General features: G+C 36.8%; 4 protein-coding genes and 1 long non-coding RNA gene across 5 annotated transcripts; 3 read left to right on the forward strand and 2 right to left on the reverse strand.

Annotated features, from left to right (window-relative positions):
• Positions 1-5,309: 5,309 nt before the first annotated feature.
• LOC111790914 (UDP-glucose 6-dehydrogenase 1) lies at positions 5,310-8,000 on the reverse strand. The gene is made up of 2 exons (XM_023672044.2): positions 7,843-8,000; positions 5,310-7,079 (listed from the first exon to the last, which is right to left on the reverse strand). Exon 2 carries the CDS (start codon positions 7,055-7,057, stop codon positions 5,615-5,617), a length of 1,443 nt encoding a protein of 480 aa, XP_023527812.1. The 5' UTR covers positions 7,058-7,079; positions 7,843-8,000; the 3' UTR covers positions 5,310-5,614.
• An 11,310-nt stretch (positions 8,001-19,310) lies between these two features.
• Positions 19,311-24,380, forward strand: LOC111790895 (putative mitochondrial-processing peptidase subunit beta, mitochondrial). The gene is made up of 9 exons (XM_023672008.2): positions 19,311-20,068; positions 20,610-20,774; positions 20,997-21,134; positions 21,223-21,374; positions 21,548-21,656; positions 23,181-23,279; positions 23,491-23,556; positions 23,847-23,954; positions 24,040-24,380. Exons 1-9 carry the CDS (start codon positions 19,406-19,408, stop codon positions 24,124-24,126), a joined length of 1,587 nt encoding a protein of 528 aa, XP_023527776.1. The 5' UTR covers positions 19,311-19,405; the 3' UTR covers positions 24,127-24,380.
• An 8,518-nt stretch (positions 24,381-32,898) lies between these two features.
• Positions 32,899-35,334, forward strand: LOC111789690 (biotin carboxyl carrier protein of acetyl-CoA carboxylase, chloroplastic). Its single transcript, XM_023670347.2, has 6 exons — positions 32,899-33,318; positions 34,160-34,210; positions 34,306-34,454; positions 34,542-34,848; positions 34,929-35,066; positions 35,159-35,334. The coding sequence occupies exons 1-6, from the start codon at positions 33,133-33,135 to the stop codon at positions 35,180-35,182; spliced, it is 855 nt and encodes a 284-aa protein (XP_023526115.1). The 5' UTR covers positions 32,899-33,132; the 3' UTR covers positions 35,183-35,334.
• On the reverse strand, positions 35,221-35,911 carry LOC147793247 (uncharacterized). Its single transcript, XR_015420502.1, has 2 exons — positions 35,697-35,911; positions 35,221-35,631 (listed from the first exon to the last, which is right to left on the reverse strand). It is a non-coding gene; the product is annotated as an uncharacterized LOC147793247 (long non-coding RNA).
• A 9,350-nt stretch (positions 35,912-45,261) lies between these two features.
• Positions 45,262-46,227, forward strand: LOC111791147 (expansin-A25). Its single transcript, XM_023672379.2, has 2 exons — positions 45,262-45,440; positions 45,535-46,227. Exons 1-2 carry the CDS (start codon positions 45,272-45,274, stop codon positions 46,158-46,160), a joined length of 795 nt encoding a protein of 264 aa, XP_023528147.2. The 5' UTR covers positions 45,262-45,271; the 3' UTR covers positions 46,161-46,227.
• Positions 46,228-72,089: the final 25,862 nt, after the last annotated feature.

The following is a 72,089-nucleotide window of genomic DNA, read 5'->3' on the forward strand; positions in this document are numbered from 1 at the left end:
GGTCATGGACGTTGTGGCGATTACACTGATGAAGAATCTGTTATTTTATGGAGCAGCAAACACATTGACACTCGCTTCCACTTCATCAGTGAGTGAGTCGAGAAGACACAGATCATTGTGGAGTTCATATGCACCAAATAGCAACGTGCGTATATTCTCACCAAGACCCAAGCATGGGTTAAGTTTAGAGATGTGGGAGTTGTTGGGAGTGAAGAACTCGAAAAAAGTCAAGCTTACGGGAGAGACTTTGAGCCAATAAACTTCACTTAGTAGAAAAGCTTATGGAGCAACTTTAACAGAATTGTTAGAAGTTGCTAAATTATGGACCATGTTTAGTTATTTACTTACAAAGTTGTCAGTTGTTTTTAACTTGAGAAGAAAGTTTGAAAAACTTGTTAGTGGATTATCCACTATAAATACTCGTTAGATGTATGATATATTTACCCTACGGTTTTTCCATTTAGAGGATCTCTCTCCTCAAGCTTTCTTTTCTTTTTTTTTTTTTTTTTTTTTTTTGTTTAACTTATTTGCTTTGGTATATTTCGATCATGGGTCATATCCAACAACGTGTTGCAAAATGATTAAATTGATGCCACTACCTATAGGAATTCCCTCTTTTGTCTTCTCTTTATACCATTTGGCATTTTCATCCGCTAGGTGTCTTAAGTCTAAGATCTCCATAAAGTCAAGTTTTTTATACTCCAACTCTAGGTGTGAATGGAAGGTCTTTTGGAAAACCAACCTATAAGGGGACATCCCAAGGGAGTTTTGTAAGTTGTCCGGACCAAGGTGCTGCAACCTATCATTGATCAATACTATAAGTACATCATTGATCAACTCTGTTGAAATTCTACTTCTCCAATTCTTTTCCTTCTCCAATTCTTCTGGGATTTTCTTTCAAGAGACTCCCACAAGCCTTATCCTTGTGTTCGAGTCATAGCAAGAAAGATCTTGTGAAATATAAAAGAAAGGTAGAGTTCTTACTCTCCAATTTATTGTTTTCTTTTAATTCTCAATAAAATAAAAACGGTTCTCAATTCTTCTACTATATGGATGAAAAGTTATTCCCTTCACTCTACTCATAAAATTTTAATCCTAGCCATTATATGACATTTTAGGGTTATAAATGAAGCTTGAGACTCATTGGATGAGGTTAAGCGGGAAAATCAAGAAGACGTAAAAGGACCAAAATACCCCCATAGTAATGTAAAGCCGGTTTAAGACCTAAATGACCTCTAAATGATATGAGACTTTAATAGAAGACCTAAGGTAACATGTTAAGGCTATGTATAAAGTTTGGTAGTTATGGGAGTTCATTTAAGGGCTGAACCAATGATAAGTACAAAATGACCCAAAGGTCCCCATATGCCTAAGCATTGGTGTATAGACCAAATAAATTCCAAATGACCTAAGATTTTATATATGACCTATTTTCGAGGATATAAGAGGTTATGCAAGATGTCAGAGTCATTGGAAAACATTTAGCGGCTGAACCAATAATTAAGGTTAAAATAACTAAAATTCTCCTAGGATAATCGTAGGCCATTTAAAGATTCAAATAGCCTCTGAACCATGTAAGGTTTTAAATAATACCTATATATAAGGACATGAAGGTCTATCGAAAAATTCAAGGAAGTTGGTGCACTTTAATAGCTTAAACCAAGAAATGGAGAAATAAATAACCAAAATGTCCCCCTAAGAATTTTAAGATGTTTTCAAGGTCCCAAGAACCCTTATAAGAAACTCATGTATGAGCTTAAGGATAATTATGCAAGTTTCTAAAAAATCTAACATGTTTGGAGTATAAGTCGAGACTTAAGGGAAATGACTAAACTACCCTAAAGGCCCTATTAAGGATCATGATTTATTTAAATACCTCAAAAAAAAAAACGTGATATGATCCTTACAAAGACTTAGATAAGTTATTATGTCAAGTTCACGTATCCCTGATGTATGAGCTTGCATTAGGGCTTAAGAAATTATGACAAGATTTATGTGTGGTTGTGCTCTAAGAATAACTTTTGGAACCATGGACTAAGAAAACATTCCAAATCAAGTACAAAGAAAAGAGTACAATACAAGCCCTAAGAACATCAAGACTTAAGAACATGAAACTCATGCATGACAAAAACATGATTGAGGGTACGAACCAAGATTCAAGCAACAAAAGATGGAAATACCAATGACCTTCCTACTAGATTTCATAAAGTTTCCATGAACTTCAACAGTTTTATTATAACAGATCCAATGTTATAGTTGACTTCCGCACATGAGCATGATAGGAACAAGTTAAGAACATTACACACCCCACCTTAAGTTACCATGATCCACGTGAATGTTAGAAAATACTACAATCATGTCATAAGTGACCTATGACCTCCTACCACATTATGCATCATTAGGTTCATGTTTCCTCTTCTAAGCAGGATGTCATGTTTGGGCCTCATGTTTTTCCTCACCTAGATTAGATGTCTTGCACCATGTTTTATCTAGATGAATGTAACGTTCATGTTTAACACCGATCATGTGACCTTGTCATTCTTTCATGGAGTGTAATTTAGGGTCACATTAAGGATAGCTATTAGGTTGACTGTATGTCATGGCTCATAATAAAAGAAGCAAAGATAAGTCCCTAATTAGCACCAGAGAATACATTACCCTAGTCATGAATCAAGAATACCCTCATGAGAATCCATAAAGTCCCTGAAGTAAAATAGTGACATGACATTCCTGAAAGATCCAGGCATGATATGTTAAGGATTAAGAACCTAATGTCATAACCCATGCCATGCTCTGGTTGTGCCTTAAGTTCTAAGAACTCATGTAGCCAAAACCTAAGACCTCACGAACTTAAAATAATGTTCTAGGGTCAAGGACTGTGCCAAAAGGATGGCATTTAAGAATGCATAACCCAAGTGTTAACCCTACCATGATATGAGGACGGCTAAGTACGACTCTAAATTACCTAAGATTCTTCTATAGTTCTCCATGATCACATCACATGACCACATCACAGGAGGAGACACGGGGGATTTTCAAGACAGTTATAGGCTTCATCTATATCCCAACTCAAGGGGATGTTGGGCCACCATGGGGCAAAATTAGAATCTAAGTCCTAGTCTACTTTGAGATATAAGCCTCTCGAATCACGAGTACTAAACAGAGTGTCTAAGGAATAAGAATCAAGTACCAATGACAAGAACATGAACCATGATCAAGATCTAAGTCCTCGGAACTAAAGTTAAAAGCTCAGAACCCCGGGCCAAGATCCTTAGGCTAGACCATGACAAGAACTCAAAATAGAACTTAAGGGTCTAAATTATTTTCCCGACAAGAACAAGATTGTTATAAAAAAGAGTGTGGTACCATAGCACACCTTAAGGATATGATTATGAGCAAGAAAGCAACTTACTAAAGCTTTTTACTTTTTCATAATTTTTATGTTTTTAGGTAACAAGATGGAAACAGATTTGGAGTAGGTGTTTCAACTATTTTACTATCTTTTAAGTATTCAAACTTTATTTTGGATTTGTATATAAAATATATTTATGTTTTGGTTTAAATGGGAAAAAATTTACCTTCCTTTTTACCACATCTTTCATATTTTTTGAGTTTTTAATAAGTCGGACTTGTAAAATATATTTTGATAATATAAATAAATAGCTATATTATAGTGAAAAATTTTACCATGTTTTTATAGCATTCCCAAAGTCGAGATCTTTGCTTTGGGAGCCCTTGAAAATCGGGTCCTGACCGGGCGTGAGTGGCGATTAAGAGTCTAAATCCCAATACTCCCATAAATTGGATTAGGGTCGAGGACTTAGTTGTAGACTAGGAAGGGTCATCCTAGTTTTCGCGATTAGAAAGAGGTGATCTGAGAGTGTCAATTGTCGGTGTGTTTGGAGTCTTTTATGTCTTGTATATCATTATAATAAATTTTAATAAAATAGAATATGTTAGTAGGTACAAATTTGTGTAAAAGGTGTATTAAGTCTCTAAAATAACTCTAAGATTTGAGTTTAAACATTTTTAATAGGTTTCTTGGATTCCAATTTTTTTATTTGATAAATCTATAACCCATTTATAAATGGTAGGTAATAAAATTTAATTTTGTGTCTAACAAAAATGGTTTGTTAGAAGCAGTTTTATAGGAACTTAGGGACATATATTTTTGAAAAGTTTAAAATAGTAAATAGATATAAATAAAAAATAAATAAATTTGAAGAAACAAAAAAAAAAAAAATAATAATAGAAAAGGTGTGTGGAATAATATGGTGGCAATGTGTGGTGTGAATGAGGAAGGAAGATTTGAGAAAATTGCAGAAAACGGCATTCCTATGGAATCTGCGTATCCATAAAGAGGTGTGTCGGTGAAAAAGGATAGTTTTGGTATTTCACATCTCTTCTACTCTTTAACTTCTTATACTCTCAATAATTTCATTTTGTTTCTAATTAATGTTTGAGTGCTTAAACTAAACTCCTAACTAATTTGTTCCTAAAATTTTGTTGGCCTTAAGAACGGTATTACATCGCACAAGAAGTAATTCATGTCCATAACATATAACATGTACGAGGTCTCGCATTTAAAATTATGATATAGTGTAGTGATTTATGTAATACTTCTATACTTCACATTGAGACATACTTATAAGGAAGTACATGCACCACAAAAATACTACGTCATTACATAGAATCATATCACTTAAAAATGTCACAATATATGTTATTCATGCTTCGCTCACTTCATCATATCACTTAAAAATGTCACAATATATGTTATTCATGCTTCGCTCACTTCATCCAACCTAGTCTATAAGCGTTCCATCGGTAAATCTACTTACAGTATCAGCCTAAGCCTCTAAAAGAAAGAGATTAGGAGAAAACTTATAGCCCCTCAGACAGACGACGTTCCTGGTTCACAGTGAAATTCCGGTGAAGTTGAATTTCGTTTCTCCCGGGGGAGATTTGGAGGAGCAAGTGAGAGGTGGAGAGACTTTTTTTTTTCATCTTCTTACTTTACAAATAGATTATTAATTTCAATGAACTTTAGAAAATGTTAGATAGGTCAAAGACCAAAAAAAAAAAAAAAAAAAAAACAGAGATCAACAAGCAAAATATCAATTTTTTTTTCCCGGAATTAAACAAATATTTGATTTGTGAGATACTAAAATTTCGAAGTTGAGGTTGAAAAATAAAACAATAATTAAAATCAATGGGACGTAATAATTCTGTTATTGGTTGAAACAATCATCAAGTTGCTGGTAAGAAAAAAAAAAAAAAAAAAAAAAAAAAAAAGGAAGTCTTCGATATGAAGAATCTACAACAGGTTCATTCCACATGTATGATGGTTTATGGGATCTAAAACACAAATATAAATGTAATGAAATTTCTAACAAAAATTTTTATGGGAAGATAACCGACAGGTTCGAGGACAATTGTGAAGGCAAAACGAATGGGGTCTCGAACCTTCAGAATTTCAGGCAAGAGATATGATTGAGAATCAAAGAAAACACCAACAAAAATACATTAACAATATGGGAACAGAATCCAACTGCTTGTTTTGTGTCCTTACGAAGAGGAAGAAAAGCCATTGAAGGGATCCCAACCTGCAAATCTAAGCCACCGCGGGCATGTCCTTCAGCCATTGGTCAAGAGGCTTTCCGATGGAGAAGACGATGAAACCAATCCCACGAAGCTTGTCTCCATCAACCACGTTTCGCCCATCGAAGATGAATGCAGGTTTCTGCATGTTGTTGTATATCCTCTGGTAGTCCAGGTTCTTGAACTCGTCCCACTCAGTTAGGATGCAGACTGCATGAGCTTCTTTTGTTGCTTCGTAGGCGTCCCAGACGACGCTCACTTGCTTAACGGTTGTGGGGCTCATTGGCTGGAGATGAGTAGGATGGTCCCATTCGAACTTGCTGAGTGTGAGATCCCTCTGGATCTGATCCTCAGAGACTTGTGGATCATAGATGCTCAACAGCGCCTTGTCTCCCAAGAGTCCCTTGCACACATCGATCGCAGGGGTCTCCCTTGTGTCACCGGTATCTTTCTTGAAAGCAAAACCGAGAATGGCAATCTTCTTGTTCGAAACCGTGTTGAACATAGACGCAACAACCCTGTTAACAAAACGGTTCTTCTGGTAATCGTTGATCTTGATCACCTGTTTCCAGTACTCAGCTACCTCTGGAAGGCCATTGCACTCACAGATGTACACCAGATTTAAGATATCCTTCTGGAAGCAAGACCCACCAAAACCGACACTGGCATTGAGAAACTTGGGTCCAATTCTCGAATCTGTGCCAACGGAATAGGCTACCTGTGCAACATCTGCACCAGTGGCTTCACAGAGAGCTGAAATGGCATTAACAGATGATATTCTCTGAGCCAAGAAGGCATTAGCAGCAAGCTTGGAGAGCTCAGCAGACCAAAGATTAGTAGTGAGAATCCGATTTTCGGGTACCCAATGAGCGTAAACAGACTTCAGTTTATTGATTGCCTTCTGACCCTCTGGAGTCTCCCTCCCTCCAATGAGGACACGGTCCGGGTTAAACAGATCCTTAATTGCAGTTCCCTCAGCAAGGAATTCAGGGTTCGAGAGAATTTGGAATTTTATTCCTTTGCTGTTGTGGGTAAGGATTTTTTCAATTGCCTCAGCAGTTTTCACTGGGACAGTCGATTTTTCAACTACAATCTTGTCAGATTTGGAAACATCGGCTATCATACGAGCAGCACTCTCCCAATATGTGAGATCTGCAGCTTTACCAGCTCCGAGACCCCTAGTTTTTGTGGGAGTGTTGACAGAAACAAAAACAATATCAGCCTCAGAGACATGCTTCTCCACATCAGTGCTGAAGAAGAGGTTCCTGCCTCGGCACTCCTTCACGACTCCATCAAGACCTGGCTCGTAGATCGGGAGCTGGTCACTGTTCCAGGCATTGATCCGAGACACAGCGATATCCACAACAACCACTTCAATGGTTGGGCACTTTAGTGCAATAACAGCCATCGTAGGCCCTCCAACATATCCAGCACCAATGCAGCAGATCTTTACCATTTTGGCTTTTTCAGTTTATAACCTGTACAAATAGAGGTTGCAATATAAGGGGAATGAAAACAAAAACTAAGAAAAAGTCACAAAGTCTCCACCTAAAATCATTATATACCACTACCACATGAATAAGAACACATCATAAAAGAGAATTTCTCAATCCTGAAGGAAAAATTCATTGAACCTAGATGATTTGAAGAACACGACTTCGCTTGCAAATTCTACTCCATTCTTATGGTTATCTAAACGAAGATCTCGATATAGAATCGAACAGAAATCACCCTGAATGCTACCGTGACAGAATCACCAAACGTGTATGCATCTCTTAGGAGTATAATTTAAAGAACAGAAAGGAAGTTACATCTCAATCCAATCTCAACAAATGCCAAATAAGGAAGAAAAAAACCAAATCAGCATACAGGACACCGGTCGTCAAAAGTAATTGCAGTAAAAAAAAGCGACATGCAAATACGTTGCAACCAGCTATCTGAGATCAGGAAACAAAGGCACGAAGATCTGAGATCAGGAAACAACCGACAACAGTGAAGAAACAATTTAAAAGCAAAAAACACAGAATGAAGCCAGATCTGGGATGAATGATAGTCAAAGTGCAACAGGAGAAGCTAGAAGTAGAAAGAAATCACAGATCAAACATGAAAACACGCAACAAGAAAGGGATCCGATTGAAGAACAGGAAGAGAAGGAGGAGAAAAATAGAATTTCGGAAGAGAAAGAATGAATCGGAAGGAAGTTCGAGGGAGATTGAAAGAGAGGAGAGTGGAAGGCGTTACCTGTGAGAGAATTGGTTTCTGAAACTTTTGGTGTGAGATTGAGAATGAGAAATGGAAGAAGAAGAAGAAGAAGGGGGCTGGGTTTAAATACGCAATTTCTTTTTATTTTTTTTAATTATTATTTTTTGGGTAAAGGAATTTGCAGTTGAAAGTTCCGGTGGAGCTGTCAACTCCTTACACGTTTGAAACTTCCGTTTTGTTAGGCCGCCCCACGCCGAGAGGGATAGAAACGTAATATTAAAGTTCGTACCACAATAACATATATATATATTTTTTATTTTTTTTTAATTATTTGAGCTTTGAAATCTAGACTCAAATTGGATCCGGACATTTTAATTTTAAAGTTCTTATAATTAAGTTATTGTAAAAGAATTTGCATTTTGTTAGTACCTATTTAATTTAACTTTTAAAAAAATATTTATTAGTCATTCTATCTATAGAATTAATTCAAATGAGATTTCTGTTCATTCATGTACCTCTTTTGTATTTGGGTGTCACAACTAATATTTACATGTGTACTAATCTTCTATTAAATGCGTGATTCGCTTAATATTAATTGGAATGTTGGAGTGAAATAAATTGTGTTTTGTGATTATTTGACTATCAAGAGTAGAGAAGATTGTCAACACGAAGTGCGAGAAAGATTGGAGAACGTGGAGGACGATCAATCGAAACCCATGGTGAGCGGATCTAAGACTTTGAGATTATGGATGACAACATCGTATAGCGTGCAATAGAGGCTGGGGTCAGAGGGAGACAAGCCTAGAACTCAACACTACATTAAGGTATCGAAAAAAATGTGACGAACAAATAGGAAATGAGTCGTAGACAAGCTGAAGAGATGTGCGGGAAATGAGGTATTATTAGGAAATGCGACGATCTAATAGGAAATGGAGTTGATTATTAGATGGTGCAAGGATTGGTTCTATGAGGGGAGCCAAGATCGACCTTGAGGTTGCCCTTTCGATTCGACAACAAAGAGTCGGTTATAGAATAGTCTTTTGATCAGTATTTCCATTCATTCAGACTTTCTGGCTACTTATAGCAGACCTGCCTTGCTAATAGGACTAAAGAACAAGAAACATTTCTCGTCACGTGAACCCAATTCTTCAGTGGGTTCCAATGATATTTGCTTGTCTCAAAGACCGTCCTTCTCTTTATACGAAAACTTCTTGGTCGCCTTCTCGAACCTCCACAAACACACTCCAAGAACCAGAACTTCCCTTCGCACCTTTCTAAACAATATTATGAGATAAAAAGTTGTAAAAAATTTAAAAATTTATTAGACACAATGGTGTGGTTGCTTAACAAAATTCCGTATTTTGACTTGATTTAGGACCTATTTGAAGTTCCACATAATCCAGACACACCGAAGGGGAAAACAAAGCTCCAAATTTTCCGAACAGGTAATTAACTATTTTGAACAATTTTTAAGTAGTACTTATAGAACAATATAACACATATAGTTAGAGTACGACCCGACCCTATATGTATGCCCGCATTGTGTAGGGCATAGCCCTTATCATATATATTATATATGCAAAGAGTGACCTTGCAAATGTTAAGCCACAGACCTACTATAGTCAGAGTGACCTCGTAACTATTAAGACATAACCCTAATAGAATCACATCGCATACATGTAAGGAGTGATATCGCTATGGTTAAAATACGACCCTAGTAGAATCTTACCTATACGATTAAGAAGTGACCTCGTATATAACTCATGTGATCTCATAGCTACTAACTCTGATACGAACACGAACCTTATCAATCTAGATACTTCGTCACTAGAGATTAGTTGAACTCTTAAACTTTTGATTCAAGTAAAATTAGGACGTTTGGTTCCTTCAAATTCTCCATAATCTCCTAATTAAGCTCTAAAATCAATAATAAATAGAATTGAAATCGACTGGAGAAACGAAAAAGATTGACTAATTCGATTACATTGGATCAAACGGATCTAATTAGACTAGATTGAGAACTAGTTTAACTGTATCGAATTGAACTGGTCTAACTCAAACTAAAACTATATCGATCGAACTAGTTTATCCAACCCTACTTTTCTTCGTTTCCGTTTCTTTCTCCAACGACCTCAATTGTGCTCGATGACGATTGTAGACATAGTAGAAATTTACCTCGTTACCCTCGACAAGGTTGAATAAAATAAAATTATATAATGAAGGCGGAGAATGAAAATAGAAGGGGAAAGTCAAAAGTCAAAAGTCAAAAGAAGAAAGACAGAAGGATGACAGCTGGGGGAAATTGGAGTGTACGCGTTTTAGCGAACCGGAAAAAAACCATACAACCTAATAATAAAACACATAAAAATTTTTGAATTTTGATGAGAATCCACGTCATCACACCAACACTATTATTTTTTGTCCTTTTTTTAGAATATAAAAATTATGGGAATTGGAAGCCAAAGAAACCTTGAAATCTAAGCATGGACTTGCTTCGAAAGTGATAAAATTAATTTTGAGTGAAATTCAAGATTTACATTTTTTTTCTCTTTTAAAATTTAGAATCTAGAGCGTGTCGGATTGAGAGTAGCTTTCAAATCTTTTAAGCATTTCTTTGTCATCCTATCTTTAGGATCGCTCTCATTCGGATGTGAACTCGATTTATTTATGTACCTCTCATTTACTTGAGTGTCCAAGAATGTGAGCAACCAACAAGTGTAACAAAAGCTAAGTTATGGAAACCTAGCCTAGAAAAAATGCGAAAGGAAAGTGAAACCCTAGGCTCGGCTATAAAGTCGAGCCCACAATCTCGCACCATCACAATGTCGCATTGTAGTTGCTCGCTCGCGTTGGCGCTGTCGCCGCACGAACCACCATTTGGAAGAGTAAACAATTAGTATATTCGACTTGTTATTTAGTCTAATCTTGGATTTGGATTCAACTTATTACTAATAGTTACCTATTAACGTAAATATAGTAGTCAAAGTACCAAGTTGGAGGTTCAACGTGCCTATTAACAAAGTTTAGTACTTTTGGAGAAAGATGAAATCGGACGCAACATTTACCCAAGAGGACAATAAATAATGAAGTGTAGTGATTTTTGGAATCATTTTGCATGTGAAGTCAGGTTGATTTGTTAAGGGGTCGAATGTAGGTTTAGGTCTAAGACACTTAGGCCAATAGATTGAAATTTCTAGAGTAAGTTTCGAGGTAAGGGACTTTCCTATTGAAACTAAACAATTTTATTTTTAAACGAGTAAAGATAGATAGAACTAGAGCCTTTAGGTTATATATTGTATTAGTCACTTCGACGGGGTGAGCATGGAAGCCTCTAAGAAAGTAAAGACTATCAAGTATATGTGTCAAGTCACGTGGGGAATGTGACACTAATAGTTTTAGACAATAATGGGTATTGTTGATTTCGCTAAACTAGTAAAAACTAAAGAAATATAAACAATAATACCTAAAGTACACCGAAGTAGAATTAGGTAAATTAGGTGTTACGCATAAATTAACATAGTTAAGGATATTGGATGAGGGATGTAGCTGTTGTAAGTTGTCATGAAGTCATTTATTTTGGTTCATAACTCTCATTCACTTTTTAGTTCATAACTCTCATTTATTTGGTTCATCTTCTATTTTGATACATGAATCATCTTGATTCAGGCATGAGCATTAATATTAATGTTGGTTTAGTTAATGTATGAGAATTAGTACTGTTATGCCTAGTGTCACGGTCATGCTTGTCCAAGGCAGTCGTCCATGGTCGCATGCCCGTGACACACCGAAACCTTTGCCTTGTACTACTTTATTGCTTTCTTTGACCGCTTTCATGTTGTATTATTTCTTTCTTATTTACTTTAAGAGTATGACGTTTCAGCGATGTCATGGCTACGCCTGGTAGACATGAAATGCCTCAAAATGTACTATAGGGGGGATACGACTAGTTGCCAACTTCTCCCTACCCGATAACTTATATGCAGTAAGCCGTTGTTGTTGCCTTTTTGTTTACATTCCCATATCACACCAATTTGTCTCTCTTGCTTTCAAAACTCTTTTTCCAAAACCTCTCTTCCTCGCTTTCTAAAATCTTCTCTTGAAATCGAGACCCGAGGTTTGTATTCATGTCGCCTGATCAACCGCAGGCAACGTAACTCGAAGTAGGCTTAACCTACTCAGTGCTGAGAGTGAGTGCCGCACAATCACCAAATCCGCTGCCTAGAAACTGCGATTGTGACACCTAGCATTGTTTTGAGATGTGGAGTCATTGTTATTTTGTATTTGCCTAGAGGCATTTGGGAGGAACTTTGTAAGAGAGACTTTGTAACGTGAGATTGTGAGAGATACACTTGTAAACACTTTGGTTATAGTAATTGGTTACTGCCCGTGGATGGAGGAGAATTTCTTCTCTCCGAACCACGTAAATCTTTGTGTCTCTTTGTTTATTTCTGTTTGTGAATGTACGAGTGCGAGTGCGAGTGCGATCAATCTTGCTTCCACTATCGCTACAACAATTGGGTATTAGAACATTTTGATGTGGCATTTGGATACAACAACAGCTTGATTAACACATAGCACACCATGGAGCATTTTTCTCTTTTCTGCTGTTCACACTTAATAGTTGTTCGTTTAGGATTGCATAATTTATTTGGTTATATCCCTGATTCGAAATTTTATGCTTCCATCACCATTAAATGACATTTTCCCCAATTCAACACTAAACTTTGGAGGATAATTAGTTTTTGGTTGCTTGAGTGCGTTTGAATTCTTCCATTAATATTTTGGTGGTTTCTTAATCTTGGGTTGTAGGTATTTGAGAACGGGTTGTTTTTTTTTTTTCTTTACTAATTTGGTTCCTCGTATAAAAGATTAAAGTCGGATTGCTAGGACACTGATCAAATATGTGTTCTTTACCACAGTATACACATGATTCTACTGTTTGGGCTACCATGGCAACATGCACGGGCACTTTTGAGGTAGTTTTTTTAATCACATTGTGTAAAGGTTCTGCCTCTATCCGAGCATGTTTCACAGTATCTGGACTTTCCTCTTTCCAGATGATGAAGGTTTGGCCATAGCTTGAACCTTCTTTGTTGCCCTCAACTCCTAGGTTCATTAACTACCCTAATGATTCAACGTCCTTTACTTTGTGAGCGTGCTTATCTTGACCTAAGGACAGCTTAGAACGTGATCATATAGGCTTGATAACCATGTGCGGCTATTAGGCTTGGATCTCTCTTCTAAAGTCTAAAGTAGCTTGTCATCTCGACCGGTCCTTTGCTAGGAATGTTCTAACACCCCTAAATTCATAAACCCCTAAATTCATAAATGACATAGTGTGCCTATCATGCTCCCAAAAGTCCCTAAACATGAACTTAATCTATAAAGACTTGAACCAAAACCTTGCCGTCAGGACCTCCATAGCTCTTCTCTCAAGGTGGTGACTCTTATTTTCTCGACTTACCAACTTATCCAAAACTGTACTAGTAGTAATAGTTTTTCCGAGTGGTGCTTAACTCCTCTGGTTGTCTTTTTTACCTAAATGAACTATTATGTTATGACTTACTAAGTGATCTGCATGGAGACATGCTTGGCTAAGAGTTATGGTAACGGGGCTGGGTCATAGGTTCTTAATTTGGAATCGGGTCTTAAAGTATCACATGTCCAAATCTATGGATTGGATGTCTCGCACTCTATGACGTTAGCTTTCTATCTTCCTAAGACCAGTCTACTATCTCATGACCCCTCTTGGCCTCATCACTACATCAAAACGCTATAACTCGGATCTAACATTGACTTATAAAGTTAACATTCATTATTTAACACCTAAGATGTTATCATAAGTACCACGTAACCCAAGACAAACATCAAATTGATACAAATCTTGCATCATATCATAAATTACTAAACGAGGTTAGACTATATACCCAGTCATGACTGTCATCAAGCTGAGTCACAAAGATATATGATTCTTTATCTTAAGAAAAAGTCTACCGAACCTAAAAGTCGATTACTCGGATACAATCTGTCACAACCCAATTTTTTAGATTTAAAATCTCTGATGGTGACTAAGAAGGCAGACAAAAGAAAATTTAAACAGAAATAAAGAAAAAAAAAACCGTCTCTCACCCATATTCAAAAAAAAAAAAAAAAAGAAAAGAAAAGGGAAAAGGGGGATCAAAGTCAACGGAGGGGCAAAAGGGTCATTCCCATTCTTCCATCAACAAGCCGAGAAGGTCGATGAGGTGAGTTCTTGAGTATTTTTCTTCAGATCCGAGATCATCATTCGAGATTCAAGCACTAATATCTTAGTATGTTCATCTAGGGAGGCTATTTTACAAGATCCGTGAAGAAGCTTGACCGAAAAATGCAACCGATATCAGAACTCCGAGAGTTCTTCCAAGAATGGTAAGAAGGTTGATGAACCTACTTTGAACACTCATAACTTTTTCTGTGATGGTGTAAAAAATCCAAGAAAAATATCAGGACGAAGTTTGTATTACAATCTACAACATTGCTAAAGAAAGCGAATTGATTTGAAGTTTAGATTAAAAGATATGAAAATGAGAAAAGAGGAAAAATTAATCAGAATCTACGTTGCAATTTCCAGGAGGAGATAGAAAGTTTCCGGCAGCCAGGTGTCAACTACCGGGAGGAGCAACGCATCTGGGTAAGCGGCAGACACACGTCAGGCATCGAGTAAAGCGACGCGGCTCCAGCTAGATTGCGACATGCGGCGTCTGCAACCGTCGACTCGACCCGCGCTCTAACAACTGATCTGCTACCCGCGTGACGACCCAAACCATAGCCGACCTGCAGTCCACACGAGCGAACCAAACCATGAGACCCAAATTGATACGCTAACCGAACTAGTCCGCGACTGCTGAGTTTTTGCTCACGCGTAATACACGAGTGAGACGCGCGGTCCATATTGTGCGCATTCTCACTCATCATCTCAAAAGGAAGTATCCCTATGCTTATTTACACACAACATGTATGAGGTCCCTCTAGTTCTCATTTTAACGTATCCCTATGCTTATGTACACACAACATGCATGAGGTCCCTCTAGTTCTCATCTTAACCTCTTTCTGACACAACCCTAGCCTCATCTCTCTGTTACGTTTAGTAACACATGCTCATTAGATATTTACATTAATATCGTTTTTCATCCTCTTAGGATTGTGTCCTAGGTCGATCTATCAACATGATGCAACATGACACTCATCATCATACAACATGCTTAATACGGAAAACATAATCATATTAAGGTAAACATCATGCAAAACATCATAATCATCATACTGTCATTAAATGCATCAAGCATGTCAAGTACGTCATACATTGCAATATAACTCACGTACATCATCATGCATCATAACTCATATATCATCATGCAACATAACTCATACATCATCATATAACTAGGACATCCTACGATTCAGCTCATATATCATAAATCATAAATATCGTATACATCATCTTAATTGCAAACAATCATATATTATAGCTCATACAATTTCTAGCCTATCATGTTATTTACTCGGTTAAATTTTTCCCTTTCGTCTCCGTATTTATTTTAATTATGTTCACCAAATATTCCATTTTCTCTCTATTATGTATTTACTTTTTTTTTTTTAATTTTATTTTAATTCTATTAGCGGTTTAATTCTGTTAAGGCCTTATTCATTCTAAGGTGATTTCATATAACTTAACATACTAACTAAAATCTAAATAATGGAAGAAGAGTAAAAGGAGACCTGATATCTAAATAATGGAAGAAGAGTAAAAGGAGACCTGATTCTAAATAATTGGATGAAGGAAAAGAAGATTTGATTATGACTGATTTCTTGTAACACATTGGATAAATGAAAAGGAGATTTGGCATGAGGAGTTGGTTGAGGACAGGCACGGAGAGGAATGAGAGGTCAGTAGAGAGTAGTTGGGGGAAAATTGTTATTTTTAATTATTATTTATTTATTTATTATTATTATTATTATTATTGTTTTTTGTACCGTTGCTGTAAGCATAAAGAAGTTTAGATGAGTCCAAAATACTAAGATTTGTTAGATGGCGAGTCTTGAAGATATCAACTTTGGCTTATGTGATCATAGGATGAGAGCCCAAAGAAAAAGAATCAACAGCAGGTTCAATAGAGGGCGGATCAGAAGTCGAGGGCGGCAAAGAGAAACCTGCAAGAGAAGTATCAACCTGCATAGACCCATCCACAAGGTCAGAACAAAATATTACACGGAGATGAACTAGATTGAGAAATGTGCGGTGAAAAAGTGGTAGGGGGATGAATTAATATGGTAAAGATGCGGTTCCAAGAAATTTGAAATATGAAGAGAGAATAGCAAGAAAGTGAGTTTCATGGAATTGAGCATGACAAGTGATATATAGTTTAGTGTTGTAGGATCAAGACAAAGAAACCTTTTGTGAGAGAGACTACAACCCAAGAAAATGGAAGTAACGTTGTGGGGAGAAAGTTTGTTAGACATATAATCACGCAAGCAAGGATAAATACGACAACTAAAAGGATGAAAATTGTCATAATGTGGAGAGTAGCCGTAGAGGAGTTCAAAGGGTGACTTACCTCCAAGAAGTGGAGTAGGCAACCGGTTGATAATATAAGCTGCACTGTTGAAGGCGTCAACCCAGAAACGAGGAGAAAAGTGGGAGTGAAAGAGAAAGGTCAAGCCAGTTTCAGTCACATAACGATGTTTTTTCTCAGCACGACCATTTTGAGCAGGTGTATATGGACAATGGAGTTGATGGTGGATGCTAGAAGTACGTAAGTGAACTTTGAAACAAGTGTTAGTAAATCCAGCACTTCCATCGCTTTGAAAAACCTTGATACAAGTAAAATGTTGATTTTTCACAAATTTTTTAAATGGAAGAAAAATATCAAAGAAATTAGATTTAAATTTAAAGAACAACGACAAGTGAATCGAGAATAATCATCAATAAAAATAACAAAGAAAACCTGAATTAGATTTGATGGGGGAAGGACCCCAAAGATCACAATGAATAAGATCTAACACATGGACTTTTCGCAAGCTGATAGGTACTACATAGTGATGGAGAAGGCAATAAAGACGTAAGAGAAAGATGACATTTTTTATTTAAAAAAGAAATAACAGAATAATTCACATGATCTAGGCGAGCATGCCATAAATCATATGAAGCACGTTTTATAAGGACATAAATAAAGGTAGAGTTTCCATGCTCCACCACATATAACCCTTCGTCCCTTTTACCCTGTTTGACTATTCTGGACAGTAAGAAGATTATTAGTAAATGTAACGGAGACAGACACATTGGAGGTTTATTAACTAATTAAAGGAACATTTTTAGTGAGATGAGGGACAATCAAGACATCTAATAAGTGAATATTTGGAATAGCAGAAAGAGTACCAGTGTGGGTAATGAGTAGGGAGGCACGGTTTCCTACGATCACAGAGTCCTCACCTATGTAATTTTAGACTGATCCAAAATAGATGGATCGGCGGTTATATGGGCCGAAGCCCGAGTGTCCAAAAATCAATCAGTAGCCTAGGTTCCAGCAATAGAACATAACGTGTTGAAGGTTTAAGCAAGGTGAGCATGAGTAGAATCAGGCCGAACGTACTGTTGGTTGCAGCGGTCAGCATAATAGCCCTCCGTGCAGCATATGTGGCAGCAAGGTGGTCGACAACCTTGACCCAAAGTGGGTTCGTCCTCAGTTGAAAGAGTTGTTGTGGGAATGAGAACGACCTCGCTAGTTGCTAAAGAAAGCAGGGTGACTTCCTTGAGTGCGACCATAATTAGTGATTGTGAATGTCGTAGGAGTGGAGTCAAAAGACTCAAAGGAGCGTTAGAACAACTCAAAACTTTTAGCTTTGAAGACTAAATCTGCAAACCAGGGGAGAGGGGTGAGATCATCTGAGTAGAAGAAATAATTGAAAAATCACTGTCGAGTCCACGAAGGAATCAGTGCATTTTATCAATGTTCTCAACGAGTTTGCCAATGCCATAAAGTTGGTCACAAATTGTTTTGAAGGTATGGACATACTCAACAACAAGTCTGGTGTCGTGTTTCATCAACTGCAAGCCATCCTTGAGTCTTAGTTCACAAACTTTCGAATGATGGCTAAACGTAGTTTCCAACGCGAGCCAAATGTCACGTGCAATTAAGAGACCAACGACGACAACAATGACTTCCTTGGTGAGAGAGGAGAGCAGGAGATAAAGAAGTTGTTGATGAGCTAATTTCCACACCAAATATTTGGTGCCGAGTGTTGAAGAGGTTTTTGGTTTAAAGCGAGATGGTGAAACCATAGTTTCATCAACATAACTTAGCATGTCTTGACTCGTACGGAGAGGGAGAAGTTGGTTTTTCCAAATAAGATAATTGAAGGAAGAAAGTTTGGAGATGATCATATGGATTATAGTGTCGAAAGAAAGGAGATGAGAGAAGGATTCGGAAGCCATAAAAAAGAATAGATCAAGGTTGTTAAATCGAAGGACTCAGATACCATGCAAATATTTGCTAAAACAACCACACTTAAATGGTGGTGAATGTTCTCTATTTATAGTCGTTTACAGAATCAAATAAATTACCAAGAATATGGGAGAGTAATAAATGAAAATAATAATAAATGGATACGAGATATTGAACTAGAATAGAAGGGAAATATGATACCTATGCAAGTAGTAATCGAAGCAAATATCTAAATATTTACCTTTAATAAATGGTCAAATATGGTACCTATGGTAAACCGTAATGGAATACTAAATATCATACAATATATTTGCTTATAATAAAGGGTCAACTATGTTACCTATGTAAACCGTAATGGAAGACTAAATATGGTACAATATATTTATTTATAATAAAGGGTCAAATATCAACATAGGGTAAACATAATTCAAGGTTAAATATCCTTAACACTAGACACCTTAATGATTCTGTCAAAGAAAATTTGAAGTAATTTGAATACCGAAAGCTCGAGAATGTAGGTCTTGAATATCAACTATGAGGTAAGTAGTCAACATAGAATTTTGTTAAGAAATACTTATACAAATCGTTTAGATTTTAGTATGAACTTTAATAGTGTCTCTTGGATCACCTAAAAGTGACCATGTTGTCCTAGATATAAGTGACTTTGACATGACCCTCAAAATGGATTTTTCAGACCCATAATGGATAAAGCTTCAATTAAAAAGGGGTTGGTTCGAAGCGCCCAGAAAATTATATATATTTTTTTATTAATTAAACTTTTAGAATTTCTTGAAATAAATATTTAGAAGAAAAATAATGGGGGAGTAAATTCGTAATTTAGCCCCTAAAATTTTTTAACCAAAAAAAAAAATATTTAAAAGGAAACAAAAATGGAAAAAGATTGGAAAACTCGGTCTAATAGCAGCTAAACCAGGCTCCAATGCCGGTTGTTCAAAAATCAAAAACGATGTCGTATTGCCTCTCGAAACGACATCGTTGAATGCATCTTCGCGAAACACTCGCCATATCGCCCTTTTCACGACTTCTTGTGCACCTTCGTCCACGAAAAGAAATTCTGTAGCTGCTACAAACCCTAGGGAGCAAGGGGGGCAAAATCAATCATGGCGATGAAGCGTCTTCTCACCCTCGCTCGCACCTCTCCCCGGCGATCCTCCGCCTCGTTCTCCCAGGATGTTAGATCAGCGTCCACTTCCCCAGCGGTGGCCTCTTCTTCTCCACCTCCTTCTCCTCCCCCGCCTAACGCCATGATCTACGATCGCCTTGCTGAGGCTGTCAAATCGAAGCTAAAACAGCTCGAAAATCCCGACCCTAGATTTCTGAAATACGGCTCGCCTCACCCGACTATCACTGACCACACCCGGATTCTCTCCGCGCCTGAAACTCGCGTTACTACTCTCCCCAATGGCCTCCGGGTGGCCACCGAGTCGAACCTTGCCGCTCGGACTGCGACGGTTGGAGTGTGGATCGATGCCGGGTCGAGGTTCGAGACCGAGGAGACTAACGGAACTGCTCATTTCCTCGAGCATATGATCTTCAAGGGAACGGAGAAACGGACGGCGAGGCAGCTCGAGGAGGAGATCGAGAACATGGGTGGTCATCTGAATGCGTACACGTCCAGGGAACAGACTACGTATTATGCCAAGGTCTTGGACAAGGATGTGCCCAACGCTTTGGATATTTTGGCTGACATTTTGCAGAACTCGAAGTTTGACGAGCACCGGATTAGTCGTGAGCGGGATGTGATTTTGAGAGAAATGGAGGAGGTAAGAATCTTTTTCCTTTTGTTTCATTTTCTGTGTATGTAATAGAATTGTACAATGCTTCTTATTTGGAAAGGTTAGTAGCTCAAGTGTATAAAAAGGTTGAAATTCGAAATGGAAATATCAGAGCGCTATTCACATGTCAGAAAAGTTTGTTTCTTGTATATTTTTGCATGCATTGATGGAGCCCATGAGCCTTGTCCGTAGCCACAATGACACCAGATTTTCTCGAAGAAAAGTGGTGATTGTGGTCGGTTACATGTAAAATTTACGTGGGTAAACTTATTGAACACAATCAAAATCATAATGTAGCGAAAGAATAGTTGAGTTCTGGTCTGAATTGTGCAAATGCACTCACATTTAGGTTTTTTTTTTTGCCCGTGTTCCTTTTTCCTAGTACACAAGGAGTCTCATTTCAAACCTGCAAGTAGGGGGGGCATTTAGTTCTTCGCATCAAAAGAGCATTGATCGATGGATTGAATATGACTTAGGACTTTTGCATTTTTGCGTGCGACTTGTAGTTTTATGACATTGATATGTGCAGGTTGAGGGCCAAACAGAAGAAGTTATCTTTGACCATTTGCACGCAACTGCATTCCAGTATACTCCTCTTGGTAGAACTATTCTTGGTCCAGCTCAAAATATCAGAACAATTACCAAGGATCATCTTCAAAGTTATATTCAAACACATTACACGGCTCCAAGAATGGTATGGACAGCCTATCTAATTGTTTAGTTACTAGACAGGGTATATAGTATACTGATCGCAATATTGACTACATCTGGATAGTGTTTCATCTTTCTTTGCATCGGGATTTCTTTGGAGGATGATTGTACTGTATCTTTCTCCCATTTCGCCCTTTAAGCAAGATACTTGTTCAAGAATTCATTGGGTTGGTTGCCAATAATATGATGCTACTATTTCTTATAGGTTATTGCTGCTTCCGGAGCTGTTAAGCATGAAGATTTCGTTGAGCAAGTAAAGAAATTGTTCACTAAGTTGTCATCTGAACCAACCACAGCTTCTCAGTTGGTTGCAAAGGAGCCAGCAATTTTTACTGGTTCTGAGGTACTAGAAGAAAATATATTTGGAATCCTCCTTTCTTTCTATGGATAACTTTATTTTACTAAAATTTTATTTTCATTGATATAAACAGGTTAGGATAATTGATGATGATGTACCTTTGGCACAATTTAGTATTGCTTTTAATGGAGCATCCTGGACAGATCCAGACTCCATTGCTCTGATGGTCATGCAGGCCATGTTGGGTTCTTGGAATAAAAGTGCTGGAGGTGGAAAGCATATGGGGTGATTTTTTCCCCTCCTCCTTAAGTCCTTTATAACCTTTGTCCATTGATTTCAATCTCAAATTTCCTGACTACTATTGACCTGTGGAATTTTTTTTCATGATCTATAATGAGAATAATTTTCATTGTTCATAATTATTGTTCTTTTTTTTTTTAAAAAAAAACTATGAACAGTTCTGAGCTGGCCGAAAGAGTTGCCATCAATGAAGTAGCAGAAAGTATGATGGCTTTCAACACCAATTACAAGGACACTGGTCTTTTTGGTGTCTATGCTGTTGCAAAGGTAATTGTGACAATAAGATTCTTCTTCTTCTTGAAATATTCTATTCCTCAATGCGTACATCATTTGCTGACTTGATTACTTCCACGTGTGTCATGGCCTTTGATTTACTTGATATTTCAAAGTTGAATGTTAAGCACCTTCAGGTTGTAATTTTGTATAGCACACTTAAACCTCTCAATCAGCAGGAATATTATTTAAAGAAAAATAATAATAAGACTGATCTACAGAGATATTTTCAATGGATGGCATCATTTTCTTATAGATTCCAAAGCATTTATGTTTTTCTGAGATTTCTGTGTCGAAAATAGAGAGGTTTTTCCTTTTTCTTTTTTCCTTTTTTCCCCTTGTTAACATTTTAATTTGGGATTCTCTTTAATCTTTCTGCAGCATAAAATTGGGTATAATTTTTTTTTAATAAGAAGCATTATTTCATTAAAACAGTAGTATATTGCTTATGTTTTCTATAATTGGAAATAGAGCACTGTTTGTTAATTAGCATTTGTTCTTAATTTAAGCAGAACAATACTAAAGTTGTTCTTGTAGAAGCTCTACTTTTGAGTTTTAACAAAACTGCAAAAAATTGATTTTGTGTTTTATCTGTTTTTGTGTGGTTGATGTTCTATTCATCATATCTATTTGTAAATTTAAAATTTTTTGAAGTCACTTGCCTATCTATGTACACTGATTCTAAATTAGGGACGGGGATTAGACTTATGACATTTGGTAGTCCATAACTTTTAATTAGGCAAATATTGCGGACTTTATCATGAGAAATCATGCAAAGCAAACAGACCCATATTGAATAAAAGAAAGAATGCTGTACTTGTTATGCGATAGTTTTTGGTACACATTTCATTTTATTAATATTTACAAGCTTGTTTTTGTATTAGCTCTTTTATTTTTGCTTGCCAGTTTGGTCGTATAATATTTGAATTGACTTGTTGTGATGTCTTCATAGTCACTTGGCTTTTAAACAATCTGTTATTGAAGCTGGTGTTTGTATCATTGTTAAATTCATTGACTAGCTTTGAGGCCCATAACTTCAACCTAATAAGTTGTGTGCTTTGTTAGTAACATACTGTGACATTGATAATCTTTTGATGCATTTCCCCCCTGATTTTGTTTGAAGAAATTTCTCTCGTTTGGCCACTGGTTCGTAATGTCTACGTCATTGGCTATATTCCTGAAGGGTATAAGCTAGAGTCTGTTTACTGTAGATAGACTTGGTCTTAGCAATATCTCTAGTGAATTTAAAAGAAAAGAATTAAAGAGTCTAATATTACTTTTTCCTTAAAATAATAGGAGGGAGGATGGTGAGGTTTGAGTAGTCTGTTTGAGGGGCTTTCTCATTGGCTTTTGTTAATAGTGCCCCACCTCCTGATTCCTATCAACAAGTTTTATTAGAAATCTAGTCCCTCCATCATTCTGATGTCTCTTTTTTCCAATTCATTTTTTCTTATGAGAATGATAACTGCAGTTCGATTTTTTAGCTGAATTATCTGAACACTGTGTACATGTTTTCAGCCGGACTGCTTGGATGATCTGGCCTATGCAATAATGTACGAGATGACCAAGTTAGCGTACCGGGTTTCAGAAGCTGACGTTACCCGTGCGCGTAATCAGGTAGATGCTGTAACTCTTATTCCTCTTAGATGATGCAACTGTGTCCTACATCATTCGGGCATGCTCCCCCATATAAGACTTGTCATAGATTATGCCTAGAAAAGTTGTTCATCGCTGGAGGTGGATTTGGGGAGCGGGCATGTTTCTTTTCACTCTGAATTCAGTATTTATGTGTATACCCATTGACATACTCTTTTGTCCCAATCTGCAGTTGAAGTCTTCTCTGTTGCTTCACATTGACGGAACAAGTCCAGTAGCTGAAGATATTGGGCGGCAGGTGGGCTTTCCTTGCCAATATCTTAAATAATGACATTCGAAGTATTTCAGTTCTTGGTTCAAGATAACATGGAATTGGCTTACAGCACAAATGAGTTTGGGAAAAGAAAAAAGAAAACAAAATAAAATAAAGAGGAACTTATTACGTACGGATAAGGAATTTTAGATTGCTGAGAACTCGTCTGAGATGAGTTTCTTTTTTCGGGTCATATGCTTGTCTCTTTGTGGTCTGGCGTTGTCATTTGGTAGTGAAAAATAATCCAATTTCTCATATTTCATTGGGTCGTGCAGCTGCTTACATACGGTCGTAGAATCCCATTTGCCGAGTTGTTTGCAAGAATTGATGCTGTTGACGCAAGCACGATAAAACGTGTTGCGAATCGGTTTATTTACGATAGGGTAAGAACTGAGAAAGAGTTGGAAAAAAAAGTGCATTTGATTCCCCTGTTTCACTTAATTGATCAATTTTCTCACTGATGCGCAGGATATTGCAATTGCCGCCTTGGGTCCCATCCAGGGGTTGCCTGATTACAATTGGTTCAGACGCAGGACATACTGGAACCGTTATTAGACAACGTCGACATCGGTACTGTGTTATTGTTTTGTTCACGTTCAGCTGCGGTATTCTCGCAAAATAATCTTGTTATTAAAAAAAAAAAGAAGTTGCATCTCCTTTCAGAGATAATTTGGTCAAGTATTTTTGTTTCGCATTGTCTTTCTAAAAGAGAAGTGATTGAAAGGAATAAGAAGTTTGTATTGTTCCTTGTTGAAGTGTGATATTAACTATGGCATTGGAATACCCCAATCTTTGACATTTACGCTCAACTGTTTTCTCTCTTCCTTTTCTTGTTTGCCCTTTACGTGAAGAAATGTATTGTTCCTAATTTGACTTATTTAAAAATTTGTTTTTGAAAATTTAGTTTAAAAAAATTCACCTTAACTCATCAATACTTCCAAACAAAAATAATGGGGAATCGCAATTTATTTGTGGGAACACGAAAAGAATCACGTATAATTATGAACATGATGTGTTCCAAAATTAGTTTACTCCTAATGATCTTTGTTATTCTGTAGCCATTAGATTTAATATTAATTACTTGGAGTTCAGTTAAACTTAAAGTGTTCAGAGAAAAATATATTTATTTTATTTGATATATTAAATATTAATATAATTAATGTAGGTTACCTATATTGAAAATATATATATATATATATATATATATATATATATATATATATATATATATATATATATTTGAAATTGAAATATTTGAGGTTAAAATGAGGTTTGAGGTATCTTATGACACTTAAATAAAATTTAAACAAGACTTTAGATATTCAAATATGTTGTTTTTATATTGGAACCTTGTATTAAGTCAAAAAGCATCTTACATCTTTCTAGAGAGGAAAGAGTTGTCTTTAGAACTTTCATTCTCCAAATCCCTTGGGGATTCTCTTAGCCTATGAAGACATAGGAAGGGACGAGTGGAACAAGAAGTTTAATGACCCACTACAACTTCTTCCCTATTTTTTTTTTATTAAAATTAAAATTGATTCCAATGCTTCTTGTGACGTATCTACTTATGATGTGATGTTTATGAACATTTTGTAATGCATGTACTTCCAACATGACAATCTATGTATGCTATGATATCATGTTCATGTTATGGCATATGAGGCACTAAATAAGTTATAGTTATTTTTAAGATATTATTAAATTAGAAATGAATTTGTAGACTTAAGTTATTTTTAAGATATTATTAAATTAGAAATGAATTTGTGGACATTTAAGTCTCTTATTGATTTTGTACATATTGTAGTTATAACACCATGTAGTAATTACCATGTTTTAAAAGGAAAAAAAAAAAAAAAAAAAGTAGGGTTATTCAAATTTAATTAATTTTATCAACAATATTACGCCTAATTACGCCTAATAAAGGCCTATATTAAATCTTAGTGTGACACTTAGTATTATTTGAAGATTATATATTTAGATCTATAAAAATTGATATTCATACGTCTCAAATTAAGGGATGAAATTGAGTAAATTAGCCTATAAAAAATGTTAAACATGGAGACAAACTTAAATAGAGTTAACAACTCAACTTAACTCTCTGTATTTGAAGTGTTATCGTTGTTTTCTTATTTTATAATTATTTAAAAAAATCATGTTTTTCCACCATATTGCATTAATAACTAAAATATCATAAGACTCAAATATTAAAGTTGTAATACATCACTAACATTGATTATAAAAGTTATAATTCTTAATATTTATTGTACTGTTAAAGTTAGGGTTAGGTTGTTGGGTTTTTAAGTATATTTAACCTTGAATTATGATCTACCATAAGTATCATATTTGACCGTTTATTAAAGACAAATATCTTCCATTACGGCTTAACATAGATATCATATTTGACCTTTTATTATAAACAAATATCTTGTATCCATTTATTATTCTTTCCATTTATTGTTCTTCCTTTATCATTTGTAATTTACCATAGTTCTCTATTATGTAAATTATTATAAATATAGAACTTTCGGTGGTTTTAGCAGATATTCTCATGATATCAGAGTACCTTCGGTTTAACAATCCTGATCCTTTCTCTTGGCTTCTGAATCCTCTTATCATCTTCTTCCTTTCAACACTCTAATACATATGATCACCATCAAACTTTCTTCCTCCAATTATCTTCTCTCGAAAAACCAACTTCTCCCCATCTTTGAGAGTCAAAACATACTAGGTTATGTTGATAGAACTATGGTTCCACCACCTCGCTTTAAACTAAAAATCTCCTTAACACTCAGCACCAAATATTTGGCGTGGAAAGAAGCCAATCAACGTCTTCTCTGTCTCTCTCTCTCCTCTTTCACCGAGGAAGCTATTGCTGTCGTCGTTGGTCTCTCCATTGCACGTGAAGTTTGGCTCGCGTTGGAACTACATTCAACCATCATTCGAAAGCTCGTGAACTAAAACTCAAGGATGACTTGTAGTTGATGAAATGTGGCACCAAACCTGTTGAATATGCCCGTACCTTCAAAACAATTTGTGACTAACTTCATGTCATTCGCAGACCCATCGAGGACATTGATAAAGCGCACTGGTTCCTTCGTGGACTCAACACCGATTTTTTTTAACTTTTTCTACTACTCAAATGGCTATCACCCCTTCCTTGTTTTGCAGATTTAGTCTATAAAGCTGAAAGTTTTGAGTTGTTCCAGCGCTTACTTGAGTATTCTGACTCCACTCCTATATCATTCACAACCACTAATCGTGGTCGCACCCATGGAAGTCACCCTTCTTTCTTTAGCAACCAACGAGGTCGTTCTCATTCCCACAAAAACACTCTTCCAACGGAGGATGAACCCACTTGGGTCAGGGTCATCGATCACCTCGTTGCCAAATATGCCGCACGGAGGGCAATTATGTTGACTGCTGCAACCAATGGTACGTTCGACCTAATTTTGCTCATGCTCACTTTGCTGAAGCCTTTAACACATCCTGTTCTATTGCTAGACCCGAGGCTATTGATTGGTTTTTGGACATTGGGGCTTCCACCATATGACCGCCGACTCATCTATTTTGAATCAGTCTAAAAATTATACGAGAAAGGACTCTGTCACGTAGGAAACGGTGCATCCCAACCCATTACCCACACTGGTACTCTTTCTCATGTTCCAAATATTCACTCATTAGATGTCTTGGTTGTCTCTCATCTCACTAAAAATCTTCTTTCAATTAGTAAATTAAGTTTGATTTTCCTCTCTTCGTTACATTTACTAATAATTTTCTTATTATCTAGAATCATCAAACAAGAAGGGTGGCGGTAACTGGTAAAAGGGATGGAGAGCTATATGTGCTGGAGCACGACAACTCTGGCTTTATTTATGTCCTTAGAAACAAATCTTTATGTGATTCATATGATTTATGGTATGCTCGCCTGTGTTACGTGAATTATTCTTTTTTTTTTTTAAAATAAAAAATGTCATCTTTCTCTTACGTCTTTATTGCCTTCTCTATCATTATGTAGTTCTTGTCAGCTTGCGAAAAGTTATCGATTGTCTTATTCTCGCAATGAACGTAGGTCGTCTCATGTGTTAGATCTTATTCATTGTGATATTTGGGGTCTTTCCCCCGTCAAATTCAATTCGGATTTTCTTTACTATGTTATTTTTATTGATGATTATTCTCGATTTACTTAGCTTTACCCTTTAAAATTTAAATCTGATTTCTTTGATATTTTTTCTTCAATTTCAAAAATTTATGGAAAATCAATATTATGCTCGTATTGAGGTTTTTCAAAGTGATGGAGGTGTCGAATTTACTAGCACTTGTTTCAAAACTCACTTACGTACTTCTGACATCCACCATCAACTCTCTTGTTCATATACACTTGCTCAAAATAGTCGTGCGGAGAGAAAACATCGTCATGTGACTGAGACTGACTTGGACCTTCTCTTTCACTCCCATCTTTCTCCTCGTTTCTGGGTTGACGCCTTCAGCACTACAGTGTTATCAACTGGTTGCCTACTCCACTTCTTGGAGGCAAGTCACCATTTAAACTCCTCTATGGCTACTCCTCTGCATTATGACAATTTTCATCCCTTTGGTTGTTGTGTTTATCCTTGCTTGCGAGATTATATGCCTAACAAACTTTCTCCCTGTAGCATTCCTTGCATTTTTTTGGGTTATAGTCCCGCTCATAAAGGGTTTCGTTGTCATGATCCCACCACCACTAAGCTATACATCACCCGCAATGCTCAATTTGATGAAACTCATTTTTCTGTTGTCCCTAGCTCCCAGGCTCAACCTCTTTCCTCTTTTCATATTTCAAATTTCTTGTAACCACATTTTTACCATATACATTCATTCCCCCTACCACTTCTTCATCGCACATTCCTCGATCTAGTTCATCCCTGTGTGATATTTGTTTTGACCTTGTGGATGAATTTGTATAGGTAGATACTTCTCTTGCAGGTTCCTCTTTGCCACACTCGACTTCTGATCCGACCTCTATTGAACTTTTGCTGATTCCTCTTCTTCTTTGGGCTCTCATCCTATGATCACACAAGTCAAAGCTGGTATCTATCCAACAAGTCTGGGTATTTTGGGCTCATTTGGACTTCTTTCTACTTTTCTTACATCCACTGAGCAAAAAGGATTCAAATCTGCAGCTAAGAATCCTACTTGGGTTGTTGCCTTGGAGGAAGAAATTCGAGCTTTACAACAAAATGACACTTGAACTTTGGTTCCTCGCCCTACCAACACTAACATCGTGGGCTATAAATGGGTGTTTTGCATTAAATATTTGCCTGATGGATCTGTCGAGCGTTTCAAGGCTTGTCTTGTTTCCAAAGGTTATACTCAGGTTCCTGGTCTCGACTACATTGGCACTTTCAGTCTGGTTGTCAAAGCTACCACTGTCCGTATTGTGCTTTCTATTGCGATCACAAATAAATGGTTTATTCGGCAACTTGATGTCAAGAATGCTTTCCTCAATGACACTCTTATTGATTATGTCATATGGAACAACCTCCTGGGAATATTAAAGAAAGCTCTCTATGTGTTAAAGCAAGCTCCTTGCGTCTAGTTTCAACATTTTAGCTTATTTCTTCTCACATTTGGTTTTTATTGCAGTCGCGCTGACACGTTCCTTTTTGTCTTTCATCAGCAATCTAACCTTATCTATTTGCTTATTTATGTTGATTACATTATTGTTACCGAAAACAACTCATCTCTTATTGACAGCTTTACTCGCAAGCTTCATTATGAGTTTGCTACCAAGGATTTGGGTTCTCTCAGTTACTTTCTTCGTCTTGAAGCTTCACCCACTCCTGATGGTCTCTTTATTAATCAGTTAAAATATGCTCGAGATATTCTCATTCGTGCTCAGTTGCTCGATAACAAACCAACCCACACCCCCATGGTTGTTTCTCAACACCTAACAAACCAGCCTACTCTCTATCGATCTCTTGTTGTCAATTCTATTGGTCAATTTTTGTATGCCTCTATTTCAGATCACTTTTTTGCTTCTTCACTATGTCAAGGAACACTCCACTTTGGTCTTATCTTTCATCCATCCATTGTTCCTAGTGCGCTAGTGGCTTATTCGGATGATGACTGGGCTGGTTGTCTCGATACTCGTCATTCTACATCCTGCTATTCTATTTATCTTGGTAACGATCTCGTTTCTTGTAGTGCCAAAAAGCAACCTACTGTCTCACTCTCCAGCTGTGAATCTGAGTATCGTGCTCCTACTATGACTGCTACTGAACTTCTTTGGGTTACGCATCTTTTGCATTACCTCAAGGTCCTTATTTCACAGCAGTCCTTACTTTTATGTGACAACAAAAGTGCTATTTTTTTTAGCTCTAATCATGTTTCTCACAGGCAGGTGAAATATGTTGAACTAGATTATCATTTCTTGTGCTATTTTTTTGAGCTCTAATCATGTTTCTCACAAGCAAGTGAAATATGTTGAACTAGATTATCATTTCCTTCGGGAACTTGTAATCGCTGGCAAACTTCGCACACAATATGTACCTTCCCATCTCCAAGTTGTTGACATCTTCACAAAAAGTATTGCTCGACATCTCTTTGAATTTTTCAGATCCACGCTTCATGTTTGTTCAAATCTGACGCTCAGTTTGCAGGGGTGTTAAGGATATTTAGCCTTGAATTATGGTTTACCATACGTATCATATTTAACGTTTATTACAGGGAAATATTATATATTTGTCTTCCATTACGACTTATTATAGACAAATATCTTGTATCAATTTATTATTCTTTCCATATCATTTCTAATTTACTATAGTTCTCTATACTATAAATGATTATAAATAGAGAATTTTCACAAGCATAGGTATAACGTCCCTAATTTGTTCTAACCTAATTAGCGGCGTTACCTTGCACTCGTATGACGAAAGTACGAAAATTTATGTAAGACAACCTCAATAGCGACAACATGTTCATTATTATAAGTAGTTCATATTTGGGGAAAACAATAGCGACGATCTAACTAAGAAATAAATCAACAGGTAACTAGGAGGAATAATTGCAATTTAACTATCATTCGAAAGAGTCCAAACAAGACGCCTACGACACTACAAGCCCTATCTAAGACTTCCATGGCCTTCGCAGCGTTCACCGTCAGCCGTACATGGGGGCCTTGCCCTTACCTGAAAATATGGGTAGCACGTGGCTTGAGTATTATATAAAATACCCAGTAAGTCGCCCCATTATTGGGGTTAAGCATACAACATACATTCAGAACACATGCCGGTTGCATACAACACACATACATAAGCACAAGTACCAAATGAAAGAAAAGTGAGGGGGACCTGTCTTCCATTCCTTTCCATGGCCTTAGGCCCTTGCTTTGTCCGGGCAGGGTGGATGCATGGTAGCTCCCCACGCATGGCCCACGTACATAACCGTGGGCTCACCAAGCGAGTTCACATGCGAACTCCTTGGGCCTGGCTTGGTCGAGTACGTATGACATACAATACCGGACGCCACGGAAAAGGAGGGACTGCATGATATCATAGCGAGCATAATATCGAACATACGCGTCCGTACCATCATTAACACAACGGGGAAGTAACCCTGTGTACTTAACACATAGCGTGCATGAGGTCCTTAAGGTTTACCTCCATGACATTATACATACAACGTTCCATCCCCTCACCGCATTACATAGCATAACTGGGTTAAACATCGAGTAAGCATATCGTAGCACACTAGTCATCACATTCATGGCATGCGGAGTTCTCATTACAATCGTGACCTGTCAATCAAGCTCATGCATACAGGGTAGCAAGTCATGGCACAAACATCAAATACATAAACATGGCATACGTAGCATTTCGCGGCAAGAAACATATAACCTAGCATGCATCAACAACACACATGGTGCATGCAAGGGCCACAAGGCACACCATCATACATACATAACTAACACCAACATTAAGGTTACTTACCTCTTGGCCTTACTCGCGATAAGCTAACACCCACGTCTAACTACCTCCTCAGATGCCTAAAATAAGGGCGGGAACTGCTCCAGAAGGGTTGAAAACCTAGGAATCGGTATATTATTTGTATACCAAGCCGTTAAGCCGAGCCGTCGAGCCACACCGTCGAGCCGAAACACTAAGCCGACAAGCTGAGAAGGTCCCTGGTGGTGCACAACTCCTGTATGCAGGTTGGTATTGCTGGTCTTGGGCTAGAATGGATACGCGGCCCAAAGTTAGTGTCTGACGCGGATTGCAAGGCGTGGGCCGCAACGGTGGGCCGCATGTTGGCTGATCGAGCTCGCGGGTACCCGTAGAACCCGACCCGCGACCCTCTACTTTGTCTTCCTCACCCGAGAAGCCCGATGAACCCTAATCGCAGAGTTCGACTGCCGTTGTCGATGAGACCACCGCCTTCCGTTCGTCCTTGGCAGTGCGTCTGTCCCGCTAGTTACGAAGTGCCCTGGCATCGGTTTGCTCCTACCTAAGGACTTACAGAAGTCTGAAATCTCACGACGTTTTGATTCCTGACCTAAACCTTTCGGCTCCTCCCTCACAGGTACGATAGTGTCTCGAAAGGAAAAGACGGCTACTAAGGTACCTAGGGTTTAATATGGGGACTCAAGGAATTAATATGCCCTTGTTGGAAAGGCATGCCTCATCGAAAATCTCACGGTTTCTGGCGAGATTTAAGGCTTTTTTTTTCCCTTTCTTTTTGAAACCCTTATCGTCACAATAGGTGCGGTAGATTTAGCAAATATTCTCATGGGTCACCAAAAAAATGTCTACCGACTAACCAATTTGAATTTTTCAATTTTTAAAAAATTCAATGAATCCAAACTTGAAAGAATCTAGGATAGATCAGTTCGTTGATTCCACTATCGGATATTCGAATTGGGCCAATTGCATAATTATGACCTGAGATAGCGAATGAAACAACAAATGGATGGAAATTCTCCACTTAATGACTGCGGTGGCGCTTTAAATCTTGAACCCAATCTAACTTTTATAATTTAGTGGCGCTTTAAATGTTGAACCCAATCTAACTTTTATAATTTAGTTTGGGTAGTCAATATGTTGAGTCATTTGAACCTCCTTAATTCGAACAAAGTTGTCCACCGATTACAACCTAAATCATTGACCATGGATAGAAAAAGATTTGAATTTTGAAGTTCCACGTACACATGTTGGGAAAGAGAGAGAGAATGGAGGGAAGAGGAGAGAGAAGCAAATGCATGTGATGGTTTGTTGTAATGAAAACGGCGATGTTGATTTAATGCTCTCTCCACATCGCATTGCATCGCATTGCATCGCATTGTGATCATCGAAATCTCTCCAAACAATAAGACCTCTAAACCCCAAATTCCCCTTTCTCGCCTCCCCCGCCACGCTCCCTCTTCTTGGATCTCATCGCCCCTTCTTCCTTTTTTTTTATTTCTTTCTGAATCCGCCCCCTCTTTTCCCCCTCATTCGCTTTCCTTCAGATCGCACTCCCATTTCCTACACCCACTTCCCCACTTTCCAATTCAGACCCTCTTTCTACCTTCTTCTGGGTTGCTCTCCAATGGCGTCCTTCACGGTCCCATGCCCCAAGCCTTCCACTCTACCCGCTTTCCGTTCCGCCTCTCACAACAACTGCCATCGCACCCACATTAAGCAGAATCTTTCTCTTCATCGCCGCCCATTTTGCCTGAAGGATTCATTTTCGTTTGGGTCTTCTTTTGTCCACCCACCATTTTCTGGGATTCAGGTCTGTAACTCTGTTCATTGCATTTTCTTGGAATGGATTCTTACTGTTTCAATCTCTTAACTCTCAATGTGCTCCATGATTAATGTAATTTAGAAACATCTTTTGCAAACTCTCTCCGAATAGAATTTGGGACATTTTAATGTTTCAGTTTCAGGACTTAGAAGACAGAACTTATCTTGTTTTGGAATTTGGTGATGAGTTTCTAATTCTTTTTCATAGTCTTGATTCATAGTTGTTTTCGTTTGTAGCACTTTGTTGTTCAATTAGAATCATAACCCAGAGAAAGAAAGAAAGAAAGAAAGAAAGAAAGATTATGGTTTAAGAAAAAGAGCATACAGAATCTTTGCTTCAGAAGTGATGTTCTGTATTAGAAGGATTATCTTATGTTCATGCAACTGGAAGGCCTTTTTGTAGCTTCCTAGACCCAATTTCATGTTATCAATGAAATTGTTTGTTAGCTGGGGATCTCATTTGTCCTTGTTTGGAGTTCTTGAAACTCGAAATCCCAGGAGCTAATCCAAAATCACCTACTCGATTGACAGGCATAGCTTTTATAGTTCCTACAACTCCACTAACCTAAGCTTACCAGTCACTTCAGAAAATTTGTACCTACCAGTTGATTTTAGAAATAAGGTTGATATAGTAGACATTTTGAAGCTGAATGATGATCGAGAAACATTGACGACTTTGTCATGATCATCATAAACTGTTCACAGACGTGTTTCTTGCTAATTCGTATAATGAGAAGAATTTGATCTTAATGGAGTCTGTAAAGAGTGAGATGGTCGTGGTGGTGGTCGTAATTACATTTTGAGTTTGGTATGTACTTTTGTGTTTTCAGGAGCCGAACAAGAAGAAATCTGGTGGTGTAATGGTGCATGCACTTAAGGAGGTTAGTTGGTGGCATGAGCTTTTTAATCTTCTATTTTTAGATACATCCATAGGTTTCTTTGTAGCTGTATGCATTTTGTGTTATCTTTATCACAGATGGTGGTTGGAGAAAGTTCAAATTCTGCACCAGCGCTTGTCTCTAGAGGTAAAGATGAGTCTGCTGCAGAGGCAGTTTCTGATCAAAATTCTCTTCCAGATGAGTCGACGATATCAGCCTTCATGAGCCAAGTTTCAGATCTCATCAAGTGCGTTACTGTCTTCCATATTTGATAAAAGGGAATTTAGTTTTGTTTGTTCAATCTTTACTTTTATTTAAATCTTTTTATATTCAGACTTGTTGATTCAAGAGACATCATGGAACTGCAACTGAAACAACAGGATTGCGAAATTGTAATAAGAAAAAAAGAAGCTTTACAGCCAAGTCCATACCTGGCATTGCCACCACCTCCTCAAGCATATAGCATGGTTGCACCTCCACCGACACTGACCCCGACCCCGGCCCCTGCACCTACAGCTGCTTCTGCTCCTGCAAAACCTCTCCCTGCACTGAAAGCGGGTGGTTCTCATCCACCTTTGAAATGCCCGATGGCTGGAACGTTTTACCGAAGCCCTGCCCCGGGAGAACCTCCATTTGTGAAGGTAAGTTGAGAAGATCAAACTTTGAACTCCTCCATATATAATATATATATATATATTTGATTCATGTGTGGGTTTTGAAGGTGGGAGATAAAGTGCAGAAAGGGCAAATCATATGTATAATTGAAGCCATGAAGTTAATGAATGAGATTGAGGCTGATAGATCTGGAACCATAGCTGAAATATTGGCTGAAGATGGAAAACCAGTCAGCGTAGACACGGTACCACTCTCTCATATTCTTCCATTTATTTTCTTTTCCCTAAAAAACTTGAATCTAAATTCTTCCAACTCCTCTTCCTCTTTATTGTGCAGCCTCTTCTTGTGATCGTACCTTGATTGATAGATAACCTTCAACAATGCCACCTTTCAAGCTCTTCTTTTTCTTTTTCTTAGGTTCAAATTTGTTATAGATTTGTACGCACTTTTGGAAGATGTGTCAACTTTTTTTGTTTTTTAATAAATGATGAGGATGTTTTTACATGACGATATTCGAACTCTTCCACAATTTTTCTATTGGCTGTTTCCAGATTGATTACCTAAACCCTTTTTTTCTTTCCTAACATCTCTCGCCTAAACCTAAGCATGTTACAATTTACTTAATACACCTATCATCCTCCTCCTCGTTGCCTACTATAGCTACCTTTCCTGCCACTGTTGTCCTCCTCGTCACCACCCGTTGTAGATTTCCGTCCTTTTGTTGGGGTAGGACGCTTCCTTTTACTATTTGCTGTGTAAGTGGAGTAATCAAATGCATCATCCCTAAGCCTAAGAGTGCTCTTGAAATCCTGTGGGGGGTTTTTAATCAGATGACAGAGGGAGAATAAATGATACAATGGAGAACCAAACGCACCTGGTATCTTTGCATAAACTCTTGATAAGATGTTGGCAGAGAGTTGTGCATGTTTCGCTGATGTCTGAAGGAACATTTTGCTTGGACAGGAACTCCCCAGGTTTTGGTGGTTCATTTGGATTGAAAGACTAATTTCCAGAAAAGAACATGATGAGCCAATTGAATGGCTTTGTGTCTACGTTGTGAATAAATACCAATTAACAAGCATATATATACCTGGCATCGTGCATCCTTTAGGCTGTACACGATCTTTAGATGTCTCTTTAGCTTCAAAAGAAGTTGCAGTGCGATAGCTGCCAGGCTCAGTATAAAATCACTCTCAAACATATATGCCTCTAATCGTTCAAAATCAACTTTTGAGTGGATATAGTAATATGATCAAACTAAGTGTTTGAAATTACCTGAATTTTCTGAAGATCATCTTTTGAGATACTATACAAATCCACCGAGCAAATGTTATGGAGTTTTCCCTCCAATGTAGTATTATTATTACTCAATTCATGATGAGCGACCGACTCTGGTGGGATTTGCTGATTCAAATCCATCGACATAAAATCACAAAAAGGACGAGCATGGTCGAACTCCACTGACCTGTTCATATCTGCTAAAATTATATTATCAGAAAATAGAGCAGGTTGCAGAGGCTGAATCATTCCATTTTCGTAAGGTACCTGAAAGGAGATCCATTAGTAGTTATATTGCATAGGTTTAAGGCTGGAGCATAGGGGACATTACTTCTCATTCATATTCATCAATAAGTGGTGAGCCAGCCTTGCGTTTGCTTCATGGGGGTCTGTTTCAAGTGCGATAAGATAAGGAACACAAGCAATCGGACAGCCAAGGGGTTTTCGACCCCTTTTATAGGCAAAATTTGAAAGTCGAAGCAAGATAAAATTGCTTGCTCTCTGGCAAAAATTTGTTTAGATACGAGATTTTTCGTATCCTTTTTCTAAAACAAATTTGGATGCTCTGGAATCGGTTTTGATACCAAAGTTTTTGTTAATTAAATCATTTTGAAATTTTTATACACAGAGTATTAAGTAATTTTTTTTAAATAGAATTCCATATTCTCAAATGAAAACGGATAATGGATTTTTTCTTGAAGTTCGAGGATTTCTCCTTCGCTGGATTGTTCTGAGTCGGTTAGAGCTAGTCGTAGTAGTTGATTTTTCAACTCTTGATCGATATCCAACTCATTGATCTTTCCTATGATCGGACACTTATTGGCATAGTGTCCTTCATCCCGACATTTAAAGCAAGTTTACTTTCTCTTGCTTCTTTGAGATCTTGTAGGGGTATACATTTTCTTTGAATACGTTGGCTTTTGAGATTGCACGGGTTTACTCCGATACTTTTCTCTAGGCTTGTATGATCTATATGATTTTGGATACGTTTTGACTTCTTTCTTCTGGAGGTCGAGGGAGCTTCTATCCCCTTGTATCCATATTGATCGCAAAATCTTCCAAGCTCTTTTCTGTTTGATATCGAAGAATTGAGCTTGTTTTGAATCTTTGACTTATTACAAAGTCTGAGTCCTTTTATGATGAAAGATGCTATGGATCCGTATGACAAAGTTTGCCATGGAATTGTTCCATTATACTTTGTCTTAAGACCGTCTTTGATCCTTCTTGAGAAGTGTTTTGATAGTCCATTGACAAAATTCTCCTTCCAGAACTCCAACGAACTGTCCGTTCTAATGAGAACTTTGCTGAAATACATGTCTTTGTACCACCTAAAATCGCCTAAGGTTGGGCACTTTAGGTTCATGAGTATTTCGGCAGATCTCTCCTGGTATTTCAGGGGGTCGCCTACGAAGAATTCTATGAGGGTATAGACGAGGGTGTTGACAGCATCCTCTACCCTTTTATGTTGTACCTCGGTCCTGGTTGATGGACCTTCTTCTTTAATGATTTGAGTAGTTGACCTAATAACATAGTGGTTTAATATCTGTTGACGAGTTGATTCGTCAAGATATTTGTCCCACCAGTTTTTGAGTTGCCTGGTAAATCCGGTTACTAGAACTTGAGCTATTTGATGGTCGGATTTATGATCCTGTAATTTATACGCGCCTGCGGGCATCATCATCTCATTGACAACATTCATTATCAGATAGTCGGACAATCCATCGATATTCCATTCATAGAATGTTAGACCATCGAGGGCTTGAGTTTGTAGCGTCTTTTCTTTGAATTGAATATCCAGGAAAGACAGTTGAGGATACCAATTTTTCTGATTACTGGTATTCTTTTGACTTCTAGAGATCCTTTCAATTCGATTGTATAGAGGTTCTTCTATCTCATTTACAATCTCATCTTCGGACTCTTGGATCTCGTCGTAATTGTTAACGACATTGACAAATGAATCTTGAGGTGTTATTCCAGGATTTAGAATCCTATCCAACTTTTCTTCTATCTTGGCCATTGCAGCCTCTTCTTTTGAAACCCTCCTTGTAAATATGTTGAGATTTGTTGGTCTGAGTATTGGGATTGACTCATCGATCTTTGGTACAGAGCTGCTTGTGCTTTCTTGCTGAGTACCAGATTTCTTCGAGATTTTTCCCTCGATACTCTCAAGTTGAGTAGCAATCGTGGATAAAATCTTATTTGAATAATTGTTTTGATGCTGGATATTCTTGATATCCTTTAGAGTTGGATTACCCTTTTCTGGTCCTTCCGGAATCTTTTTGAAAGGATTGGCTTTGACCTTTTCTCCATAGTAGTTGTCAAATTCAACTTCTTCCGGAGGATGTTTTGAATATACATCGCCTCGGTAGTCTTCCAGCTCTTCTGAGTTAAGGTGAATATCTGCAAAATATTTTCTTCAAACTATTCAAAGAATAGTATATTTTCTTCTATGGCTTTCATTTCCATATGAGAATACAACTGCGCCCTTAATTCATTTCGCTTAGCTTCTTTGTAGGTTTGAAAGAAGACATTTCTTTTTGAAGAGTTGATAGCTGACATAAAATCTGCTTTTAGAAATTCCTTGTCTATCCAGCTCTGATGACATTTAGCTGACTTTTGTAGACAGATTGAGTATCCATATGAGTATGGGTTGGAGATCTTGAGCCATCGTCATAGTGGATTGATGCCCTTCTTTGATCACTAACCTCTTTTACCTTTAAGGGGTCATACATTGATCTTGAAACTCCTGAAGTGCTCGGTCTAGAATTCAGGAATTCTTTTACTTTCGAATGTGACGAAGGTTCTTCGCTGAATTTTATTTCAACGCTCCCGTCGTCATGTTCGATGATGTGGACTGGGTTTTGAGATTCTTTTCTTTTTTGGAAGATTTGCATCTATCTTCTATTTCTCTGAGAGTATTTCTGGTTATTTAATCCAAACGAGAGTTTTTGGAATAGTCACCGAAGACTTTCCAATATTTGCCTCTATGAGCATGGTTGATCCCTTGGCGAGAATCTTAATTCTCTTGGAGAAATATTTGTATTCATGAGCTTATAATAAACCTTGAATATGACGACTGAAGAATGAGTTTCAGCCTTGGTGTTCAAATTTTTTTACTCTAAGTCCAGCATAAGAGCTGATAATATGTGTGGGTCGTTGAGCGACAAAGCAAAATTTGGATAACAATTGAAATAGATTAGTTCATTCTCTGAGTTAGATTGAATCATTCCCAGTAAAGAATTTGAGAAGTCTTCATGTCTCTTATCTCGTAGGGAGATATGGACTGCGATATCTAATCCAAGTTTGAATAATGGTTTTACAGCGACTTGAACAAGACCGACATGAAGATAGTTAAACTCTTCGCGATGGAGTATAAGAGATTTTGAAAAAAGATTCAGAAATTCCCTATTGCTATGAATTGGGATATTTTGGAGTGTAAGAGATTTTGAAAAAAGATTAAGAGATTCCCTGTGGTTATGAATTAGGATATTTTTCCCTAAGAATTTGATGAATGATTCTTGCACTATGATATTCTTGATTGACAATATTTGAGATAGTGAGATTTTCTCCTCTCCTATGTTCATTTGAACTTTCTTCTTCACTAGGACATTTGAAATGATTTGATTTCCTATGATTTGATTTTCTGAGTTTTCTAAAACATTCGTTCACAAGATGAAGATACGGGCGACAGGAGATAAATAGAATAGAATAATTCTTTTCTGAATTTCTCAATTGATTTTCAAGAGAGAGCTATCGGCCGATCGATCCCCTCCTTACATTGATGAAGTCTTTTTTATAAACTTCTTGAAGGTAGATTTGAAAAACATATACTAAGAGATAAGATCAAAGTAGGACAGGACACTTGCCAGTTTTCTAAAAGTAGGAAAAGACATCAAGCAAACTAATAATTTAGAAGACTAGTCATTTACAAAGTCAAAAACTGATAATTCACATGCGAGCCTTCGATGTGTGGCTGACAAATTGTCAATTTTTGTCTAATAAAGATGTCAAGTTGTTGATAAAATCTTCTTCGGAATCTTTCGTATGACTAAGCACCCAAGCTTGTCAACGGACTTAATGCGCTTCCCGCGTCTTACCACCTGGAACACAAGGGCTATTCGCTCAGCTATCACATACTCAGAATTCCTCCGAACTTTCTCTTATCTTCTCACTGCTTTCAGCACTATCATACTTAAAAGATTAAGTAACTCCTCTTCCTTCACAAAATTGAGACTCTGATACCATCTGAACGCTTAATGACTAGAGCTCTAAAATTTACATAAACTCTGTCATCCTAGCTTAATTTACATGAAAAAATACTTAATTTACAAGTAGTCGACAAAATGGGCTCATATCCACGTGAAAGTAATACATTGAAAAGTAAAAAAAAAAAAAAAAATACTAGCATGACACCCTATAAAGAAAAGAAATACTAGCATAACAACCTATAAAGAAAAGAAATACTAGCATGACAACGTATAAAGCTTATAAAGAAAAAGAAATATGAGCATGATAACTTATACATGAAAGAAAAAGGAAATAATCATCAAATAAATGGATGAAAAAGGAAATAAAGAAAAAGACAAATAATTGAAAGACAAATTTGAAAAGTGAAAGATAAGTTAAAAAAGGAGAAGAAATATGTCAGAAAACATATCCATTTACGATTTTTTTTTACAAGTAGTTTAACAACTGTCCAATCTTTTGTAACTATCAATTTTTAGTAAGGTGGTTGAGATCGTAGATGGTATCTTCTTCTACTACAAAAGAAGAAGAGGTTGAACTGACTCATGGACGATGAAGAAGCTTTTGAAAATTAACTTCTGAAGTTGCTTGGACTAATGGGCACGACTTTGAATTAAGAAACTATGTGGTTTTTTGATAAATATTGAAGGTGGTCATTCTTAGATAACCCGATCTCCACTACTTTTACATCTAGGTGGGTATAAGTGTATTTATCCCACCATTTGATTTTGATTACTTTGAACACCTGTTTAACTCGATCTTCCGTTTCTTTTATTTGGAAATTTCAAGTTAGAATCCAAAAAATTTGATAATATACCTAAACTGATAGCTAATGGAAATAGAGTTTTGAAGATATATTCAACTTATTTAGTGGTAAGCTTAAACCTATAAATTTCTAAAGGAAACTGAAATAGTAACACCGCCAAATCCGAAAACCAGAACGACCGAACCGAAATGCAGCCAACTGAAGTGAAGAGTTACAAAAGTCGAATTACCAGAATTGAGTTCCAAAAACCAAAAAATATACGTATATAAAAAATAAAAAAAAAAAATTAAAAAAAAAAATAAAAAAAACTCACAAGTAAGACACGTCAGTAGCACGAAGCAGATCAGCGATGTTGTTAGACTGAGCGAGAAGATGAGTCCCTGAAGTAGCATAGCTGCCGTCCGGTTCATCGAAGAGGAGGAGTAGGTGGTAGGAGGCGCCAAAGAAGACCGGAAGCGATGGCAAAGGGCAAGCAGGGAGCAACCTCGGAGTGTAGTGAATTAGACAAGCCGATGCCACGGAGAGCGGAGGCAGAGGTAGAAGCAGAAGCGGAGGCAGAGGTAGAAGCAGAAGCGGAGGCAGAGGTAGAAGCAGAAGCGGAGGGGGACAAAGTCATTGATAAGAGAGCGATCCGCAGAGAAAGAGCATGAAGAGTAGAGAGGTTGAAGGAAGAGAAATGGAGATGACGACGAGCCCTAACGACAGAGGAAGAGAGAGAAGCAAATGGCGGGGAAAATTGGAATTTTTTCTTTTGATAGAAATTTATAAAATAATGATTTTTTATGTTTTTTTTTTTTTTTTTTTTTTTCACTCTCTAATACTCATAAGTGATAATGGTGTCAAAATTGTATATATTATCATAATTGTATAAAGTAAATAATTCCTAGGAATTTTTTTTGGAATTTTTTATTTTTATTTTGGACCGTCAAGGGTGTCAAAATGCTCGGCAGTAACAAAACATACACAATCAACGACATTTCATTTTCTTATTTTACGCATGACATACTTGATGGTGACGGGACATCGACGATTGGACTGTGGAACATGTCAAACCTACATTGTAAACTAGTTTACAAGATCTATAACCTAGAGCTTTGATACCAACTCTAACGACCTAAAATTTTCTACTTAATTTAAGGTCGCTACTGTATACATATCATGAACATTGAATGCGGAAATACTTCATTGAAACTTCATAAAACAACACCTTCATCTTAAAACACAACCATAGACATAGTGTTTTGAAAACACCTTTAAAACAACATAACGAAATAAAATAAATAAACGTTTAAATTAAAAACATTCTATTCTAGCGTAAGCCTAAAAAAATAAATACGACTATTTTATGCATGTGTCATGGTCTCGAGTTGCGATGTTGTCGTCATCCGTACAGGTGGGGTTAAATGCAAGAACATGTGAATGCAATAATGGGACCTATCATAATAGTCTGTTTTCCTATGGTACTATCTAACGGGCAGCTTGGATGTGTATTTTAGACTCTACACACAGCCCACACGTGCGAGTGTGGACCCACCAGTCGGTTCACACACCGCTAGGCCCCTTTCCTTGTCAGGCGAGCATGCTCTGGTAGCTCATTATGCAGGAAACCCGTTAGAAGTAGTAGCCATCCCAACAACATTAGGTCAAACATGATGGTCGTTCTCTTGCCTAGTAGTGTACGCATCCGTACCATCGTGAAGGAATAGGGGTATCTCCCAATGCATGAGCACACAATAATGCATGAGGTTTAAATATATTCCCATTTTTATTATTGTTTAATACACCGCACTAGCGTTCTGTCCATATCATATCATTTTTCATAACAATCCTCATATCGTTTATCATATCTTTCATGCATACGTCGGGATTGTATTTCATGCTAGTTCATTGTTTTGCATGTCAATCATATCATATCATTCAGATTACGTAAATATATCATATTATAACATTTCATGCTTTCAGACATAACAATTTTCATTATATACATATAATACCATAACATATCGCAATACAATATATCATATCATAAACATGATAATTTATCACAGATCTCGTACCATAACATATTTCATATCATATTACAACATATATATATATACATATATCTGTCATTCACATGTCGTATCATAATCATATCATTTCATAAACACTTCGTAGTCATATTGTTTCCTAAACTTGTCATAGCCTTATCATCCTTATACATCTCATAGTCGTATCATTTCATGAACATACCTTAGTCATATCGTTTCCATATGCATATCCTAGTCATATCGTTTCATGAACATACCTTAATCATATCGTATTCTAACATATCCTAAATCATATCGTTTCATGATCGTATCCTAGTCTTACCATTACAAGAATGTATTCAACCATATCGTTTTATGAACGCATCCTAGTCATACCATTACAAGAATGCATCCTAACCATATCGTTTCATGAACGTATCCTAGTCATACTATTACAGGAACATATCCTAACCATATCATTCTATCAATCTATCATAATCATATCATTTTCTATACATAACCTAACCATATCGTTATGTCAACCATGTCTTAGTCATATCGTTACATTACATTTATTGCATTCCTCTCGTATCCTACCTCACATATATCATTGAACACAACATAACGTAAGAGTTATCATACCATTCACATATCATAACACATACATAATATATCATAATTATCGATTCATAAACAATTCACTCATATTAAATTTAAAACCACATGGCACGTGTTAGCATCAAATATAATCATGCCGATAGTAACGTCACTTACCTGATTATCTTAGGCTGGTGTCAGCAATTTATCCTTAACGAAAGTTCGTTTTTATTTTTTTTGTATCCAAATCAACTTATGTGGATTCAAAAGTCAATTCTTTCTATCCAAATAATTTTTTGGATCTCTTCTTTTCTGTTAAATCTGCTTGAACTAAATGACAATTTCCTTTTTCTCTCTAAATAAATTTGCAAATCTTTTCTTTTCTGTTTGTATCTCCAATTTTTTTATGTTTTTTTCTCTCTCTCTAGAACCATCATTCTGACTTAAGGATGAGTTACTTCTATTTATTTGTTTATTACTGTTGTTACATTACGTAAGTAACACGAGGAAAATCTTTTGAATTCAATAAATAGCTCAAGATATTTAAAAGCATGGTAGATGGGAGTTCGATCCTTCTCTCCAATCTGTACCCGAATATGACTTTCTTCAATTGGGTATGCTCCGGACTTGTTAGCGTTCGTGGTCTTCTATGGAGATGTTCCTTGAAGGTTCAGAAATCAAATGGGATTGGTTTGTCTCGACAAATTTTCTTGTAGGCTCGAATTGAAATTTCAAGCTTCAACCCCTTCTCTTTAATGACGAACTAGATTGAGAATTGGTGTTTGAGGCTCCTTCAACACCGGACTCCTTTATCAAACTTGTGGGTAATCTTATTTAGAAAGTGTAGACCGAACAAGTTCGAAGGAAAATGGTTAACCATGACTCTTGAATTCGGAAGAAATTCAACACTAGAAAACCCAAAATATCAAAATCTATAACTTGTGATAGGAGACACGACTTAGCTCGATTCTTATTCCAAAGACTTTATAGATAAAGCTTAAACTGACATTAACACCTTCAGAATCGTCGTGAATTAGAGTTTTGAGTTTTTTAAAAAAAAAATATGAGAAATATCATATCCGATCAGCGAGCCATCGACCTCCAATTTGAATTATTTTTATTGATCATATGATATATATCAAAGTAAGATTAAGATATTCTAGAAAGAAGAAAAAAAATAGGAAATCTTAATATTTATTAGGGATCTACACCATATTCTAAAATATTAATATTGGCTTCCCCATTTAGAAAACCCAATGGAAAGAATTATTTGGTATCATTTGAAATATTAGAGTATGAAATTCCTTAATTCAAAATGCAAAAGAGAAAAAAAAAAAACCAAATGCTTTCTCAATTGCATTTTTGGGCTTAATTACAGCATGGGATCCTTCTCTCCCTTCCCGTTTTTGGGTTACCAACATTGATCATATTCCAATTCAGATATATAATTTGGTTTTCCATTTCTAAATCCATTTTGTACCCTATAAATTCACCACTTCCACTTCATGTTCTTGCACCATTCTTTTCTCTACCAAAAGAGAATAACAAAAACCAATGGCTTCTTCCTTCAACTTTGTGTTCCTTTGGTTGAGTTTTGCAGCCTTTTTGGCAGACCCCATAGCATGTAGGCTCCTTGATCCCATTGGTATCCAAAACATCAACGGTGCATGGCGCAATGCTCATGCCACCTTCTACGGTGACATGGGGGGTGGCGAAACTATGCGTAAGGATTAACTGCACTTTCAAAATACTATCTTCTCATTATCTTTTAATATTTATATGATGTTAAGCTCAACGTTATTTCTTACTTGCAACAGAGGGAGCTTGCGGGTATGGAAACCTACACGATCAAGGTTACGGGCTAGAGACGGCGGCAATAAGCACAGCACTTTTCAACAACGGTCTAACCTGTGGAGCATGCTTCGAGTTAAAGTGTCAGCCCGGTGGACACTATTCGTGCCTACCAAACTCGGGCACAATCAAAATAACCGCCACAAACTTCTGCCCACCAAACTACACGAAAACAGTAGACATTTGGTGCAATCCACCCCAAGAGCACTTCGACCTTTCTCTCTACATGTTTACTAAAATCGCCCCTTATCGTGCTGGTGTCATCAATGTTAGCTATCGTAGGGTACTTTGCCAGAAACAAGGTGGCGTCCGGTTCCAATTAAATGGGAACCCATATTGGCTAATCGTCCTACCCTTTAATGTTGGAGGTGCTGGTGATGTTGTTGGTGTTAACATTAAAGGCTCTTCTTCTACTGGGTGGCTTAAGATGTCAAAGAATTGGGGCCAAAATTGGGAGACGGGTACCGTTTTTGTGGGCCAGAGCCTGTCCTTTCAAGTCACTACCAGTGATTCGAGGACCCTTCAATTTGATAATGTGGTGCCTAGCTCTTGGCAGTTCGGCCAAACCTTTGAAGGGAAGCGGAATTTCTAAATCACATAATTAAAGCAGATTTAGGTTTCGTAAGTGTGACTTAAATAAAGCAGCTTAGTAGTAGCCCATGTTGCTACCTTAGTTTAAGTTACAAATGAGTGTACTCCAAAAAATGTCACCAATTTGTCAACTACCTTTTAATAAACACTTTTCCCTTTTTTATAATAACTCCCATTTCATCTCCGTATAACTTAAATTTCTATTCTCCGATAAGAGTTCACTCCAACCATACTAATAATTATTCCATCTTTTTATCGTAGATTCTAATAAGTGATGATATTAAAAATTTGAAACTATATATAACATTTTTGCCGAGCTATTATAAAGGCCAGAATAGAATATGAAAATATAGCTTATATATGGCTATGAAATCACCCGTTTTTATTAAAATTATAATATGTTAATCTAGTATGGCGACAATTTTTTTAATTCTAAAATATAATATTTACAGTTTTAATAATAAGTTATAATAAAGTTATTTAATCGTTTATAATTACTATATTTAACATTTCTTTTATTTATAATTTCACGTATAATTTAATATATAACTTTTTCATGTTATATATTTCTGGTGTAAAAATTACTTGTAATCTAAAAAGATTTTTTAAAAAAAGCAAGTCAACTAATAAGATTGTTCTCGGTCATATTATTAAAAAAAATTATATTTGTCCCAATACGTATTACAATAATATCTACAATTTTATTAAATTCAAACATCATTAATTTACAAGTTACACCACATCACTTACCTACACCACATAACTTACCTCCGTAACAAACTTTATTAAATATTTTAAATATTTTAAAAAATAAGGTAGGAGTAAGTTGGGTTGAATTGTAACTCTATTTTTTTATTGGTCGAATTGACCTGACTAAAGAAGTGAAAACTTTTGTTCATACTTTAGATGGAATAAAAATAAAAATAAAAATAAAAATAAAAATAAAAATAAAGGATCGAAAACAATAAATTAAATAAGAATAATTATTTATAGAATTAAATAATTAGTTGTCATTAGCCACGTCATTAAATGGACGATATTTAAGGTGCATTTCCATTTTGTGGCGAGGCATGAGATCTTCCTTCCCTTTTCTTCGTGATTTGCCAACCTTGAATACACTAATAAGGAAAATCAATTTAATTTCCCATTTTTAATTCCATTTCCTCTATAAATATTTAACATTAAGTTCAACCGCAGTAAATTTTTGTAATAGTAATAGTTATTTATTCATCGACCTAAATCGAATTAACATTAAAAAAAAAAAAATTACCATGTTTTGGTTGGCTACTTTTTTTTCACCTTGTTTCATCCGTACTTATGGTTATGTGCAAACCCTACCTCTGTTCTTATTAATGATCAAAAGACGAATAGTACATTGAGTCATTTTCTATGGTATACATGATATTAATATCATGCAAGAAAATGATGTACTCTTATAAATATCGTAATTGTTGTTGGATGATCACTGAAAAATGTGAATTTCATTATCCACCATAATTTTTTTTTATGAACAATTGATGTCGGGAGTTTGAAGAATCTTGGATTTTGACTTAAGTGTAACAAAATGTTTGGATGAAGTTGTAACGATCCTAAATTTTCTACTTAATCTAAGGTCGCTACTGTATATATATCATGAACGTTGAATATGGAATTACCTCATTTAAATTTTCATAGAACATAATTTTCATCTTAAAACACAGTCATGAACTTACGTATTTGAAAATATATTTTAAACGACGTAACAAAGGACTAAATAAAATAAATGAACGAATAATTAAAAACATCCTATTCTGGTTTAGGTCTAAGAAAAATAAATATGATTACTCTATACATGTGCCATAGTCTTGAGTTGCGATGCCGTCGTCAATCGTGCAAGAATGTCTTGCCTTTACCTGAACTAGAAGTAGCATGTGACTTGAATATTTAAAGAATTATTCACTAAGTGGTCCCATTGTTAGGGTTAAATGCAAACACATACGATTTCATGAATGAGACCTATCATAACAGTCTATTTTCATATGACGACTATCCTAATGGGAAATTGGGATGTGTACATAATTTCCTACACATGGTCCACATGTGCAAGTGTGGACCCACCAGTCAGTTCGTGCACCTCCTGGGTTCCCTTTCTCGTCGAACGAGCATTCACTGGGAGCAGTTGATTTCGGACATCCGTATGGAATAGCGACAGTCACAATAGCAATGTGATAAACATAATAAATGTTTCTCTATCTAGTAGTGTGCGCGTCCGTACTATCGTGAAAAAATATGGGTATCCCTCCAATGCATGAACACACAATAATGCATGAGGTCCCAACATTTTTTTCATTTTCATTATTATTTAATACTACCCTGCTTAGCGTATTCCTTCATATCATATCATTTCTCACATCACTTCTCATATCATTTATCATACCATTTATCATATCTTTCATGCATACGTCGGGGTTGTATTTCATGCTAATTCATCGTTTTGCATGTCAATCATATCATATCATTCAGATTACATAAACATATCATATCATAACGTTCTAGGCTTCCAGACATAACAAATTTCAACATATACATATCATATCATAACATATCGTATCACAATATATCATATCGTAAACATGTCAACTTATCACATATCTCGTATCATAACATATTTCATATCATATTACAACATATATATGTTCAATATTCACATGCCATATCATAATCTCATCGTAAACACTTCGTAGTCATATCATTTTCATATGCATATCCTAGCCGTATCGTTTCCTAAACTTGTTATAGTCTTATCGTTCTTATACATCTCATAGTTGTATCTTGTCATTCACATAACATATCACATCACATTATAATGCACATCAATTCGTTCCAATGCAGCATACGTTCACATTGCATACATTTACGTATTAAATCGTAATAGTTTAAACATACAATTTATAACACGTGTGAAACAATAGGCACGTGCCAACAAACAACATTCAATTACTATAACCTACAACGGTAGGGCCACTTACTTGGTAGGCCTTATCCGACGTACTCCCTATAATTTATAACGTAAGCTCCTAGCTCCTCGTACGCGTCCTATGATATCGTCGGTGATTGGTTCCTATTGGATCGTTCAACACCTTTTGTTAGTATTTCACAAAAATAATCATAATCCAACTTGAAATGGTGAAATACGGCCTTAAAATAACCTAATTTACCTCAGAAATTAGGTTGAGGAGGGTCAGAACGGTGCTGAACAAGTCAAAATTGGGTTCTCAAGCTGAATAGCCACCGTCGGAATTGAGAAGCCATTGGAGCCGGGGATGTTTTATGTCAAACGTTGACACGTGGCGCCAACAGGAGAAACCGCGTGTGCAATTTGAAGTTGGGTCGAGGCACAGGTCGTCAGGTAGGTCGAGGTTCGATCACGGGTTCTGGGTTGGACCCTATCGTTGGGCTGCAGGGATTCTGATTGCAGGTCGTGGATCTGGGTCACGGGTCGGGCTTCGTCTTCCCTACCCGATTTCCTGCATTTTTCACCGGCGTTTCCCTCTCTCTTTGGTAACGTCATTTTTTACATCCGTTTCCTTCCTTTTCCTTTTGGTTTTGTATCTCCTCTTCTCTTTCTTCCCCTTTATGGCGTTGGTTTGGTTCGTAAATGTCTGAATCCTCAGATCTAAAAAGGTACCCAAAGGTCGAATGTAGATTCTTCTTTTTCAAGGGTGTAGGTCGAGTATGGATCGTCGAAATTCATCCTCGGTCAGAAACAATGGATTCAATGTTGGTTTTCGTTGGGTTTCTCTTCGCTGGAGTTTCGTCGGTCTTTTCGCTTCTCTCTCCCCTTTCTCTTTGTTTTTTTTTTTTTTTCTCTTTTGCAGGTGGTCAGTGTGTGTTCGAGGCAGCTGACGATTTGGGGCGTGTTGTGGTGATCTGAGGGGGGCGCTGTGGACGTGGGTCGTTGAGAACAAAAACTTCGGCGTTCGCCAGAGTTTTCGGGTCTCGCTAGTGACCATGAAAAACGCATTTGAAACATTTTTTTTCCTCATTCGTTATATTATCTACCCTTAGAATGAATTTTTGTTCTCGAAAGTCTCAAACTCCTGGATTAAATGTAGTTTGGTAACCTACAAGTGGTAAAGCTAACTTAAGTGCCATTGATTCTCTAATGAACAATTTGTTTATGATCCAATCATAAACCAAGTCCCTCTCGAGCCAATGAGAGGGTGAGTCCAATTGTTCAAGTCCTGAAATCAGTATTTAAAAGAACAACTCATCTACTTTCCTTCTATGGAAAGGAGTGAATTCCATCTCATGATATTATGTTCCCATTTCCCTATTGGGTCAAGTTCCCAAAATGGTAGACATATTGAATCGACTAAAAGAGTCATTCTTCCCCATGTAAATTAAAGGACAAGCCCTCACACGCAGGAGTTCTTAACTCACTCAGGATTAAGATCGAGTCGCATATGACCATCACGTGAAATATTAATCTTCTCAATTAACGAATTTATGAAGAGATATTAAATATTTCTTGGCCTAGTCTTATACATTGTATAGGATACCCCCACTTACATGTCTCTACAAACGATTTGGATCAAATCATTTGTAACGATTACAAAGTGGGTCGTATCAATAGTGTTACCAGAATAAGGCACCCAATCTTATCCATATACTATAGACTCTTTAGGTTATTACATGAACACGATCCTCTTGTCTGTCAACCACATACTGTTCAAGATTACATTAATAACATTGGATTTCATACCATGGATAACAATTAAATTACAAATAAAATAATAAAATTATTATTAAAAACTAAATAATTAATTACGAGGCTTTAGGACATAAATCCCAACATTAATGTTCTGGATAAGCCTACTATGAAGTCCATAGCAATATTCTCCCACTTCCACTCCGATATACTTAGAGGTCGTACTAGTTTGGTCATTTTCTGCCTAGAGGCTTTTACTTGTTGGCACACTAGACATTTACTCACGTACTCCGCGATATCCTTTTACATACTTCACCACCAGAAGTGGTTTTTCAGGTCTTGGTTCATCTTCGTACCACTGGGTGTATTGAGAAGAGTGAGTTGTGTGCCTCGGTTATTTCGTTCTTTATTTCACTCACAGCTGGGACAAATAAACGTTCTTGGCATAACAGTCCATCGTCTGATGACTTAGTAAAAATGTTCACTGGGCCTGCTATTAATTGGTCTTGAATTTTATTTAGGCTAAGACCCCCTCTCGTTGTGAGCCTATAGTCCTCTGTCTGAGTGTGGGTGCACTGTAAGCTAGGCTATTTGAGCTATAACCTCTTCGGTTACTACCGCGATGTCCGGTCGTTTGATGTTCACTCGCACTCGTGGCTCTCTTGTGATGAGGGCCGACGAGTGTACCGTTTTTCGACTTAGTGCGTCTGCGACTATGTTTGCTTTTCCTGGGTGGTACTGGATATCTATGTCGTAGTCTTTTACCAGTTCTAGTCACCTTTGTTGTCTCATGTTCAGTTCTTTTTGTGTGAAGAAGTATTTTAAACTTTTATGGTTCGTGTAAATTTGGGTCTTTTTACCATAAAAGTAGTGTTGCCAAATTTTTAATGCAAAAACCACCACCGTTAATTCTAGGTCATGTGTAGGATACTTTTTCTCGTAATGTTTTAATTGGCATGATGTGTACGCAACAACCTTTTTCATGTTGCATCAATACGCAGCCTAGCCCTTTTTTGAATGCATCGCTATATATCACGTATCTCGCGGAGCTTTCTCGGACCGTGAGCACTGGAGCAGACACTAGTCTTTGTTTTAGATCCTGGAAACTGGCCTTATAGGCATCGCCCCATGAGAAAGGTACACCCATTTTTGTTAATTGGGTAAGAGGCGAGGCTATTCTAACTAAGTCTTGGACAAACCTTTGATAGTAACCCGCCAATCCCAAGAAACTACGTACCTCGGTGACTATAAATGGGTGTTCCCATTTCGTGACGACTTCTATCTAAGTGGGATCTACTAAAATTTCATCTTTAGACACTACGTGTCCTAAGAACGAACTTTTCGTAGCCAAAATTCACATTTGTTAAATTTGGCATACAACTTGTTCTCCCTCAAGATAGTTAGAGCTTTTCAGAGATATTCTTGGTGTTCTTGGTCCGTTTTTTAGTATATTGGGATATCATCTATGAACACGATCACAAACGTATCTAGGTACTCCTTGAATACTAGGTTCATTAATTTCATGAATATCGTTGCGGCGTTGGTGAGGCCAAATGACATCACTACAAATTTGTAGTGGCCATATCTGGTTCGAAATGCTATTTTCGGTACATCTTTGTCATTAATGATAGTTTTGTTGAATAGGTCATCGATGCGTGATAGTGAGTATTTGTTCTTTATTGTTCTCTTATTTAGTTCTCTATAGTCCATGCATAGACGCATTGAACCATCTTTCCTTTTAACAGACAACACTGGTACATCGCAAGGGGATACGCTAGGCTTGATAAATCCTTTATCCAATAACTCTTGTAGTTGTGTCTTGAGTTTTTTCAGTTCAGCTGGCGCCATACGATACGAGGCCTTAGAGGTAAGACCGGTACATAGTTCCAACTCTATTTTGAAATCCACATCTAGAGACCGTGGAATTCTCAGTGAATCCTGTAGGAATACATTTGGGAATTCATTTGCAACCGACACTGCGGCTAGAAAAGTTTCTTCTTTTTTATCATTCATGACACTGACTAGTATAGTCCACGCTTCATGTTGAATCAACTTTTTCACTTTCATCATTGATATCAATTCAGGCTTAATTCTCAGACTCTTACCCTTAAACTTGAATCTAGTGTTGGACAGTGGCGTAAACACCACTTCTTTCTTGTAACAGTCTCTGCTAGCATGATTTTTCGTTAACCTTTCCATTCTCAATATTACGCCATAATCAGTCATGTCAACTACCATTAGGTTTACCACTAGGCTAATTCTTGATACTATCACTTACCATCTTTTACCCTATCAGAAGCAATCAAATCCACCCCTGCCGAGGTGCTAATAGAGGTTATAATACAAAGTTTGCTTGACTGACGAAAACAACAGATATAAATAAGTGCGTAGATCCCGAATCAAATAATGTTAAAGCAAGGTGACCAGAACAGATAATGTACCTTTCACCACTGCTTCGGGATTCTGAGTGTCCCTACTAGTAGAGGCATAAGCTCTCGCCGGAGGACGATTTTGAGTAGGATGATCCGCTATATTCAAACCTCTCTGCTGATTTCCAAGATTATTCACATGACCTCCAAAGCAGTCCCTGGCCATGTGACCTTCCTTTCCATACCAAAAACAGGCTCGAGTATGGGCTAAACATTGTCCCCAGGTATTCTTCCCACATTCGTTACATTTAGGTTTGTCATTTTGTCTATTTTCATACCAGACTATTTGTTGACCATGCCTAGGATCTCGGTGATGTCTGTCAGGCCACCGTTGTGGCTGTGTTGGAGGTGGGTCATGATGATCAATTTGGTCATTACGTCGCTTCTATCTTACAGTCGGTTGAAGGGGTTCTTGAGATTCATTAATTCCCTCCATGGCACTAGCTACTCTTAGGGCGGTAGCATGCGTAGTAGGCGCTATCGCCTCAACTATACGACAAATTTTCTTGTCCAATCCCAATATGAACCTCTTTGTCATCCTACATTCAATACTAACCAATTCTGGGGAGTATCGTTTCATTCTCATAGGCACTAGTATAGGTGGTGACTAAATGCCCCTTTGATTTAGTTGTGTGAACTCTTGTTGCTTACGAAGTTGAGTATCTTCCGTGTAGTATTCTTCCAGAAGGAAAATTTTGAAGTCTACCCACGAGATTACCTCTCCCTCAGGACTTATCATCTCACTGGTAGACTGTCACCAAAGTTCTGCAACATCTCGTAACATGAACAATGCACATGGTACCTTCTGATCATTTGGGCAGTTGGTCAGTCCAAACACTGTCTCTATAGAATTTAACCATAGTTCTACCACTGTCAGATCATATGAAGACCCGCTAAAGTTCTGAGGGTCACCCCTCCTAAAGTCTCGCAAGCATATTGCTTCTCTGGTTGACGACAAAGCTTTGTTTGTTGTGTTGTTGACATCACTTGCAAGGATTCCATTAGGGCAACTGTAAGGTATGGTGCGTCTTGAGGCACCGTTGGAAGTGAAAGTGTCATCGTTTCGTTAGGTCGATCCACTTATTCTTCACATACCAGACCTCAACCTCTTCTACCCCTTCTTCAACCCCTAAGAGGGGGTCGTCCTCTACATCCTCTTCTTCGTCCTTTAGGTAACATAATTTATACACAATACGTAACTACTAAGTCACATATCTAACTTAAAAGCTTCTCTAATCAATCACATACCTATTTTTGAAGTAACGTAACCATATTAATATACTCGACATAACTTATTTAACCTTGCATAATCATAATTATGCTAACATAACAAACATATTTATCATACCTTACTTTATTAAAACTAACCTATTACATGCATCATTTAATTAAACCAGTTATTATCTTTAAAAAGCATACCTGACAGCGACGGTGTTGTTTTTCGACAATCGAAGGGAAATCCTTTTCTGGTGTAAGAGGAAATCGTTTTGCGGGAAGAGAGAGGAAAGTCATTAGAAGAAAATAAAACGCCTAAAAAATAACAGAGAGAGAGAATTGCAATTTGATTTGCTAAGAAGGAGGTGATTTTTTCTCGTGAACATATTCACCTATTTAAACAATTAACTATCGTACGAAGAATGCTATAGAGTGGCAACTAAATCTGTGCCATTTAGTTTGAAATGGCCGCCTACAAAATTGGTAATCTCAAAGTGTTTGTCAAATGGTCAAAGGAAAATATTTAATCAAACTAATTAAAACGTGTAAACCTAAATAAGGAAACCAACAGACTTTTATCTAACAGACGGTACATCTGCTAGAGGACTATGGAAGTATGGTGTGTCTACATCGTAGGCTAGTCTACAAGATCTAAAACCTAGGAATTGATTTCATACCTTCTCGTTGATTGTAGCGTAAGATATTCGCCTCCAAAGTTCATCCAAAATCGGTATTCTCGCCTGAGCTAAAACAAGAGATTCTTTATTGGGCAGCCGATTCTAGTGGTTTTCAAGGTCCAATTTTTTCATGAAACCTTTCCTTGTATTTACCTCAAGGTAAAACAATTGGTTTGGAGGAACGACTTTGAGTGTGAGACCTTAATTTAGAGTTGTTCTCGGTATGCAAGTTACCCGAAATGCTGGATTTTCGTTCTCTTGAATAGTCTTTCAATTCTTGATTCCTTCATCAAAGTTACTCAACTTGATCCTCTGAAGCTTAAGAAATTCTTAACGTGCCCAAAACTGATTTCCTTTCAATTAGGCACATTCTTGAGATTATTTCTTTTCGTGGACTTCAATGAAACATCTCTTAGAGGTGCAGAAACTGATTGAGATTCTTCTTTGATAACTCTCCAAAATGTAGAGTTATATCACTGATTTTTTTTTAGTTAATTATGGAGCCATACAAACCATTTTCCCATTATTTGCTCCATTTTTCTAATTAGTAAGCTTGAAATAGTTCATTATGGTTCAACATGGAAAGAATATCAATTTTCATGAATCCAGCTTAATTTTACATTTAATTGAGATGTGAATTTCTCTGTTTAATTCAGTTTGCATGCAGAACTAAGCTTTATAGGAGAGGCGAGAGAGTTTTATGTAGTTTAAGTATGTTAACGGTATGATTTTAATTTATTAAAGAGTTGTTAATGATTTACATGTTTGTTTAGTTGGCCACTTTACATATATAGTTGTTCTCTTATTCCGAAGGAGAGAGGGAGCAATGAATTTCTCTTTAATACTCTAGTTCCATTGCAAAGATATAATATAAGGGTTAGGAATAATTCTTGTCCCATAGTCTTGTTAATAGAAATTACAAACGATTATGGAAGTAATCCACATGCATGACCCTTGGAAGTGGGCTTGGAAATCTACTATTAGTAACTAATATCCATCACAAACCTCAACAACCTACCTATTTAATTATTTAATCTTTGTTAGCTAAACCTTACTCATTATTGTTGATTCTTTCATTGTTTTCTGTTTTCAATGGCACTTTTCGTTAATTTTGTTTAATTAGTTTAAAATCACCAACACCGTTCCCATGTTACCCAAAAAGTTCACTTAATTTCCAGCCATAAAATTAACCAAAAAGATAGGTTCTATGTGAAATCGATAATTTATTTATTACTTGCTAGGCCCTTTCAGCACTCGATTTCTCAATAGAACTTGTAGGTAATTGTGTTTAGAATATGTAGGAACAAGTTTGAAGGGATATGGTGGAGAATTGCTCTCAAATTTGGAAGAAATCCAAGAGTATGATACCCAAAATCTAAACGCTTATTGCTTATGATTTGGAGCTCGACCTTGCTCGATTTTTGTTCCAGAGCATTGCCCCAACTTCAGAGTGGAAGCTTTCGCCAACGTTGAAACCTTCAAAATCATCTTGATTTAGAGATTTAATTTTTTGGATAATCCGTCAAAATTATCCTCTCCGATCAGCGAGCTATCAACTTCTAATTTGAATTCTGATCGATGGATTTGATGATCTATGAACGTTCTAGACCGTGTCCAATTTTGGAGGAGATCCAACAGCTCGATTTTGAGATGCGAAGGATTTTGGGTAGGAGGTCACTGAGGAGGTTCTGATTTTAAGCAGAATGGCATATCCATAATTATCCATACTTTCATGGGTATTTTGGTAATTTTCCACTTTATGAATATTTTATTATTATTTTCATCCATAATTTTTTTAAAAAATTCTTCATTCATGGTTGGTCCTTTTCCCCTTCTTTAGTATCTTGAAATTATTTCTAAATAAGGAATTAAAAATCCATAGATATCCTTGATAATTGGAAAAATAACCTTTTTGTCTCTTTTACTTGCTTTTTCTTCTTCCATCCTTTTTCAGAGGTCTTAACTCCTTAAAATTATTACTTGTTAGTGTATTGAAAAGACTTACTTAAGACCATTGTCCTTGCTTAATCCTTCAATTTTTTCCCTTCGATATTTTGGGTCTTACATGGGCGGCTTAGTCTTGTTTGAGCTAATTTCTTTCATTTTTGGGATGTTACAAATTCTCTCCCTCTTAAGAACTTTCGTCGTCCTCGAAATTTCGTTGTCCTTAATTCCTTGCGTCCTTATTATTGAGGTGTCTATACTTAACCTTGTTCTTTTAGTTGCTCAAGGCTTCTTTTTCGGCTTGCCCTTCTCTGGTTTGTCTTTGTCCTTGTGGCATAAGTCCTTAACTTATATCTTGAGGCCAAGTACCTATTTCGGCATTTGTTGCACTTGTCTTCTCAACGTCCTTTGTTGAGATGACTAAGCTTCCTTCCATTTGCTTATATCTTAGGATGTATCTTCTTTCCCCAACAAGCCTTAACATGATAAATCTTGTTCCTTAAGGTGGTATCTTGAAGACTTCCCTTGTTCCTTCTTATATAAGGCTTATCAATGGGTAGTTAGGGGACTTAAGTCCTATATAAGGCGTACTTGTATCTACATGATCGAGGCTATTCACTTCCATAGCCTTGGTACATGCTTACCTTCTACGTAGTTCCCCTTGGCTCCGCTAGTTCTACTCTTCTAAGTTTGTCCTTGGTCTATTGTGTTAGTAACCTTATGATCGTGCACCCAATAACTTAAGCCTTAGGCATACTTAAACTTAGAGTCTTAAGTGCATACTTACCTGGTCTCAGGAGGACGTCTTCTTGACCTGGGCCATAGAGAAACCTTCGACTCTAATACCGCTTTGTAAGTACCGGGCTGACTCGATGACTCCAAAAAGACCGATAAATTTGTCACAAAATAAAACAAATGATATTTAAACTATAACATTCATTAAAATAAATAGTTTCCATACATGAGTAATTAAAACATGACACAACAATTAAAATACAAAATAAGGAACGAACACAAAACATTTTAAAACAAAAGGGTTGAGGACGAGGGGTGAGGCTTGTCTATGGAACCTGCTCCAAAGTCCGTTCCTGACCTCGATCAGCTCCTTAAAAAAATTGAGAATAAGGAATGAGTACAAAGACTCAGTAAATAGCCTACTTGTAGGCTCTTAATCATGTCTTTGATATGCTAGGGTACCACACTCTTCGTTATCTTGTTCTGGTTCTTGTTGTATGTACTTAGGTCCTCTAGTTCTCGACTTAGGGTTCTTATCATGATCTATCCTGAGGACCTTGGTCCTTGGATTCTTAAACTTTGGTTATCCTCTAAGGGCTTTAGTATTATGGTTCCTCATTCTTGGTTCTTGTCCTTAGAACTTGGATCTTAATCTATGTTCTAATCCTTGATCGTTCTCTTGTTCTTGGCACTTTCTAGTCCATGTTCTAGTCCTTGATCCATGTTCTAGGTTCTTGTTCTATTCTTGGTTCGTTCTCCAAAAAGACACTCCCCCTAGAATTTATGGTACTAGTCATGAACCTAACACCTGTGCCCAAGCCTTCATGTATTCCAAGCGACACAGTCTTAGCCTATGTCCAAGGTTTCATGCGTTCAAAGCGATGTAGTATGAACCCGCACCTTAAGGCTTGCTCTTCAATATGGTCTGAAAACCTATGCCCATGGCTTCATGCGTTCCAAGCGGCATAGTCTAAAAACCAACATCCAAGGCTTCTTACGTTCCAAGCGATGTAGTCTAATCCTGCATTAAGGGCTTGCCCTATGATACAACCTGAATACCTATGTCCAAGGCTTCATACGTTCCAAGTAGCATAGTCTGAATACCTACGCTCAAAGCTCCATGCGTTCCAAGCAGCGTAGTCTAAAATCCTGCACCCAGGGCTTGTCCTATGGTACAGACTGAATATCTATGCCTAAGACTTCATACGTTACAAGCGGTATAGTCTGAATACCTACGCTCAAAGCTCCATGCGTTCCAAGCAGCGTAGTCTAAAATCCTGCACCCAGGGCTTGTCCTTTGGTACAAACTGAATATCTATGCCTAAGACTTCATACGTTACAAGCGGTATAGTCTGAATACCTATACTCGAGGCTTCATGCATTCCAAGCAGCGTAATTTGAGTCATGAACATGTTGTACCGTGGGAAGTCTGAGGAGTTTTCTTAAGTTTATGAGTTTTAGGACCTTGATCTCTCTCTTATCCTTGAGTGGTACCTAGCATTCTTCTTACTTTGGTAGTTGTAGAGTTTGCACAGTATTTTCCTTGCTTCTCAATCTTGTAAGTTCCTAGGGTTCTTAATTCCTTGAGGTATAAGTTGTAAAATGCATTTATAAACATATGAACCCATCATAGTAACAAGCAAGAATTAATCTAGAAAGTCATAGAATCGTAATGAATTCTTTAGAGGATTATGAAAGGGTCTTGAGTCTTGAATGGTTTCTTTTAGGCGTTTCGTGGGTCCTAACTTGGTTTAGGTTTCAAGTTTTCTCTAATCAACTTATAATCTTGAACATACCTTTCTTGTCCTTAGGAATAGGCCTTATAAGAAGTAGGAAATCATTTGGAGCACGTATAGACCTTGAATTATCATAAATAATCCTAGAGGCATTTTGGTCATTTTATCCATATTCTTAGTTTTGGTACTTAAAAGTTCTAATGGCTTTCAAACTTCACCACATCATCATAGATCACAAAGTAAGGTCCACTCAGACTTATATTTTTGTGGAAGAATTGTCAATTCTACCCTCAATTAGAGAAATAGACTTTGGGATCGAGTTAGAACTTGAAACTTAACCGATCTCCAAAGCCCTTTATAGAATGGCTCCTGCTGAGCTTAAGATACTCAAGGAACGACTACATGAACTATTGGACAAAAAATTCGTAAGACTAAGTGTCACACTATGGGGAGCCTGTGTACTCTTCATAAAAAACGACAAATTTATGCGACTATGCATAGACTATAGGAAACTCAACAAGCTCACGATAAAGAACAATACCAAGGATTGACGAACTCTTTGATCAACTACAAGGGTTATCTATATTCTCCAAGATAAACTTAAGGTCAGGATACCATTAATTAAGAATCAAGGAGGAAGACATACCAAACACCGCCTTCAGGAGTAGATATGGACACATGAGTTCATAGTAATACCCTTTGGCTTGGCTAACGTCCCTGCAGTCTTCATAGACCTAATGAACGGGGTATTCAAAGACTTACTTGACGCATTTGTGACATATCCTAGTACTGAAAGGGGTAAGAACCCACAAGCTACCTGCCAAATTCTCTAAGTGGGAGTTTTGTCTTCAAGAGTTTACCTATCTCAGACATGTTGTGTCGAAAGATGGACTCGGCCAAAGTCGAGGTGGTTATGAAGTGGTCCGGACCAATCATTATCACTGAGGTCAAGAGCTTTCCTACGATTAGCAGACTATTACATAAGGTTCATAAAGGACTTTTTCAAAATATCAGCACCTATTACCCAGCTCACCAAAAAAAGGTACGACCTTCACTTTGACATCGAGAAAAGCTTCAGGAAGTTTGAAAGTTGGTAACACCTCTGGTTCTCGCATTATCAGGGAACTTTTTCATTGATGCTTTACGAAAAGGCCTGGGTGTATACTATTGCAAAATGGAAAAGCCATAGTGTACGCCTCCCATCAACTAAAGGAGTACGAGTGCAACTATTACACACATGATTTGGAGCTAGCAGTCGTAGTGTTCGCTTTTAAGATATGGCGATATTACTTGTATGGAGAGAAAATATAAGTATATATTGACCACAAGAGACTCAAGTATCTATTTACGCAAAAGAGCTCAATATGAAGTAAAAGAGATGGTTGAAACTAGTGAAAGATTCCGACATTAAGATCCTTTATCATCCGAGAAAAGTCAACATGGTAGCTGATGTCTTCCGCAGGAAGATGGGTCTTAGTAACACCCCAAAAATAAAGGAAAGCCACCTATGCAAGACCCAAAGGATCCAAGGAAGAAAATTAAGAGGATTAAGCAAGGAGAAGGGTCTTAGTAAGTCATTTCCATACCCTAAGAAGTAATCTTAAGGACTTAAGGCCTTTGGGGAAGGATTGAGAATGAAAGCGTAAGCAAAAAGGACGAAAATGTCATTTTTTAAATTATCAAGGATCTTTTCCGATTTTGAATTCCTTATTTAAAAGGAATTTCAAAATGCTCAAAAAGGGAGAAATGACCAAAAAGGATGAAGACCTTTTAGGAAAATTATGGATTTTTTGAAAAATAATAATAAAATATTCTGAAAGCTACAAATTACCAAATTACCGAAAATCAAAAACTTAACAATGCCTTCTGCACAATATCCTTTGAATCTCGACTCCAAGCCGTTGGATCTCCTCCAAACTTGGATATATTCTAGAACACTCAGTGATCATCACATCCAACGGCTAGGATTCAAAACAAAGGTCGGTGAGGCTCTGATTGAAGTAGATATTTCCAACGAATTTTTCTGAAAATCCAATCGACAATTCACGATGATTATGAAGCTCCCAATGTCGGTTTAAGTTTTCCCTATAAATTCTGAAGTTGGGGCAATAGTTTAGAACAAGAATCGAGCAAGGTCGAGCTCCCAGTCGTTGGCAATAAGTGTTTTGATTTTGGGTCTCCTACTCTCGGGTTTCTTCCAAATTTGAGAGCAATTCTCCACCATTTCCTTTCAAACTTGTTCCTATAGCTTCTAAACAAGATTACCCACAAGTTTTATGAAGGAAGAGAGTGCTAAAAGTTCCCAGAAACCATTCCCCCAATCTAGTCCGCCATTAAAGAGCTACAAGGAAAACTTGAAATTTCAATCCAAGGATACGCGAGAATTCGTTGAGCAAGGACGACCCCAATAGGTTTCTGCACCTCCAAGGAATGTTTCCATAGAAGACCATGAAGAGAATATGTTCCCAATTGAAGAAAATCCGTTTCGGGCTCAAATTTAGGGGCAAGTGTCAAATTTCTATCTACGGCCTCTTTTCCTTCAAATTAAGGATTCCTTTAGCTTCAGAGGAAGAATTCGAGTAACTTTGCCGAAAGAATCGAGAGTTGAAACGTCGTAGAACAAGATACCCAAGAGATTGAAAATTGGAGGTGTTGGGTAACTTGCAGACCAAGAGTGATTTCTCAAAATTAAGATTCCACACTCAAAATCGTTCCTCCAAACCAAATTCCTTAAGCCTGAGAGAAGAATAAGGAAGAAGATCCATGAAGATATCGAGCCTTGCAAACCTCTAGAATCGGCTACCCAATAAGAAATCCTTTGTTTTTACTCCAGCGAGAAATCATATTTTGGACGAACTTTGGAAGCAAATGTCTTAGACTACGATCCATGAGTATGAAATCAATCCCTAGCTCTTCCTTGTAACACACTCTTTAAGTTTCATGAAGAAATCGAGGGGAGAAACGGCGTGATAGGAGTTGGGGAGAGCGAGTTTCAGACAGCGGCGCGAACGGTCACGCGCGTCTTGTTCCCGTATGGAGGAAGAAGACGATGACGTGGCTGGTTCAGTTGAACCGACCATGTCAAACTAAAACTTGAACTTTCTTCGATTTTTCTCAATTTTAACCCCCCCTCTAGACTGATTCTCATGAACAACTTTATGGTTCCAAAAATTAGACACATTAAGGAGTCTATGGAAGAAAATTTGAGGTAATTCGGGTATTGGAAGCTCAAGAACGGAGGTCCCGAACGTCGACAACGAGGTATGTAGACACCTTGGACTTTTTGTTAAGAAATACTTGTAGGAATCGCTTGGATTTCCATATAAACCCTAAAACAAGTATGAATTTAGGATATATGAAAGAAAAACTCAAAGAACCGTGAGTTAAGACCCAAACCGATCAAATTGCTTGGAAATTAGGTAATGTTAAAATAACCTACTAGATGAACTCCGTTGCTTATAAAGTTTTAGTGCTGAGCATATTTTAGCATGTTGAGGTTATATATGATGTTTGGTGGTCATTGGATAAGGATAAGTAGGTAAACCAAGAAATGGTACAAAATGACCATAATGCCCTTAAGGAAGACTACCTACGGTTCATGACCTAGATGACCTCTAAATGCTATGAACCTCTGTAGTAAATCTTATTTTATGATGTTTGATGATTTGGTGAAGTTCTAAAGCCATTGGAACACGTTAAGTAGCAAAACCAAGAATTAGGGGTAAAATGACCAAAATGCCCCTAGGACTCCTTATGAGATTTCAAGGTCTATACGTGCTCCGAATTATTTGCTACTTCTTATAAGGTCTATTATGAAGGACATGAAGATAAGTTTTAGGTTTCAAGTTGATTGGAGTAAGTTTGGAACCTAAAACAAGTTAGGACCCAAGAAACAACTAAAGGAAACACCGCAAGAATCAAGACTTTTCTAGAACCCTTTAAAAACTCCTTAGGAATCTATGTGATCATCTAGAACAAATCACGCTAAGATGAGTTCATATGGTTACAAATACAAGTTACAACTTATGCCTCAAGGAATTGAGAACCTTAGAAACTTACAAGATCAAGAACCAAGAACAACAACACACAAGCTCTACAACTACCCAAGTAAGAAGAATGCTAGGTACCACTCAAGGACGAAGGACCAACGTCCCCAAACTCAAAGACTCAAGAATGCTGGTAGTACTCTAGTCATGTCCAAAGTGACCCATGACCTCCCACCAAGAATTCCTCTTCTAGGTGGGATGCCCTGCACCATGTTTCCTTTGCAGGATGTCATGCCTCAAGTTTCCCTCACCTAGAAGAGATGCCCTGTAGACTTGCAAGATGCCATGTTCAAGTATGTACCAAGCAAGTGACCTTTATGGTCTATCAAGGGGAGTAGTTTAAGGTCCCGGAGGAACAATAAGAGAGTAAGTTACCTTAGCCATGAATCAAGAACTTTCTAAGACCTCCCACGGTACAACATGCTCATGACTTTGACTACGTTGCTTGGAACGCAGGAAGCCTTGAGCGTAGGTAAGCAGACTGTATTATAGGGCAAGTCCTTGATGCAATATTAAGACTACATCGCTTGGAACTTAAGAAGCCTTGGATGTAGGTTTTTAGACTATGCCGCTTGAAACGCCTGAAGCCTTGTGCATAGATCAAGCAGACTGTATTATAGGGCAAGCCCTTGATGCAGTATTAAGACTACATCGCTTGGAACGTAAGAAGCCTTGAATGTAGGTTTTCAGACTATGTCGCTTGGAACGCATGAAGCCTTGGACATACGTTAAGCAGACCGTATTGAAGGGCAAGCCTTAAGATGTGGTAAGACTACGTCACACTACAACAAATAATGGATTAGATAGCTTCCGAAAAATGCTATCATAGACCTTTTATAGCATTTTTCGTACGTCGTGACAGCCCATGTTATTAAAAGTCTGGAACTTTTTATAGCGTTTTTGTTAAAGTTATAAATATAGTACCTAAATATAGCTTATATGCAAAGCTATGAAAACATTTTATAGCATTTTTGTTAAAGTTATAAATATGTAAACATAACTAAAATATTATGCTATCCTTCCTTTTTAATAAGCTATATTTATACTATATTTTATGCTATCATTCATTTTTAATAAGCTATATTTATACTTTTAATTTTATGCTATAAAAAAAAAATATAATTGAAATTTAATAATCTACTAACACATTACAAAATAAAGTATTCAACTCGATCTATATAAGAATATTAGACTCGTTACACTAGCACAATTTTCAAATCAGTTCTTCCCCACCCAATACACAATATATAGAACAAAAACTCACTATCCACAATATGTGACATCTTTGATTTTGATCAAATCAAGTACACTAATCCTAAAGGTATTCGAACCGACATCAATGTCTTCTATGTTCCACCCTTTTAGCAATGTCAATTGATAAATTGTTCGTTGTTGCTTGCCAATTAGTGCTTCCTTGCTCCAACAAAAACTTGATCGTTGGGTTGAGGATTAGGGTTGCCTTATCAATTTGGTATCAGAGTCTAAGTTGAATCTTTGTGGCCGACTCTAGACAATGTCAATTGATAAATTGGTCGTTGTTTCTTGCCAATTAGTGCTTTCAAGGAATCCTGCAACATTATCAAAGCATATATATCAGTGATTCGAAGAGAAGTGCAAAATAGTATCAAAAGGTTTGACATAAGGTGATTCGAAGAGAAGTGCAAAATAGCAACAAAATCTAAATATCATATAAAAGTAAAAAAGAGAATAGAACATTATTGTTCTTCTTATATATGTAAACACGTTTCATTTCTTAAAAACAGAGCATAGAAACATTAGTTCAAATACTTGCATTACATCTTCCAATTAGAATTGAAAGGGGAGGGCATTGTCCACTCAAAGTTTACGGGGAAAGAAAGAGCATTACGCTTTTTGATTCCCTTGGATGAAAACCCATAACTTTGTAATAAAACCCAATCCTTTCAAATAGCCCTTTTTGATGAAGTGTTGTCCTCATATGATACCAAACAGAACCATTAAAAAAAAAATTGATATCATGACGAGTAAGGCCAACCAAAAAAAACTTATTAACCAAAGAAAATGACCATACAAACTAATGAATTCTCTTGAGAAAAAAGAAAAGTAGTCTTTAAAGGGTCTACAAATATTCTTTCTCCTAGTCACTCCAAGTTAGCAAACAAAAGTCAAAGACCGAAATCAGTCTAACTGGTCTTCTAATTAGGAACAACTTCTTCTAACTGATCTTCTAATTTATCTAAGATCTCAGTTGAAGAAATCCTCAAAATCAAATAAGAAGAAGAATGTGTTGTTGGAAGCCCTAAATGCAAAATAACAGTATCAGTAACAGTAGGGCCACACAAGTTCTTGTTGTTGTTGTGTGAAAGTGAGTGATCTTGCCGATCATATATTTAATAAGTTATACTCATGGAAGGAGAAAAGGAGACCTAATATATCAAAGGAAAAAAAAAAAATCAAGGAAGGAGAAAAGGCAAAAATTTAGTTATACATAATACAATAGGTATTTTGCTCAAGGAATTTATATGCAGTCCATCAATACGTGTATAAACTTCTTCCTACTACTTGATACTTGCAGAATATGTAACCCGTTAACATAAATCATTACTACCGGTAGAATGTGCTTGAAATAACCTATGAATTAACAAATTCCTCTAAACTTAATTACTTTGTACTCTTAGGCTTATTTTTTTTGTTTGTAATCTTCATGTGGTTCCTCAATTTGGGCATGTATTGATTGAACCAACACAATGAAAAATAAAGATAGTTTCTTGTATTATGTTTTTATTCCGTTGATCTAACTCACAAAACTACATTCAACCTTTTAACACAAGACAACAACTACATCTACCTCACAGAACTCACCAATCTACATTCAAAGAAAAATTCTACAGCTAGGAAAATACACACTTAAAAGTAAAGTACATTCCTTAATGAAGGACCAAAGGACTGAACTCACAAAAGTTTATTAGTGTGTACTAAATGTAAATGAAAAACTGCATTATTTAGTAGTAGTTCGGTCCTTCAATCTAACTCACAGAACTACATTCAAAAAGAAATTAAAAAGGAAGATACAGAGACAAATCACTTAGAATAATTCATCAATGAAATTCTTTAAAAAGGAAGATACAAAGACAAATCACTTAGAATAATTCATCAATGAAATTCTTTACAAAGTGAGCCAACAAAGAAGATAATAGGGGAAAAAAAAAAAAACAACTAACCTCTATCTTGGATTGTTCAATTTGCAGTGAGGTAGGAGAATAGGGTTTTTCATAGACAAAGCATCAACAATAAACTGTATGCCTCCTCTCAATGCCACCATCTTGAGATCTGATGCAAATTAGAGAAAAATTTTGAAGCACGAAAGAAAGAAGGATGGATCTTGAGGGAAAAATTTTGAAGCACGAAAGAAAGAAGGATGGATCTTGAGGGAAAAATTTTGAAGCACGAAAGAAGGAAGGATGGATTGTTGCGCGAGAGAAAGAAGGCTAGATTTGGTATTGCCCTAGGGTCGGAGAGAATATGGGTGTCTAGAGGGAAAAGGAGAGAAAAAGAAAGAAAGACTTTTATACGCGTGATTAGGTTTTTAGGGATAACATTAAAAAAATAAAAATAAAAATAAAAAACCTTTATTTTCTTTCTAATTTATAGCATCTTTTAGAAAATGCTATACAAAAAAGCTATAAAAGATGGTATTTGTTGTATAGTCACCTGGAACACATGAAGCCTTGGACGTAGGTTAAGGCTATGTCGCTTGGAACGCATGAAGCCTTGGACACAGGATTGTCAGGTGCATGTCTAGTGTCGTAAATCCTAGGGAGAGTGCCTTGGAGAACGAATCAAGAACAGAACAAGAACCTAGAAAGTACTAAGAACAAGAGAAAGATCAAGAACTAGAACATGGATCAAGAACTAGAACATGGATCAAGATCCTAGTTCTAAGGACAAGAACCAAGAACCAAGAACCATAGTACTAAGGCCCTTAAAGGAAAACTAAGGTTTTAGAATCCAAGGACCAAGGTATTCAGAATAGATCAAGATAAGAACCCTAAGTCAAGAACAAGAACTAGAGGGCCTAAGTATTTACAACAAGAACAAGAACAAGAACAAGACAAGAACAAAGAATGTGGTACTCTAGCATATCAATGACACGATTAAGAATGTGGTACCCTAGTCTTGTACTAATTCCTTATTCTCCATTTTTTTAGGTAATAAGGAGATGGTTGAGGTCGGAAGCGGACTCTGGAGCAGGTGCTATTGACAAACCTCACCCGTCGTCTTCAACCCTTTTGTTTTAAAATGCTTTGTGTCTGCTTCTTATTTCGTGTTTTAACCATTATATCGTATTTTAAATTACTAATGTGCACGCATTATTTTGGTATAATGTAAATTATGTCTTAAATTTTAATGATTTTATTTCGCGAAAAATTTCTCCGTCTTTTAAAGCCATCTCGTCAGCTCGGTCTCACCCCTACACTAATCATGTGGCAAAGAATGCTTCAAGAGGATATGTTAGGGTCCAATATGAAGTATTAGTTAAAGGCATAATGGCAAGGTTGGCACAGCTAACGGTCCAACCTACATTATGAAAGCATATAATAGATGCTCAAGAAAATGACCCTTACCTCAACAAATTTTTACAACAACATGCAATCGACCATCCCTAAGGATTTTTTGTGTCCTCGAATAAAGGACTCTTATAGAGAGACTAATTATGCGTATTCAAGGATAAAGAATTATTTAAGGAATTAATCATAGAAGCTCATGATTCACCATTCATCATTCACCCGGAAAACACCGAGATGTACCAATATTTAAAAATTTAATATTTATGGTGAGGGATGAAATGGGACATAAGTGTTCTAGAGTGGAAATGGGAGTGGGAGGACATTACAATGGATTTTATCTTAGAGTTTTCCAAGACTAAGAAGGGCTTCACTAAGAAGGGCTTGACTAAGTCTGCCCACTTCATCCATGGAAAGACAACATACTCGGTACACAATTGACTCCAACTCTACATGGAAAAAATAGTCCAATTACATGGGGTATTAGGTTCAATAGTGTCGACCAAGATGCTAGGTTGACATATCATTTTTGTAAAAGCTTGTAAAAAGCACTTGGTATGCAACCAAAGTTCAGTACGGCCTTCCACCCCAAACAGAAGGTCAATGGAAATGCTCAAACAAGTATTAGATGACATGCAAAGGGTATGTGTCCTGCAATTCGCATAAAGTTGGGACAAGTACCAGCACCTTATGGAGTTTGACTGCAATAATAGTTATCAAATAACCATATAAATGATGTCGGTATGAAGCACTCTATGGATGAAGGTGCTGATCTCCTATCTTTTGGGAAGAGATGGACAAACGACAATTTTTGGGGTCGGAACTTGTGCACGTCACTAATGTCTTAGTCTAAAAGATCAAATCAAGGATACAGACCACACAAAGTAGGCAGAAAAGTTATGCGAATATAAGGCATAAAGACATAGAGTACGAGCTGGGAGACCATGTGGTCCTAAGAATAGCACCCATGATGGGGTGCTTAGGTTTTGTAAGAAAGGGAAGTTAAGCCTAAGGTTCATCGATCCTTTTGAAATCCTAGAAAGGATACGACTAATGGCCTACAAACTTGCACTCCCATCATACGTATCCACAGTATACAACATATTTCATATGTCTATGTTACAAAAGTATACCTTCGACCCCACTCGTATAATAGTACTTGATACACTTTCCTTAAGAGATGAATTAACGTATAAGGAAGAACTGGTACAAATATTGGACAAGAAAGTCAAGAGGGTAAGGAACAAGGAAATCACTTTGGTGAAAGTCTTCTAAAAGAACTATAGAGCTAAAGAAGCAACTTGAGGAAGAGAAGAAGAAATGATAATCGAGTACCCAACTTATTTTTAGAATATGAACTTTTAAGAACTAAAGTTCTTAAAGGATATAAGACTTCCAATAAGGACAAAATATAGTTTGAGTGAGTTGTATAAGGTTTAGGAAGGGAGTAAGAAAGGAAATTTAGAAGATATGGAAAAATGAACTCTTTTCTAATTTTTACCAAACATCTCCAATTTTTTATTTCTTAAGAAGAAATCTCAAGATGTTGAACAAAGAAAAGTTGAAAAATAAGAGGTAAGAAATTTTTAGAAAAACTTTGGATTTTTTAAGAAAAAATAATATTAAATATTTAAAAAATGGCAAATTACCAAAATGCTCCTGAAGTTTAAAAGATTTAAGAAATTGCCACGACAGACAATATATGATTCTCCACAATACCCTTCTGCACATAATTTATCGTATCTTAAATTCTAGTCGTTAGATCTTCATCAAAATTGATATGATCTAAAACGTCAAAAGCTCATCACATCCAACAGTGGGAATTCAAAACTAAAGTCGGCAAAATTCTGATTGGAGCAAGTTTTTCTTGGCGGAAAAATCTAGAACGATCAATCACGAAATCATGGCAGTTCTAGACGTTTCAAAGGTGGTGGATCCTTCCTTCATAAATTATGAACCATGGGCAATTTTTTGAAGCAAGAAGCAAGCAATATCGAACCTTCAATTGCAAGTTATAATCTTTTCCTTTCTTGGTTTTGAGTTCTCAAGCTTCTTCCAAATTCGAGAGTTATAGTTCACTATTTCCCTCCAAACTTTATTCTTGACCTTTTAAATAAGATTACCCATAAGTTTGGTGAGAAAGGGAAGCGTCGAAACTTGAGAACTTATGGGTAAACTTTTTTCACCTCATATTCACGAAAGAAACGTGAGATTGTTTTCCTCGTTCTTAAGTTGGATGACTTGACTCACATCGTAGATTACAAGTCCTTACAGGTAGACGATGACACAAGTTACGAGAAAAGACATGGTCTTTCCAAAACCATAAGTAGAAGAAACTATGAAAACAGAGGGAAAAGATGAGAGAGAAATACCCCGAAAAATTTCAGGATTAAGACACTCTCGAGGACGAAAGTTCTTTTTAGATGTGTATGATGTAGTAACCTAAAATTTTGAAAAGAAAATGGAAAGAAAATGTTAAGCATTGCTTAAAGGTGAGAAGTAGGGGGCTGACATCCACTAGAAAAGGAGGTTCCTCACTTCATTTTAACATCCCACTTGAACGGTTCAAAACTAGTCGGAGAATATACTTTCTGCCAGCTCAAGGTTGGCATTTTGGCTAATCCGGCTTGGGTTATGCTCGAACCATTTTCTCCAACTTTCAATTCTTCATAAGCGTTTAAGGTTAGTACGACTACCTTTTAGCTAGTTTAATTTTGAGTCGAGTTTAAAGTATTTATGTTAGTTAATTTAAATTATTAGGAGTTAATATAAATTATTTTATACAAAATTAAGCTGAGGTAGTTTAAATTATTAAAAGTAAATTTAAATTATTTTATAAAAAACTAGGTGAGCCAATTTCACAGAAGAATTCTAATTTATAATGTTGGAATCCTGTCAGAATTAAATTTCAGAGAGTAGCGTTAAGCTAGCATCAAGGGTAGTAGTAGTAGTTTCAGCCTAGTCCAACCAAGTAAGTGGTCTTACTATCAGTTTCTTTAGCCTATGCCACCCAAGGAAGTGGTCTGAATATCAGTTTGGTTAAAAGTTGATGCTTGTATGATGACACATGTCCCATGGTTTTGCACGTGTTGTATGTTTGATATGTGTGATATGTTTATGAAACGATATGACTATGATATGTTTATATGACTATGATATGTTATGTAATGATATGATGTTACGGTACGATGCGTTTGATGATATGTTATGTATGTATGTATGTATGATATATGTTATGGTATGATGCTTTTGATGGCATTCTCGAGTTATGTTATGTGAGTATTATGATGTGAGCATGATATGAATTGATAGGTTCGAAGACATGATAAGTTATGATATGACATATGTGTGACATAAATGATATATGATATGATTGACATGCAAATGATAAATTTGCATAATGTACAACCCCAATATATGCATGGAGATTATGATAAAAATGATATGATATGAAGCAAAATGCAAGATGGATTGTAATACATGTTCATGAAAAAGGAAAAATGTTGGGACCTCATGCATTATTTCATGCATTGGGGGATACCCCTTCTCCTTTTACGATAGTAGGGACACGTATGCTACGAGATAGGGAAACAAACATTATGTTTACCATAATGTTGCTATGACAGCCGCTATTCCTAATGGATGTCCGACATTAACAGCTACTAGAGAATGTTCGCCCGATTAGAAATGGGCCCAAGAGGTGTGCAAACCGACTGGTGGGTCTATACTCGTACGTGTGGACAGTGTGTAGAAAAGTAAATACACATCAAATTTCTTGTTTAGGATAGCTGTCATAGGAAAATAGGCTGATATGATAGGTCTCACTCATGATTATATGTGTTTGCATCTAACCTCAATACAACTGACGACGATATTGCAATTCATGTGTTTGCATCTAACCTCAATACAACTGA

The sequence above is a fragment of the Cucurbita pepo genome, chromosome 3 (assembly GCF_057944985.1).
Source record: "Cucurbita pepo subsp. pepo isolate OVF chromosome 3, ASM5794498v1, whole genome shotgun sequence".
NCBI lineage: Eukaryota > Viridiplantae > Streptophyta > Magnoliopsida > Cucurbitales > Cucurbitaceae > Cucurbita > Cucurbita pepo.

Excerpts from the sequence above, each read along its gene's own strand:
- LOC111790914 (XM_023672044.2), bottom strand. The coding sequence starts at position 7,057 with ATGGTAAAGATCTGCTGCATTGGTGCTGGATATGTTGGAGGGCCTACG.
- LOC111790895 (XM_023672008.2), top strand. The coding sequence starts at position 19,406 with ATGGCGATGAAGCGTCTTCTCACCCTCGCTCGCACCTCTCCCCGGCGA. Across the intron at positions 21,657-23,180 it reads GTGTCTATGCTGTTGCAAAG|CCGGACTGCTTGGATGATCT; the intron begins GTAATTGTGACA and ends ACATGTTTTCAG. Across the intron at positions 23,280-23,490 it reads TTACCCGTGCGCGTAATCAG|TTGAAGTCTTCTCTGTTGCT; the intron begins GTAGATGCTGTA and ends CCCAATCTGCAG.
- LOC111789690 (XM_023670347.2), top strand. The coding sequence starts at position 33,133 with ATGGCGTCCTTCACGGTCCCATGCCCCAAGCCTTCCACTCTACCCGCT. Across the intron at positions 33,319-34,159 it reads CACCATTTTCTGGGATTCAG|GAGCCGAACAAGAAGAAATC; the intron begins GTCTGTAACTCT and ends TTGTGTTTTCAG. Across the intron at positions 34,849-34,928 it reads GAGAACCTCCATTTGTGAAG|GTGGGAGATAAAGTGCAGAA; the intron begins GTAAGTTGAGAA and ends TGGGTTTTGAAG.
- LOC111791147 (XM_023672379.2), top strand. The coding sequence starts at position 45,272 with ATGGCTTCTTCCTTCAACTTTGTGTTCCTTTGGTTGAGTTTTGCAGCC. Across the intron at positions 45,441-45,534 it reads GGGGGGTGGCGAAACTATGC|AGGGAGCTTGCGGGTATGGA; the intron begins GTAAGGATTAAC and ends TACTTGCAACAG.